The following is a 72,089-nucleotide window of genomic DNA, read 5'->3' on the forward strand; positions in this document are numbered from 1 at the left end:
CGTGAACAAAATTTTGTGAAAACAATTCAACAAAGGCTTCAGTACACCATTAGAGAATCTTAATTAAGACAAATTTGAGTGATTCTGAGAACGTAAGTTAATGAATAATGAAAAATAAATAAATAATGAAATGGCTCTAAACGTTCATGTTCAAAATTGTTCAACCCTCAAAAGTTAAATTTGGTGCAGAATCTTTTATTCTTTAAATCCACTAATAAACGCTGCCTGTAAGTGCTTAGAAGCTTCTGTCACTTCTCTGCTGCAACCTTGGCCCATTCCTCGCCATAAAAAGCTTTCAGATCACTGAGAATCTTTGGTTTTCACTTTTTCACTTATTTCTTCAACCAGATATTTTAATGGGAATTAAATCTGGAGACTGAGCAGGCCACTCAAGAACATTCGATGACTGATCCCTGAACCAAGCTTAAGTAGATTTTTGATCTGTACTTTGGGATGATTGTCCTGCAGGAAAGTCCATTGATCATCAGCTTCAGTCTGAAGGCATCACAATTCTTGCCAAAATGTCCTGATGCTTCAAAGAATCCATGATGTCCTTCATACAGCCATGATTTCCACTTCCTACAACAATAAAACAATCCCATAACAGGACTGGTCCACCTCAACGTTTGACGATGGAGACGGTGTTCTTCTGCTTATAAGCTTTGCCTTTTTGCACCAGACATATCGCTGATCCATAGGTCCAAACAGTTGCAGTTTGGTCACATGACTCTATAAAATATTCTTCCAGCAATCCACAGGTCTCTCTAACTGAATTTTAGCATATTCAAGTCGGCCTTTTTGTTCTTCTTGATCAAGAGTGGGGTTCAACAAGATTCCTCAACATGAAAGCCATGCTTAAAAGCAGTCTTTGGCTGTACATTGCAGGTTTTTCCTTGGTTGTTTTGATTAAACATTTTATGATATAGTGCTTTTTCTTCAACAGCCTCAAAGGCTTTCTGGTACAACACATTTTAAGCTAAGGAATAGGGCTGCAAGCTGTGTCTCTAGGATCTTTTAATGTCTTGGAAATCTTCGTGTAGTCTTAGACTTTCTAAGTAATAAAATATATTTTTTCTCTATAGCTTTTGAGAGAGCTCTGTTGACTTTGCCATATTAGCTACTCAGCTAAAGCACATGCATGGGCTAACTGTATGTGTGTGTAACAGCTGAAGCTAATTCTGTCTTCTAATAGTTTGCAAAGGTTTAATTGTGTTTTAAGACAATTTTGTTCTCCACCATACAAAAAAGTGACTAAAAAACAGCCATGTTGAATAGGAGTTGAATAATTATGACATAGCTGTGTTATTAAAGAATCCTAGATCTCAAAAATATTACATTATATGTTGACATTATCACTTTTAATAAGCCAGTAATCTTTTTTTTTAGGATAGAATAATATTTGGCCCAGATTTAACTATTTGAAAACCTGGAAACTGAGGGTACAAAAAAAATCGAAATATTGAGAAAATCACCTTTAAAGTTGTCCAAATGAAGCTCTTAGCAATGCATATTACTAATCAAAAATTAAGTTTTGATTCATTTAGGAAATGTACAAAATGTGTCCATCTTCATGGAACAAATCTTTACTTAATATCCTAATGATTTTTGGCATAAAAGAAAAATCTATCATTTAGACCCATGCAATGTATTTTGGCTATTGCTACAAATACATGCTTCTTAAGACTGGTTTTTATGGTCCAGGGTCACAAATGGTACATGAATTTCTTTAGTGTCTACGTCTGTAGAACGTCACGTTACTGTACCTGTCAGCAGGTGCACAGGTGCTGGAAACAGGACAACAGGTGTCTGCTGAATGGAAATGATTTTCCTGTACGTCATTCTGGGAGAAGAATGTGTGTTATGACGGGGCTGAAGAGAATTTCAACTGATGTAAGAGACAGATTAGTCCACAGTTCTTGATGAGACTAAATGTGCATGAAATCTAGATCAGTGCAGGTTATTTGTGCATCCAGAATGCATTAAAACATTAGATTTTCCTCACTGTTAAAACGGTAATCAGTTTAATTTGATCCTGAATCTTAAAATTGATCTTGTCTCAAATCAGAATCACCTGTTTTGACTTTAAACAGTGCTTGATCTGTGCATATTTCTCTCCTGATTCAGACTTTTTCATTAGAGCAAGCAATATTATAGAGGGACATCTTAATAAAGTATTTGTTTCTTACAAACATGCAGCTTTCTGCTTCACAGAACATTAACTGATGGACTGGATTGGTGTGGATTATTGTGATGTTTTATCAGCTGTTTGGAATCTCATTCTGACGGCACCCATTCACTCCAGAGGATCCATTGGTGAGCAAATGATGTTATGCTACGTATCTCCAAATCCGATGAAGAAACAAACTCATTTACATCTTGGATGGCCCATGGGTGAGTACATGTCAGCAAATGTTCATTTTTGGATGAACTATTCCATTAAAATACAGTTAACCTATGCAGCAGCAATCTCAGCAGACCCTCTGCATTTGTCTCTATACATTAAACACATGTAGAGCTGTATTATTACTGCTCATGATGGCACATCTTCTCTTGCACTGTAATAAAGCGCTTCATTGCCTGAGCTAAACACTGTGGCCATTCTTTCATATATTGACTTGGATTGCTGCTCTATAATTACAGATAAAGGAGAGGCTGGAGCGTCGAGTCAAGCTCCAAGCTGAACAGAAAGTCTGTCTGTGTAGTGGGAAAAGGTAAGATGTTTTCACACAGGCAGTGAGATGGTAAAGATATATATATAATGTTATATAATAATCAAAGAATCCTGAAAAACATCACAGTTTAGACAAAAAAAAAAAAAAAAATCAAGCAGCAAAACATTGATATATGCTTCTTAAGCAGCAAATCAGCATATTAGAATGATTTCTGAAGGATCATGCGACACTGAAGACTGGAGTAATGATGCTGAAAATTCAGCTTTAATCACAGCAAAGCATGCAAATAGAAAATAGTCATTTAAAATTGCAAAAATATTTCACAAAATTATTGTTTTTACTGTATTTTGATCAAATAAATGCAGCTTTGGATATATATTAATATAGATACAGTTGAGATCAAAAGTTTACATACACAAAATGTTAATTACTTTACCAAAATAAGAGGGATTGTACAAAATGCATGTCGTTTTTTTATTTAGTACTGACCTGAATAAGATATTTCACATAAAAGATGTTTACATATAGTCCATAAGAGAAAATATTAGTTGAATTTTTAAAAAATGACTCTGTTCAAAAGTTTACATACTCTTAATTCTTAATACTGTTGTTACCTGAATGATCCACAGCTGTTTTTTTTGTTTGTTTTGTTTTGTTTAGTGATAGTTGTTCATGAGTCCCTTGTTTGTCCTGAACAGTTAAACTGCCTGCTGTTCTTCAGAAAAAATCCTTCCGATCCCACAAATTCTGTTTTCGCAGCATTTTTGTGATTTGAACACTTTCCAACAATGACTGTATGATTTTTAGATCCATCTTTTCATACTAAGGACAACTGAGGGACTCATATGCAACTATTACAGAAGGTTCAAACACTCACAGATGCTCCAGAAGAAAAAAAAAACATCCATTAAGGCCTAGGGGGTGAAAACTTTTGGAATTTGATGATCAGGGCAAATTGAACTTATTTTGTCTTCTGGGAAACATTCAAGTATCTTCTGAAGGGCATACATGAAGTGCAAAATGAAAAGACAATATTGTATTTAGGCAAAATAAGAAAAATTTACACATTTTCATTCTGTTCAAAAGTTTACACCCCCAGCATTGTGCATTGTGTTTCCTTCTGAAGCATCTGTAAGTGGTTGAACCTTCTGTAATAGTTGCATATGAGTCACTCAGTTGTCCTCGGTGTGAAAAGATGGATCTCAAAATCATAGTTATTGTTGGAAAAGGTTCAAATACACAACAATGCTGAAAAACCAAAGAATCTGTGGGACCTGAAGGATTTTTCTGAAGAACAGCAGGCAGTTTAACTGTTCAGGACAAACAAGGGACTCATGAACAACTATCACTAAACAAAAAACACAGCTGTGGATCGTTCAGGTAACAACACAACATTAAGAGTCAAGTGTATGTAAACTTTTGAACAGGGTCATTTTTATGAATAGACTGTATGTAAGCATCTTTTATGTGAAATATCTTATTCAGGTCAGTACTAAATAAAAAAAAAAATAACATGCATTTTATATAATCCCTCTTATTTTGCTAAAATGATTATCATTTTGCAGATTCTGCAAGGTGTATGTAAACTTGAGATCAACTGTATATTCTCAGTGGAAATCTTTACATCCAGATACCAACATTTACTCTGTATTCAGGCTCTTCTCCTCCTCTCCCTGTCTAGTACTCACATTACAGATTTACAACAGCTAATGACTAATTACTGATGTAACCATTGACCTGAGTCTTTGTTCGTCATGTTGAGGTAACAGCATTAACAAGGTTGTTTCTTGTCGTTCGGCGTATTATCTCTGTCCCGTGTGGTGTGTGATGACAGGTGTGTGCAGCGGCCGAAACGTGAACTCTGAATTAGAGATCAGATCACGACCACACTCCATATCTCCAGTTTCGTTCTCTTTTCTCCTTCTTTTCCATCATTACTCTCTATTTATACGTCGTTTCCACAAACCCAAGCTCTTTATTGTGTTCCAACCATTACATACAAGTTACAAACTCAATGCACATGTTACAGTCTTATTGCATGATATAAATGAAGAGCTTTAATTCATAACAGTGTTGACTAAATGGTGTAATTTTGTTTTAAGGTACGATCTCAATTTACTTCCATAATGTGGTATATTTTCCAGGTTTGACCTGAATGTGAGTTTCTGAGGAGGCTTTTTAACCAGGATCTGGAGGCTGATGATCAAGTAATGAATGGTAATGCTTCTATTTCACTACTGTTATTTGGTATTATTGCTGTAAAAGTTATAACATTAACTTGTGTTGACTTTAACGCTACTTACAAATATACAAATACCAACCATCTGTTCTAGGTTAACAAAAATAAAATGATGAAGATAAGTTATATAAAAATAACATTTGGTGCACTAACATTTCCTTTGCTGTACAAAACAGTCAAATGTCAACGCTGAGAGGTAAATGTTAACTGGATCTCCAGCTTTGTCAATAATACAGTACGTTTTACAGCACCACATGATGAAACGGCAGACAAACAAATCAATTTAATTAGCCACTCATAATTTATCTAAATAAAAGGAGTTGTACACTTTCAGAACAAAAATTTACAGATAATTTACTCACCCCCTTGTCATCCAAGATGTTCATGCTTTCTCTCTTCAGTCGTAAAGAAATTAAGTTTTTTGAGGAAAACTTTTTAGGATTTCTCTCCATATAATGGACTTCTATGGTGCCCCGGAGTTTGAACTTCCAAAATGCAGTTTAAATGCAGCTTCAAAAGGCTCTAACTCAAAACCAGTCATAAGGTTAAATTTTACAAAACTGAGATGTATATAGAATATGAAAGCTCAGTAAATAAACTTTCTATTGATGTATGGTTTGTTAGGATAGGACAAAATTTGGCCGAGATACATCTATTTGAAAATCTGGAATCTGAGTGCAAAAATATCAAAATCCTGAGAAAATCACCTTTAAAGTTGTCCAAATTAGGTTCTTAACGATGCATATTACTAATCAAAAATTACATTTTGATACATTTACAGTAGGAATTTTACAAAAAATCTTCATGGAACATGATCTTTACTTAATTTCCTAATGATTTTTGGCATAAAAGAAAAATCAATAATTTTGACCCATGCAATGTATTTTTGGCTATTGCTACAAATATACCCCAGCGACTTAAGACTGGTTTTGTGGTCCAGGGTCACAAATATAAATATATGATATAAATACTGTTCAGTTTCTCGCAAAAAACGATCGTTTCGTGTCTTAGGATATCAATGTATCGTCACGAGCCGCAGGGTGTAATTTGGATTTGTCTGTGCATGTTTTTGTTTACTTTTAAAGGTTTGGTACCCATCCACATCCATGATAAGGCTGGCAGACTGCACCGGTTTTCGTTAAAAATCTTCGTTTGTGTTTTTCTGAGGAAACAAAGTCACCTACATCTTGGATGCCCTGGGGGTAAGCAGATAAACATCAAATTCTCATTTTTGGGTGAACTATCCCTTTAAGGGTTAGTTTGGCATTTTGGCTAGATTAAGAGAAACTATCATTCGATGAATGCCATCAGTATGACATATTTTCTTCTGTGGAGCAGAAATTTCTAAATTGTACTGTTTTTGCTGCACTTTGGATCAAATAAATGCAGGCTTGGTGAGCAGAAGAGACTTCTTTAAAAAAGAAAAAACAATCTTACTGTTCAAAAACCTTTAGTAGTGTAGTGTGGAAAAAAAGCAGAAGGAACTTTCTGCAAAACATCTTTTGCTCTCCACAGAACAAAGGAGGCCTTACAGGTTTGAAGCAATGTAGAAGTGAGTGAATTATTATTTTTATTTTTTTTGTTAATTTTTATTAAACGATGAATAAATTATTTGGGGAGAACATATAAATAGGTCTTAAAAATATACAAACATAAATAGGGATGGATGGATTTCAAGAACCAGGGAAAAATTCTCTCATTAACCCTATAATGGAGATTAACAATCTAAAAGACACCATAAGCATTTATAAAAACACACAGCACACAAAAAAAGCCTGTGTCTTGCTGTTTAAGATGGTCAAAACACCTGTTGAGAAGAAAATGAGCCTCCCTATTGAGTGCATAAATGCTGTTAAAGGAGTGGTTCCCTTTCAGAACAAAAATTTTACAGATAATGTACTCACCCCCTTGTCATCCAAGATGTTCATGTCTTTCTTTCTTCAGTCGTATAGAAATGGTGTTTTCTGAGGAAAACATTTCAGGATTTCTCTCCATATGGTGCCCCTGAGTTTAAACTTCCAAAATGCCGTTTTAAAGGGCTCTAAATGATCCCAGCCAAAGAAGAAGGGTCTTATCTAGTGAAACAATCAGTTATTTTCTGAAAACATTTACAAATTATATATTTTTAGAAAATAACCCATCGTTTTGCAAGATAAGACCCTGCTTTCCTTGGCTGTGATCATTTAGAGCCCTTTAGAGCTGCATTTTGTAAGTTCAAACTCAGGGGCACCATAGAAGTCCACTATATGGAGAGAATGTTTTCCTCAAAAAAACATAATTTCCTTACGACTGAAAAAAGAAAGACATGAACATCTTGGATGACAAGGGGGTGAGTACATTATGTGTCAATTTTTGTTCTGAAAGTGAACTACTCCTTTAACTCAGGGAAAAAAGGTCCAAAGCTGTCACTGGGGGTGGTACAAACGCTAAAATGCACATCTATATACCTTATTTACCCCTAAGTGGTACATATTCATCGTTTTTAGCTTTTGTATCTTAGGGTACTGCCCCAGTGTCAGCTTTGTCCCTTTTTTGAGTGTGTGTACTAGTTTTTGCAACACTATTCTTGCAATTCCTTATCCTGCGTCTTCTCTGAGAACTGCAGTCTTGATGATTCCCTGGACCGAGCCATGCTCACACATGTAATAACCTGAAATTGTTTGTATTGATTTTCCCGTCTGGTCTCATTGTCTATCCTAGTTGCTTAGACACAGCCACATTTCCGTGCCGAGTGCCTCTCCATGGTGTGGTATATCAGGTTGTCATCCAGAAACGACAGGTCATCGTCAAATTCGACAGGTCGGCAGCAGGCGGTGGGAGGAGAGCTGCGCAGAATGTTTTTAGCGCTGCCGGCGAGGCCGGTGAGGATTTTGTCGTAGTTGGTGAGGGAGTTCATACACACGCCGCTGCAGTAGCTGAATATCAGCTCCTCCTGACTCCGGTAGCCCAGACCCAGATCAGACACTTTCAGCTGGACGTGTCTCAGTGCGCATGCTCTTCCTTTTCCTTTCTCTTTCTCATCACGGCTCGGTCTCTTTCTGTCCGTCTTGCTACGGAGGAAACCTCTCCGTTTTGGGGATCTCTTGGATCTGTGGGTGAAGGCTGAGTGGGCTGTGGGAAAGCTGTCTGGATGATAGAGGAAAGAGATGTTCCTGCATTTGCACTACAGATACAAAAACTTACACCTGAATCTGACTTTGAAAGGGTCATATCATGAAACTTGAATGAATGATTAGATCGTATGAAAGCATTTTGTCACTTTCTGAAGTGCCATTTGTTGAAACTAACCAGCAGAAATCACTCAAAATCTGTGATTTGAAGGTAAAAGTAGGGGAAATTAGTCAAATATTGTGCCTATCCACCTGAACCTTTGCTACTATCCAAGCATTAGAAACAAGCATTTTTTAACAGTGACTGATCATTTAAATCTGAAACCATTTGTATGGCACTTTTAGAACAGAAAATCATGTTATTTGTGTTTTTTTTACTAATTGAAATAAAGCTGGAACAAAATATATTATGTGAAAAACTTAAAAAACCCGAAATAAGATTGAGGTACTAGAGGTGCTAAAATGTCTAACACTGAAATAAAAATAAATGAAAGCCAAGTAAAAACATAAAAAAATACAAAAATATTCAAAGAACATACAATTATGAAAACTAAAACTGAAAGAAAAATACAGCTAAATAGGAAAATAAACTAATAAAATTGTCGGAAGCACATAAAAATGACTCAAACTGAAATAAAGCTTGAAATAGAAATGAAAAAAAAAAAAATGAATAAAATAAAAAACTATGAAAAAACGAACAAAAAAAACACATTATCAACTCGAACTGAAATAAGGTAAAAAGAATTATAAAAAAAAAAAAAACTAACCTAAAAAAGTTGAAAATAATAGAAAAATGGAAAAAACTAATAAAAATATTAAAACCACATACAATCATGAAAACTAAAACTGAAAGAAAAATACAGCTAAATAGAAAAATAAACTAATAAAATTGCCAGAAGCACATAAAAATGACTCAAACTGAAATAAAGCTAGAAATAGAAAAAACTATTTCAAAAAATTAATAAAATAAAAAAATGAAAAAATTAACAAAAAAACACATTATCAACTCGAACTGAAATAAGGTAAAAATAATAATACAAAAACAAAACAAAAAAATAACCTAAAAACGTTGAAAATAATAGAAAAATGAAAAAAAAAACTAATAAAGATATTAAAACCACATACAATCATGAAAACTAAAACTGAAAGAAAAATACAGCTAACTAGAAAAAATGGCCAAAATCACAAACTTACTTTGAAATAAAGCTAAATAGAAATATAAAAAATACTACAAAAAATTCAAAACTAATATAAAAAAGGACATGACTGAAATAAAGGTAAATAGAAGTGTTGAAAAGTAATGAAAAAAATATTTAGTAGGAAATAGTTGGAAAAAAAAACTACTGCAAATATTAAAAGCACATCAAATTATGAAAACAAAAACTGAAAGAAAATTACAGCTAAATAGAAAACTAATAAAATTGCCAAGAGCACAAAATCTGGAAAAAACTAAATGGAAATATAAAACTACTAAAAAAATTAAACTGATAAAAAAATAAAATAACTAATACAATTTTCAATAACAATATAGCAAATAACAATTATTCAAACTGATATAAAGCTGAATAGAAATGTAAAAAATATATGAAAACTAGAACTGAAAGAAAAAAATATAGCTAAATAGAAAAATAAACTACAAAATTGCCAAGAGCACATAACAAAATTACTCAAACTGGAAAAAAGCTAAATAGAAATATATATATAAAAATAAAATGAAGGGATAAAAAAGTGTAATAAAAGAAAGAAATACTAAAATACTGAAAAAAAAGAAACTAATAGATAAACTACTATAAACAAAACTGCCAAAAGCACATAAAATTACTAAAACTGAAAAAATTATTGCCAAATAGAGAAACACAATAATACAGAAATACATCAAACTAAACTAAAACTAAATTAAAAAGAAATTAAAGCTAAATAAATAGAAAAATGAATAAATTTGACAAAAACTCAACTAAATTACTTGAACTGAAAAATGACATAATAAAAAGCAAATAATAAAGTTATTAAAACTTGCAAATAAAAAAAGAAATAAAATTGACAAAAGCACCTAACAAAATTATGAAAATTAAATAAACCAAAACTAAATAAATAAGTTGCATTAGCAAAAGAGCCAGTTTAATTGTAAAAGAGGGTGATCGTGAAAAACTAAACCATGCCTGTTTTTGCTGCAGGAAACCTGTTAGTGGATCTGTAGGAGAAAGCCGACCGATGATATGACCCTTTAAAGTGCGCAGTACATTGTGTTTTGACAGTATGTAAAGGTGGTAGTGTTTTGATGTATCTTTATGAGAGGATGAGTAGACTGATCAAAGAGCCATAACATGATATAGTTTGCATTATCCCGACAGCTTTTAGCAACAATACTGCTTTTGTCCACAGGTACCAGATATAATACAGGTTCAAATGGCCGCGGCTTTCGAAGTTGTAAGCTCGGTTTGTAAGCTGAGAGAACTAGAGTAGTGTGTGTGTCTAGTGTCTCACCCAGGTACAATGGGTCACCTGAAACTTCTTTACTTAACCATCACAACAGTATCAGGTGTGTCCTGAAATCCGCTTTATCACACCTGTGTGCATTCATGACTTTTAGATATTTAATAATAAGAATCGAATGGCTTCTCCTGACCTGAGTGACTTCTTGGCTCCAGATGTTTGACGGTCCGAGCATCAGGCGGATGTTTGTATGGTTTTCTCTGTAGGTCCTGTAGTGTTTGTGAACACTGAGCATGTGGTTGTGAATGGTGAGAGTGTCCGCGTGGGTTCGGGACGGACGACACACAGCTCAGCGTCAGTGCACACGCCAGCATCACACCCCAGACCTTCATCTTACTCTCTCCTCAGCTCACAGAGCCTGTGTTACACAGCACAAATGCACATTACAAACATTAATGCTTTGTTTCTTTTTTTACTGAATATGCACATAATTGAATCAGTTAATAGAGTTTTGTCTTCCTTTTTGTGTGGGTGTTGCATTTTTCTTTTTTTTTTACATTTACTTGATTTCTCTATGAGGCACTTGAAGCTACTGTGAAAAGGGCATTTTATAAATTATATTTGTGACCCTGGACCACAAAACCAGTCTTAAGTCGCTGGGGTATATTTGTAGCAATAGCCAAAAATACATTGCACGGGTCAAAATTTTTGATTTTTCTTTTATGCCAAAAATCATTAGGAAAATAAGTAAAGATCATGTCTATGAAGATTTTTTGTAAAATTCCTACTGTAAATATATCAAAATGTCATTTTTGATTAGTAATATGCATTGATAAGCCCTCCCCCTGTCTCTTGCAGGCCGAGTTAATCTCATTAAGATGGTAGTTCTTCCGAAATTTTTGTATCTTTTTCAACACATTCCAATTTGTCTTAATAAATCCTTTTTTGTTAATCTCGACCAACAATTTAATACTTTTATTTGGCATAATAAACCAGCCCGTATTAAGAAAAACATTCTTCAACTTCCCAAACCTGAAGGTGGGCTAGCTTTGCCAAATTTTCGCCACTATTTTTGGGCCTGCAACATTAATAAACTTCTATATTGGCTCCATGGTGAAGGTGCAGACACCTGTCCACCCTGGGCTCACACTGAGATCTCATCTTCTTCTTGCTCTCTACATTCTACGATATGTTCACAGCTCCCCATAAGTGCCCATAATGTCTCACCTAATCCAGTCGTCACCAATACAATTAAAATTTGGATCCAGTTCAGAAAGCAGCACGGTTTCCATAGGGCTTCGATTCTTTCCCCGGTTTTGAATAATTATGCATTTCTCCCTTCCCGCTCTGACCCTACATTCCGCATATGGTCGGATAAGGGCCTCAGAACACTTAAGGACTTGTATGAAGAGGGTGTTTTCATGATGTTTGATTAAACAAGGTTCAGGAGGAGCACGATCAGATAATCAACCCATTCGGCACAGGTGCAACCTGTTTAACCAATCATTCAATCAGCACATCCTCTATATATTACCAGCCGTCTTACCTCCATCCAGCGATAGTTTCTTGGCATCCCTCCTCCACCCCTACTCCCCACTTCTAATCTGTTTCGATCCTACACTAGCAGGGGGAGTTCTCTGGTTCCGGCCTGTATTCCGGCCCGGAACCCTTCCCCCGGACAGCACGCCAAAATATGCTTAATGCTCGCTCAAGCAGATTAGATGTAAGGGCGAACTCGTGAAACGTCCTTTGCATCTATGTCAGATAGATACAACCTGCCTAATAGCCATTTTTTTTCGGTATCTTCAAATGAGACACTTTATCCAAAAGCAGTTCCCACATTTCCCAAACCGCCCCCCTGAAGCTGAAATAGACCAACTGCTGTCTCTCGACCTGCAACAAAAGCGACTGATATCTGTCATTTATAATAAGATTGCACTTTTGAGACCAGCCCCCACTATATCGCCTAAAAACGTATGGGAAAAGGATTTGGGGGTAGACATTACTGATGTTCAGTGGAGAGACATTTTAAAACTAACCCATTCTTCGTCGATTTGCGCCAGGCACGGTCTATTACAGTGGAAGGTGCTTCACAGAGCCCATTTCACTAACGCTAAATTGGCAAAGATATATCCAAGTCACAGTGATGCCTGTAACTGCTGTAAACAGTCCCCAGCCGACCATGTGCACATGTTCTGGTCGTGCCCGAGGTTGACCAACTTTTGGTCTAATATATTCCAAACTCTCAAACAGGCTCTCAACACAAATTTAGAACCAAATCCCCTGACTGCTCTTTTTGGTCTTCCTCGGCCTAAAAATCTCCCTGTTCCTACACAGCGTGTCATGGCCTTTACCACCTTGATAGCCAGGCGTGCCATTCTACTTAAATGGAAGCATGTTTCCCCACCGACTCATAACAGTTGGATACGTGAGATTTTACAATGTCTAAAGTTAGAGAAGTTGAGGTTTTCACAGAAGGGATCTCTGACAGCATTCCATAAAACTTGGGACCCACTGCTGGATTATATTAGTAACAGTCTTAATGTTACTCCTGATGATGCCGAGGACGCTTCTTAACTGTTGGAAAGAGAGAGTACCCCCCCCCCCCTTTTTTATTTTTTTATTTCTATTTATTTATTTTCTTCTATTCTCCTTTGATATTTGTTTATATTTGTATATATACTTACATTTGATGTTTCTTCTTTGATACATTTGATACTTTACCCCTTTTTTTTTTTTTTTTTTTTTGTCTGTACTAAATTTATTTGTGTAATAATTGAGTCGTTTACTGTGACTACATCTGACATGGGTTGTTGGGAGGGATAGTGGGATTCATGTTGGGGCTCTCTTTTTGTCTTGTTCTTTTTTTGGTACTTCACTCTAATGCAGACGCTCTAACACAATGTGAAACTGATGTACTGTTCTGTACTGTCTGCAAAAACTCAATAAAGAAATTGGGGGGGGGAAAAAAAGAACCTAATTTGGACAACTTTAAAGGTGATTTTCTCAGTATTTTGTTTTTTTGCACCCTCAGATTTCTAATTTTCAAATAGATGTATCTCGGCCAAATATTGTCCTATCCTAACAAACCATACATCAACAGAAAGCTTATTTATTGAGCTTTCAAATGATGTATACATCTCAGTTTTGCAAAATTTAACCTTATGACTGGTTTTGTGGTCCAGGGTCACATTTGTAATAATTATAACAATAATAAAACATAACCATTATATAACTTTATTATTATTATTTATCCCCAGAACTACTTGAAAGTACTTTTTTTTTAAAAATGAAAGAAAAAAACTAGCCTTTCTAAATTCTAGTTTTTTAAAATAATAATATGAATAATACTAGGCTACTGTGATATATATAACATTTGTAAAATAAAAAGAATAAAAGCAAATATTTAACATAATATATCCATCATTATTAGTAGTAGTATTATTTATCCTCGGGAAAGAAGCAAATTAGTTTTTGTAATAATAACAATCATAATAATAATAATACTTTTAATTATAGTATAAATAATATAGTATAATTAGTACTAATACTTTCTTGTAATAATAATAATAATAATAATAATAATAATTAAAATAAAAAAAATGTTCAACAAAATATAGCATTATTATTCTTATTAACTACAATTTATAACGTTTTTATTCTTTTTATGCACTTTTACGCTGTTTCAGGGATATTAATAAAAATAATATAGAATAATATTAATATTTATCCCCAAAACTATTTAGAAGTACATAAAATTTTATAAATTATATTTGTAATTATAATAATATTTAACATAATATAGCATTATTATTATTATTATTATTATTATTATTATTTATCCCTGAAACAATTTAAAAGTGCACAAAGAATAAAATACCTTATTAATTGTATTTTTAATAATAATAATGGGCTACTGTAAAAATGACAGTTTATAAATTACATTTGTTATAATAATAATAAGTTTTTTTTTTATTAGTTTTTACATTTACTTTCTCTATGAGGCACTTGAAGCTACTGTGAAAATGCACTTTAATAAATTTTATTTATTAAAGTTTTATTTTATTTATATTATTTTATTAAATTTTACTTTAAAAATAAATAAATATAAATATTTATATATATATATATTTTTTTTTTTACAAAAACTTTTTTTGACGAACTTTACAAATTATATTTGTAATAATAATATTATTAATAACAATAATAAAAACAAATATTTAACGTAATTGACCATTATTATTATTACTATCTTTTTTTTTCAGGAACAAAAAAAAACTACTGTGAAAATGCACTTTAATAAATTTTATTTATTAAAGTTTTAATTTATTTATATTATAAAATATATATATATATATATATATATATATATATATATATATATATCTTATTTTATTTTTTTACAAAACCTTTTTTGACGAACTTTACAAATTATATTTGTAATAATAACATTATTAATAACAATAATAAAAACAAATATTTAACGTAATTGACCATTATTATTATTACTATTTTTTTTTCAGGAACAAAAAAAACTAACCTTTTTTACATTTTAGTATTCATAATAATAATACTAGTGGTATTAGTAGTAGTAGTAGTAGTAGTAGTAGTAGTAATAATAATAATAATGAGCTACTGTAAAAAGGGCACTTAAATAAATTACATTTGTTACAATAATAATAGCAATAATGCAATAAATATTTAACTTAAAACAGCTTTATTATTACATAGCCCCAGAACAAAAAAGATATAAATATACCCATCTATCAATTTGCTATTACGAAAAAGGCAATCTCTAAATTGTCATAATAATAACTAAAATATTAATTGTAGTAAAAAATTGTAGTTAAATTGTAGTTAAAAAGTAATTTGTAGTTTCTAAAATATATATATATACACTAGCTACTGTGAAAAAGTGCATTTTGTAAAAGTGTTAATAATAATAAACCAACTAGATATAGCATTAGTAGTAATATTAGTAAAGCCTATAGCCCAAAAGTATAACTTAAAAAAAATACTCACAACTAGCCACTCATGCTAACAAAAAATAATGCAATTTGCAATAACTATTATTATTAATTTAATGTAATTTTTTTTTTAAACTGTGAAAAAGATGTTTGACCACACTCACCTGAGTTCAGCCCTGTATATCCGGCCATCAGCACTGATCAGCACAGAGCCAAAGGTGCTTTCCGAAACATTTATCAAATAAAAACCGAGCATATTATATTTCCTTTCATCCGACTCTCGCGCTCTTCTTCAGTCAGGGATCCACGCTCACAAACTACATCAGCCTGTCCCTGACGGCGCTTTTACAAGCAGAAATAAGATCCAAAAGGTAGTATTGCTGCAATACATCCACTTCTATAATCAGATTTTAGTTCATGGTTTTTATTTTCATTGATGGTTTAATTCTGAGTCCAGCTCATTCCCGCATCAGCTGTGAGGTGAAGTGCGCGTGAACCGTTCGCGGCGCGCGATCAAAACACGTGACCTCACCAACAAAGCAGAGACACCTGGATGTTATTTAAACTTGAAACATATGCAGTATCTCTCTCTACGAAATATTTTTGGGTCGTTTTAATTTATCCTTCTCTCGTATGAATTATTTTATTATTTATGTTGACGTTATCTTTTGTCTTGTCTTTCATGCTGAAGAGATAAAATACAAAACCTGTATATCCATAGTGATATACCAATATTAGAATCGCAATCTGCTGTTATTCATAGTTGTTTGACAACATATATATTAATAGTAAAATAATAACCTGTTGATAAATGGATTTCAAGCGCTCATATGAAAGACAAACACTCCCTCTACAGGTCAACAATATGCAGTGCAGAGCTTCATTATTAGAAATTTGAAGAATTTGTGTAAAATATTTAGAATTGTTAAAATATTTAACAATAGTTTAATATTTAAAATGTTTGAAAATACCTTTTTGAGGTAAAAATCTACTATATTTTACATCTGAACTGATATTTTTATTTTCATTCTCATTTGGTTCTTAGCCCATGTTTTATGTATTTGTTCTACAATATGCATTTTTTAAAGTCATATACAATAATAATAATAACAAGTCATTTGTGACCTTGGACCACAAAACCAGTCTTAAGTAGCATGGGTATATTTGTAGCAATAGCCAAAACTACATTGAATGGGTCAAAATTATACATTTTTCTTTTATGCCAGAAATCATTAGGATATTAAGTAAAGATCATGTTCCATGAAGATATTTGGTCGATTTCCTACCATAAATATATCAAAACTTAATTTTTGATTAGTAATATGCATTGCTAGGAACTTAATTTGGACAACTTTAATGTCAATTTTCTTAATATTTAGATTGTTTTGCACTCTCAGATTTCAGATTTTTTAATCGGATCTTGGCCAAATATTGTCCTATCCTAACCATACATCAATAGAAAGCTTATTTATTCAGCTTTCAGGTGATGTATAAATCTAAACTTTTAAAGAATCAACCCTTATGACTGATTTTGTAACCTTGGACTGAACAGGTATATTTGTAGCAATAACCAAAACTACCTTATTAGTATGGGTCAAAATGATCAATTTTTCTTTGGATCTCGGCCAAATATTGTCCTATCCTAACCATACATCAATAGAAAGCTTATCTATTCAACTTTTAGGTGATGTACATCTCAACTTTTAAAGAATTGACCCTTATGACTGATTTTGTGATCTTGGACCACAAAACCAGCCTCAGCACTGGTATATTTGTAGCAATAGCCAAAACTACATTATTAGTATGGGTAAAAATGATCATTTTTTTCTTTTATGCCAAAAATCATTAGGATATTAAGTAAAGATCATGTTCCATGAAGATATTTTGTAGATTTCCTACCAAAAATAAATCAAAACATATTTTTTTATTAGTAATATGCATTGCTACATCATTTGGACAACTTTAAAGGCAATTGTCTCAATATTTCGATTTTCTTACACCCTCAGATTTCAGATTTTTCTGCCAGATATTGATATAGATAAATCTATATAAATTTCAACTTTTAGAAAATTTACCCTGACTGATTTTGTGGTTCAGGGTCACATATTTTGTTCTGATTATCTGATGCTTTTTAATTTACTTATTCCTTGTCTGAATTTGAAATGATGTTAAAATTCTAAAAAAAAATCTTAAATATAAAATGCATTCAAATAAAATAAAAATCACCTAATCTCATGAATCACAAAATGAAATAAAAAAAAAAATCACCTAATTTTATCAGTCATGTTTATTTATTTTTTATTTTTTTATATAGTTTTCTTACTCAAGAAAAGAGTCTAGTTCTAGACCATTTCACTATAAGGTATACATGTGTTAAGTTTGCTTGTGTCAGATTGTGCATGAGGATGTGATGCCTCTTTAAGATTTTTTATACTTGCTATTCAAATTAATTAATAAAAAAATAAATTATACCATCAATGGTAAACCATATGAACGTTTGAAAATGTACTTGACAAATAAAAGGAGAATTACCAACATGTAACTGTATTTTACATTACTTATTTATTTATAACATTACTTATCTGTTGTTATTAACGATTTAAACCGCTAGAGGCCCCTCTATAACAACTAATTTCACCAAACAACTTTTTTGGTGTATTAATTTTACTGTTAATGTTGAACTTTACCATATAATATAATATAATATAATATAATTGTCATGTAAAATTTGAATTTCCAGTGAAATTATTAATTAATCTCAAAGTAACTGCATGTTGTGAACTGTGGGGACTTTCCATAGACTACTATTGTTTTTATACTGAGCAAACTATGTTTTCTATCCCCTAACCCAACCCTACTCCTAAAGAAAGCATGGCTGGTCCCCACAATGTAGCATAAATAAACACACACACACACACACACACACACACACACACACACACACACACACACACACACACACACACACACACACCTAATGTAGGTGTGTTAGAACTTGTCTTGGTTTAATTTTGGTCCATTTATAGCCCACTTAATTCCAAATTGCTCTAAATTCAGATCTCAGCAATTACCTTGATTGTTGTCACTAATTAGACTGGTTAATCATCAATTTTAATTCAGACATCCTATTAGTGTGGACAACAATGCAGATAATGCAGTGATGATTTTTTTTCGATGTAAACATTAAATTTAATGAACAAAAAGATTTCTTTGAATCTCTGGCAGTTTATAAATTCCTCAATTTCCAGTAGAGAAGAGCTGGAGAGTTCTCATATCCTCAAGGAGAACAGAAATAAGACATGAAAGGACAGGACAGTTGTAGAAAAAGGGGGAATCAGTATCTGTCTTTCTATCAATCATCTACCCCACAGATGTTAAAGGAACACTCCACTTTTTTGGAAATAGGCTCATTCTCCAACTCCCCCCGAGTTAATAAGTTGATTTTTACCGTTTTGAAATCCATTCAGCCGTTCTCCTGTTCTGGCGATATCACTTTTAGCATAGCTTAGCATAGATCATTGAATCCTATTAGACCAATAGCATCACGTTTGGTCCCACGCTGGAATGGGAGTGTAGTTCCTAATCTTATCTGCCTAGAAAATCACAGCTTTACATTTTCCGCCGGTATTAGTACACGATATAACTACAGAAGAGTCAAATTTTAAATAGGAGGAATATCGCAACTGGTCGATCATTTTTGAACGTGATGCTATTGGTCCCATAGGATTCAATGATCTATGCTAAGCTATGCTAAAAGTGACATAACCAGAACAGGAAAATGGCTGAATGGATTTCAAAACGGTAAAACTCAACTTATTTACTCGGGGGAAGTTGGAGAATTAGCCTATTTCCGAAAAAAGAAAACAGTGGAGTGTTCCTTTAATCCGGTTAGACACCATCTTAAATTTAACAGGAATGAAAACAAGGCTGTAAGGGATATATAAAAAATTCTTAACCTGTGGGTGAGACTTCCGGATCATTATCAACAATTATTAACAACATGTAGTAAATGGTAAAACTTTTTGCACTACAAACCAGTATGTGGGTTCATAATTATAATAATACATTAAAATAATATGTTAATCCACACCAATTTGCAATATCAAGCAGAAAAACCAGCGGTTTTGTACAGCTAACAAAAGCTGGATGCGGATGAGAACGAAAACCACACCCATAAAATTTACAAAGGGCCGCGCCCACTCGTACTTCAATAAAAATGTGGTTATAAAGATTCCTAGATCCTCTATTTTCAACAATTCACAACTTTAAAAAAGGTTTTATAGAGTTTTTGTCTACCTAAAAGTTTTTTTTAACGTCTGGTCTGCTAAACAATTGGTATTGTTAAACAATTTACAATCCATTGAAAACACAATGTCTTCAGTCCCTCAAAGCCTTGTTTTCATTCCCGTCAAAAAAGAATATGCCACTACCCTGACTAAGGTCTGTAAGTTATTTAGTCTTAATTAGTTTAATATCTGCCATAAAGTTGGTATTAAGAATGCCCATTCATCTCTACCTCTCAAACTTTCCATCCAATCATCCTTCAGTCTGTGCCGTAGTATTTTATCGACCAGTCTCTCGTGTTGCTATATTGGTCAGAGTTACTGAAGCGAGCTCAAGTCCCCATCTGTGTAGATTAGACCATTATCCTCTTAACTCCGAGTGTCTCTGCCTCCTAGCCTCACTGCTTCTCTCAAAAACACTCTCAAATAAGAAGAAACTTCAAGTCTGAGGCTGATTCACGGACTTTCGACAGCTGCTGTGACGCTCCGTGGATGTTGAAGTTCTTCAGAGTTGATCGCGGGTGTTCATTACTGCGGCCCCACAGGAGCCGCACATGAGGAGTGTGTCTGATCTTCAGCAGACAGTAATCGCATCAGACCGGCTTCACCGTGCATACAAAGACCCGCAACAGTCTGGACGCCGTTTTTTCTTCTCAATGAGTTTAAAATGAGGAATACCAGCATTTGAAGCTTAGATTGACGCGATTAGTATCTCAGCATCATAAAGGTTTGAAAATGCGCCTCCAGAAGAGGGTGATGATGCAAGTGATTCTTGCATTGGTGTGGATGTGTGATTTCGCTCTTTGCGCAAGAAAGTCAAGTGCACGAAAGTCAGGTAAGTGTGTATCTTCTTTTATTCAAATTTAGTCGTCTTTTTTAATAATGATTATTTAAGAAAGCAGTGATCTCAAGGAATTTCGCACTTCTGCACACGACTGAATGTCATTGCATGTCATTTTTTCATCTTTACAACTTCTGTTCAATGTGGTTTAATCAGCTGTTTGGTGGAAGTATAGTCATTTTTCATGACTTCATATAAGTGCATGTTTATTTTATAGTGCTTAGCTGTTTTATCATTTAAACATGCCTTTTTGTGGCATGGTTTGGTTCATAAGTGTGCTTGCCATATCCTTCTTTAATCTAATGCAATGGCATTCACACATTTTTAAGCATGCATTTGATTTCCAAATACATTTTGGAGCCTCTTTATGTCTCATAATCCACTTGATGCATGTGGGACAAATTTTTAGGCTTTTTCCGATGGATGAATGTTCAGGTGATTTGTCACAGTGGCATCTAGGGTCGCAGTCATGTGGCAGGGTCAGCGCTGTATGGCACGTCCGTATATGCCCTCCGAACGATCTCATGCCCAATGCCCATGGCAAACAATTTAGAGTAATGAAAACCATCAGTCATTTCAGATAAACAAGCCCTTTGATAACTGACACTTCAGATGAAATGCTGCAAATTGGTGCTTGTCCCTTTGGTACCCTTGGGTATATGGGGATACTTAACCTTAATGCGCTTTTTAGTGGTATAGCCAAGGAACTAGAAGCCAGATTTACTTTGGTGGGCTTGATTTGTTAGTATTGACAGGTTTAGGCCAGAGCAGAGGATTTCATATTTCTAGATCTTAAGTTATACTATACAACCTCTTTTTTGTTGTTGTTTTTTATGAAGGTGAAGGATTTAAATTGCAGAAGTGGTTCTTGCTGGACTATTATAAGTTTGTCTGGGCAAATGTAATTTCCTTAAGTTTGATTGCATCATCTGTTGAGGAAGATATTTGCCTGGAGCCTTTTTGCTTTCGTTTGTATTGACTCAAAGTTGTTAATGAAAATTAGCCATTTTTGGTCTGAAGGCTCTTTTGAAAGTTTTCTTACCGTCACACACACTTAAACATCAATTCCAATTTTGTTACTCTGTTTTCTGTTGCCTAAAAATCCATACTTTAATGATATTTACATCTTTCTGGGTTGCTCTCAAATTAAAGATGCAGTTAAATCAAATCTGGTGTGGCTTTTAGTTTATGTCTGTTAGCTTTGGGTCCATCTGTGTGCTTGTGCACTCATAAAAGTTGACAAATATATAGATATTCTGCAGTGAATAGTATATATTTGCTGTGCAGTGTTTAATTTTTCTAGTATGCATACTAAAAAATACTGAGCAAGCTTCTGCATTTTCAAAAATGCTCAGCAACAAAGTATTTGCATGAAATACTGAATTAATGCAATGTTTAACTTTTCCATTTTTAGTGTGATGTAAGAAGTAATTGCAACTTTGATTTTTACAACCTCTTTTTGAATAATTTGTGAGCCTGGGCCACAAAACCAGTCATATGTAGCATGGGTATTTTTTTTTTTCTTTTTTTTTTTTCAGTTTTTTTCCAGAATATTTAGATTTTGCACTCTCAGATTCCAGATTTACAAATAGTTCTATCTCGGACAATATTGTTTATTCAGCTTTCAGATGATGTAAACTGGCACTTATGACTGGTTTTGTGGTCCAAGGTCATATATGATCTGACTTGTAAAACATTAAGACATTTTTATATGAAATTTGATCAAAAATGCAGTCATTTTGATTTCAAAGTAAGCTTTATTTTCAAGGTGCAATGTGATAAGTTCATTTGACAACAATATAGCATACTACTTTCTGAAATTGAAAATTTACTTGCTGTTTATAAGAAATATTGTATACTGAGTATTGTCATGGCTGTAATGTAAAGTAAAGGAATTGGCAATTGTAATTAAAGGAACAAGCCCTTCAATATTTTCTGCACCAACTTACTGTTTACTAGAAAAAAAGAAGGAAAATCTGCATTTGTCAAGCCATTTCACAAGCTTTTTAAAAGGAAATTTCCTGTTTTATAAAATGGAAATTATACTTTTTATAATATGCTCTTTTTAAAAAAAGTTTTAACTTTAACAACCTCGTCATTCTGAAAAGTGTGGTGTGCTCTAATTGGCCAAATACCTCAAGCATGTGACGGAAATGTTATGTCCCTTACCATATTTTGAATATCAGCTTCCAAAGAAATACTGACACCCATTATAAACAAGGCATTTGTTGCATCCAGTGGCAACATAATTACTGATTACATGAACAGACAATGAACAGACAATACTATGTAAACATAAAAACTATGCCTCATTTGTGATCATAGAAACAACAAGCACTACTTCGCACTGCTCAAAACTCGCATTTGAATAGTCAGTAGCAAATTCTTTAAATATGAAAACATACTTACAGGCTGTGAGTCAGAAGCGCCAGACTGTCCTTGCAAAGTTAGAATTGCCCAATGATTATTTGACATCATTCCCAGATTGCTTTCCATATGGTAGTTTGTTACATCTTTAATGACTCTATGTATTTAAAAAATCATTATTTCAAATACATTTATTGCTGTATTTGACTTGTAGTGCAGTTTTGATTTTGCATTGTGCTCAATAACATGCCTGTTTTGTATGTTTTCAGAATAGTTTCAATTCAGAATGTTTTGTTGGTTTCTGTTTAGAAGGCGTCATTTTAATTGCGGCACAAAAACACCTGCAACTCAGATCAAGATCACATGAAACGTACATCATCAAAGAGTGTATTAGTCATACTCAGTCAAATTACTTGATATCTCCAATGACTATACAAATCTTTAAAGCAAATGTTTTGATGTGTGTTTATTTCGAGAGAAAGCAAATGATCTGAAAGGAGAGAGAAGTGTGTTTGGAATAATTGCATCTTTAATGCAAGCTCTATGAATGCGTCAGGATGAGATAATAAACCTGTGTTGGTAGGTGAAGCCCAAATTACAGAGCAAGTTTTGTCTTTGAACTTGGTGTAGCAGGGGCTGCGTGTTTCACTGGCCATCAGAAAGGATGATTGTGTTGTTGTCTTCCTGTGACGAGAGTTGCAGCGACATTCGCACACACTGAGCTGTCCATCAGAGCTGTAGGCATCAACTTTTTACTCTGAGAGAGAGAGATTTTAGGAATGACCTTGTCCACTCACATCATCTGAAATGCATCTAAAACTGGTCTGTTTTTGTTTAGATGTTTCTTTATTCCGTTCTTTCTCCTTGTGAGCTTTCAAATGGGAATAGTTCACCCAAAAAATGAAATTAGCTGAAAATGTATTCACTTTCAGTCTGTAGATGAGTTTGTGTCTTCATGAGAACAGATTTGGAGAAATCTGTAATGAATGGGTTCCATCAGAAAACATCAGAATAATCCACACCACTCCAATCCATCAATTAACAAATTGTGAAGTAAAAAGCTGCATGTTTATAATGAGTTTCTGGCCAAAATATCCTTATCAATAATAAGGCTTCCTTCAGTGAAAAAGTCTATCTCCAGTTGTCCTCTCACATCAGCATCCACCAACATATTTGTCTAGAACTGTTTTTGAGTTTTTGCTTGTAAAAGTTGCATTATCAGTACATATTTTTCTCTTGATTCAAAACAGACAACATTTTCTTTGGAGAAAATGTTTTTCTTAGTGTGAAAAACTTTTTACAATTCTGAAGAACCTTTTTTCACTCTAAAGAACTTTTTGTCCAAAAGAAAGTTTCTATAGATGTTCATGGAACCAAAAAAAGCCCCTTTATTCCTAAGAGTTTACTGTACATATAAAGAAATTAACACTAAATTGTTGTTTCCTGTTTTTGTTGTCAGAGAGGTTGAGTCCACCGCTGGACATTCAGCTGGAGACGGTGAACTGCACTGCATTCGGTATCCGGTGGAAAATGCCACGTAGACACGTCAGCACTATCACCGGCTACAAGGTAAAAAATAAACAAAATAAATGTTTAAATTCTAAAATTGTGCCTTAAAATAAATAAATAAAGCAATGTCATTCAAAATAGAAGCCTTTATTCCTCTCTGCTAATAGCATAACATATTGATTCTTTGATTCCCAGTGTTCATCATATGTCAATAATAACTGAATGTCAGAGACACTGCTGATCACTTTTTTAGTCCGAAAAACATTTTTTTCACTGAAATGGGTCTGGTATTAGTGATATTTTAGTAATGCTGAGATACAGCAAGGGTCAAAAGCTTACATCCCCCTTTCAGAATCTGCAAAATGTTCATTATTTTACCAAAATAAGATCAAATGTATTTATAAAATAAAATATTTCACATAAAAGATGTTTACAAATAGTCCACAAGAGCAAAAAATGAATAAAAATGACCCAGTCCAAAGTTTACATCCCTTTGATTCTTAATACTTTGTTGTTACCTGAATAATCCACAGCTGTGTGTTTTTTTTTTTTTTTTTGTTTGTTTGTTTAGTGATAGTTGTTTATGAGTCCCTTGTTTGTTCTGAACAGTTAAACTGCCTGCTGATCTTCACTAATTCTTTGGTTATCCAGCATTTTTGTGTATTTGAACCAACAATGATTGTATGATTTTGAGATCCCCTAACTGAGGGACTCATGTGCATCTATTACAGAAGGTTCAAACACTCACTGATGCTCCAGAAGGAAACACAATGCATTAAGAGCCGGAAGGTAAACACATTTTGAATTTAAAGATCAGGGTGAATTTAACTTATTTTCTCTTCTGGGAAACTTGTAATTGTCTTCTGTAGCCTCTCAAGGGCAGTACTAAATTAAAACAATATATGATATTTAGGCAAAATTAAAAAAATATGTACACATCTCCATTCTGTTCAAAAGTTTTCACCCCCGGCTCTTAATGCATGGTTTGGCCCTGGACCACAAAACACAAGGTTCAGTTTTTTAAGCTGAGATACAGCAAAATAAATAAGCTTTCCATAGATGTATGGTTTGTTAGGATAGGACAATATTTGGCCAAGATACAACTATTTGAAAGGTGGGTGCAAAAAATCTAAATATTCAGAAAATCACCTTTAAAGTTGTCTAAATTAAGTTCTTAGCAATGCATATTACTAACCAAAATTAAATTTTCATATATTTACTGCAGGAAATGTACAGAATGTCTTTATGGAACATGATCTTTACTTAATATCCTAATGTGTTTTGGCATAAAAGAAAAATCGATCATTTTGACCCATACAATATTTTGGCTATTGCTACAAATATACCTGTGCTACTTGAGACTGGTTTTGTGGCCCAGGGTTACAAATGACACATTTCACTTAATTACAGACAAAAATGTTTACTGCACATGTGAAGAAGTGAAGCACTTTGGGGTTTCCCTTCTATCCTATTTGTAGAGACAGTTGGAGGTGTCTTCATCTCTGGTTGCTGTTAGATTAGCAAACGTCTCTGAGTTAATATGTTAAAGCTGTTATGGTTGCTTACAGGATAAAACCCGTCAGGTATCTGTCTGTTGCCTGGTCAATACTTACAAGCCTCTCTGATTTGTCTTCAGATTTCTAAACTGGTGCTGTACAGATGGAACTACAAGAATGATTTGAGATTGATCGTCCATTCTACATGATGTTCATATAAATATTTATTTATTTTGTTGACCAGGTGTTTTACACAGAGATGAGGAATAATCGTCCGACCAGCAACGCTGTTGCCCTGGAAGTCCCACTGAGTTTAGAAATGCTCACAACTGTATGTAAAACATTAAATTATGAGAGATTTTTCAGTGTAACTTTACCACAGTTGAAATGAACAGTTTGACTGAAGCAGAAATGTTGTTGTATCTTACAGGGACAGTTTGATGGCCAAGCCAGCTTTGTGAGTAGATGTTCAGTATCTATTTTTCTATTAATGCCATATGGTGCTGTCTTGCATGCTAAGCTGTTTCTCTGTGTCTTTTAGGATGTTGTGATTGGGAACCTGAAGGTGGCCACACAGTATCGTGTCAGTGTGGGGGCGTATGGCTGGGCAGGGGAGGGCAGGCCCAGCATGCCCCGGGACATCAGCACTGGCTCTCATGGTGAGCAGATAAACCCTAAAACATGCATTTTGATCAGCATTAAACCGTTAGTTCATCCAAAAATGAAAACAAGCCCATGGATTACTCACCCTCACGGCATCCTAGACGTATTTGACTTCCTTCTTTTAAGATGAATCCAGTCGGTGTTATATTAAAAAATGTTTAATTCAAGCTTTATTATTGCAATAGGCAAGTGTTTCTCTTCAACAGGTCAAAACAAGTCCACTAAAGTGCATCCATCCATAATAAAAAAGTCTCTGGGGGGTGAATAAAGACCTCCTGTCGCGAATCAATGCATTTTTGTAAAAAAAAAATCCATATTCAAAACATAATAATCAATTTAATCCTAGCAAAGGAACACCATTCTTATATTGGCTTATATTGAAATCCTCTGACATTCTTCTCTACATATCTTTGTTTTGTGCTTCTAATTTGACCATTGTTTTGATTTTGTCCTTTCCCTACGCCAATGCCACTTTTCTAGTGTTAGCGTTTTATAATTTATAATTAGGTAAAGTCACAAAGAAAATTATGTAATTTTTGGTAATGTTAAAGAAAATTTACATTTACGAATATAATATTTTCCCAATAAAATAAATATATTTCCTGCATATTCTGTGTTGTATGTATAGGGTAAGAGCCATGTTTTTTTCCATTTAATCTCATTTATTAAAGAAATAAATAAAAAATTCCCCTTCGGAGTCTAATAATGCATTTCATGGATTCTCGTTTTTAAAATGTGCCACTATTTTGCCGGTTAGTTAACGTAGGCAAAATGAAATCGAGGGTTTTTAAAAATCTAATAGTCAATTAGAATCGACTAATTGCAACAGCCCTAGATTGAAAAAAGGAAGACATAAACATCTTGGATGGCAACTGAGTGAACACATTGTCAGATTTTCATGATAGGTCACCTTTAACTAACAGAAATAATCAATGTACAGGGTGTTTTCCTCTTATGTTGTAGAGAAGTGCATGCCTCCTGCACCTCCGACCCAGCCTAGAGTGGTCGCCGTCTCAGACACAGAACTGGCATTGTCATGGCAACATGGAGAGAGCGAAGGAAGTGCACCTGTGCTATACTTCCTTGTGGCGTATATCAGGTAATTGAAAAAATGATAGATAGATAGATAGACAGATAGACAGATAGATATAATTGCTTTTTCATGTAAGACGCATTTTCAGTCGACTCCTGAGACGAAATCATATTCTCTTAATCTCCATTCATTTACTTTCAAAGAATGAGTTTCCACTGAGTTTTTCAATGCATTTGTTGGCTTTGACTGATGTTTCTGCGTGTGATCTTTAGCCTGTCAGGCCCTGTGTGTCCAGATGACTCATGAAACTAATGCATTTCTGTGGTAGTTACTGTTCTAGAACACAGCTAACCCATTCAGACCAGTTCAGCACACAGTCTGCATGAGGACACACATCAAACAACTGACCACACAACGGTCTGCTGTTATGTGTGCCGTCAATTCCTGACAAATGACTGATGATTGCTGTTCTTCATTCTTTATTACATTTTAGGATAATAGAAAAAGTCATGAAAATTATATGAAATTATACAAATGGTTTCATGCCATTATATAGTGACCAACAATATGGGAAACAAATGAAAACTCTCTTATATTTGAGTTTCTTCTTTGCCCAGATTCCAGCTCTGATCACATTCATCAAACATCTTAATGAAGTTCATCCTGTGATGCTTTTTAAAGAGTCATTTCCATATACTGAATGCTAAGCATTTGTTTTCTTCTTTTTTTAATGAAATTAAAAAAGAAATGAAATTAAGTAGTATTAGCTTTGTAAGGAATGTCATAAATCGACTGTGATTATTCCTATTTATTTATAATTATGTGATTGTTTTTATATTAATGTAAATGTTTAGATCTTTCTATAGGCCAGTTAGTTAATTATGATTGATTAATTAGTTGCATAATTAATTGCACAAAAATAAAGTCATATATGAACATTTATATATCCAATAAAAAACAAATATATTAAAATATTAAATTTTCTATAGTATTTACAAGTTAATATATTGACTGTTTTACTCTATTACTTGTCACTGAACAAACATTTTCACTGGTCTATAGTTCACAGCATAGTTACCCCAGTAAAAAAAAAAAAAAGTTTTAAAATGTATTTATTTATTCGAATTATATTTTAAGTCTATTAACATAATTACTGACATATTGCTCTTACTGATATAAAATGGTAATTAAACTTTATTTGGAGTACTACTTATACACACAGCACATTTATTAATATTGAGCCTAAAATGTGTTTTAATCTCATTGATGAGAGTTGTATGATTTTAAATGCAAAATATTTAAAGTGTACTTAAGGTATACTTGCAGTAGTTTCACTTTAGCACAATCAAATATACTTAAGTATATCTTTAGTTGGACTTCAGTGCTACTTACTTACAATTAAAGTGCATTAAGTACAAAATTAGTTGTTCTTATTTAGCAGACTAAATTTAAAAGAGTTGAAAAAATAAATAAATAAAATTAAATTAAAAAATAAGTACAACTGCAGGGTATTTTATTAAGTACATTATATGTAAATGTATTTCTAGTATACCTATCATAAGTGTATTTTAAATAAATGTAAGTATATTTATTTTTCACTAGGGAATTAACTGAAATTAAAACTAAAATCATACAAAAAATGTCACTTGATATAAAGTAAATGCTAACTAAACTAAACTAAAATATAATTTTAAAAACTATTTCAGCTAGATGTCAAGGCAACAATACTAAAATATCCAAAACCAAATGTACAAATAAAAAAAGTATATAAACAAATGTATGTAACACCCGAAAACTAATGAAAATTAAAGTAAAAAGATATACAAATGAAATAAATAAAAATTAAAAAGAATAAATTCAATAAAGTGTATCCAGTTATCTTGCTGTATGTCCAGGTTAAGTATATGTGCATTGGGTGTGAAATCAGGGTGTTTGTAATTCTTATTGATAATTATGTGACATGAATCTTGGACTGTGTCCTCCAGCAGATTAGACTCACTCCCCCCAGAGACCGTCTGCTTCTCAGATTAACAACCTTTCACATAATCGCCCCAATTTAGCGGCTCTTCAGAATGGAACAACACAAAACTGCAGATGTGTTTAATGGCACTATCAATTCTTGTGCAAGTACAATTGCTGCTTGCAAACTAGAATGTTCCCATTTGACGTGGAGTTTTGATTATTAGTGGTGTTTAATAAGGCAAGCATTACTATTTCTACTGCTCATATTCAGGGTGAAGGGGTTCTTATTAAATGCATGAATTTGAATTGAGGTCCAAAAACAGATGCAGAATTGCAATTTGAATTTGAAAAATATTGAAAAATAGATGAATGTAATGTGTGGATTTTTTTTTTTATGTATTTTTTTATGATTGTTAACTTTTGTCAACCAGAAGACCCGGGTGTTATTTTATTATTTATAATTTTCATAGCATTTATTTTACATTTTCAGTTTTCATTTTAATTAATTTTTTTTTTTTTTAAAGACCTTTCTTATGCTCATAAAGGCTCCATTTATTTGATAAAAAAGACAGAAAAAAATGTAATATTGTAAAAGATTATTTCAATTTAAAATATCTGTTTTCTATGTGAATGTATTTTAAAATGTAATATATTCCTGTGATACAAAGCTACATTTTTAGCATCATTACTCCAGTCTTCAGTGTTGCATGATCCTTTAGAAATCATTCCAATATGCTGATTTATTATCAATGTCAAAAACAGCTGTGCTGCTTACTATTTCTTTGGGACCTGTGATACTTTTCCAGGATTCTTTGACCAATAAATGTTTAAAAGGAACAGCATTTATTTAAAATAGAAAGGTTTTCTAACAATATACACTACTGTTTAAAATTTTGGGGTCAGTACATTTTTATTCTTTCTTTTTTGAAAGAAATTAATGCTTTTATTCACCAAGGATGTGTTAAATAAATAAAAAGTGGTAGCATAGATTTACATTGTTAGAAAATAATCCTGAATAAAAAATCATAGGTTCAAAGCAGCACAACTGTTTCCAACATTGATAATTCTAATATCAAAAATAAGAATATTAGAATGATTTCTGAAGGATCATGTGACACTTATGCCTGGAGTAACAGCTTTGCATCACATGAATAAATTATATTTGAATGTATATTAAAATAAAAAAACATTATTTTATATTGTAATAACATTTTGCAATAATATTTTTTCTGTATTTTTGATCAAATAAATGCAGCCTTAATGAGCATAAGAAACTTCTTTAAAAACATTACAAGTCTTACTGATCCCAAACTTTTGAGTGGCAGTGTATATATGTATATATTAAATATCGTGTTACAAGCTGACAGAATACAGCTGTTCTCTCTAAAGCTATAATTCTCTGATCAATGAAAGCACTGTTTTAATGTTTGTTGATGTGTGTATTTTGCAGGCCTGAAATGGACACTGAATGGACGTACATCAGAGAGCCAGTAGAGTCGAACTCTATGGTGCTCAAGGGTCTGATTCCTGAGACGGAGTACCAGTTTGTCATCAGGGCTGTAAACGCACATGGGATCAGCCCTCCCAGTGCCATTAACATCCCCGTGCACACACTCGGTGAGTTGCAGTGCGGTCAGGACGTGACCTTATGAGACCCTCAGGTCTGGGTACTGTAAGGTTACTGGTTCACACTGCAGCCATTGTGTTACATAAGTTACTTTGGATAAAATGGTCTAAATTACTATACTTCAGTGTGTGGTTTGCATGTTTTAGATGCTCCTGTCAGATTTGTTTGCATGCATGGTGGCTGGAAAGACCAGCCGTATTAAATTAGGCATCTTAAAGCTTGCTCATTTTCAAAAAGACCCTCCTCTACAAACACAAACACCACAAGGAAGAAGATTACAGCTAGTTACCCGCCCCCAACCCTCCAGCAGACAGATTAAGAGCAGAGACCCTCAAACACATACACATTTACAGTCCAATCACATTAACTCATTCAGCTTGAGAGTTTCTAGAGAGCCATGTCATTTATGTAAGAATTTGCTGTTTTAGTTTTGTTGGTCTAGGCATCTAAGCAATTGGAACCACAAAAAAAACAACTAAAGAAATTAAGGGGAGACACTGCAGGTAAAAACAGTTTTTTCATGCATCTGTCAAGCTTTTTGGTTTTTCATAAAGTGTTTTTTTTTTCAGACTAGTGGAAAGAAAACATCCAAATACACTGTTAAGTGTTTCTTTTATAGCACTTTATCTATTTGTGTCAATAGTTTTCAATTACAAAACATATTTTTAAAGGCCGTTTTCTCAAAACGAGTTTTTTTCTCTTCTAAACTGAGCTATAAAGCTCCACTTCAGTTGCACTTACACACGCCAAACTTTACATTTTTATTCCTGTCTATATCCCGAAGGTTTTTACAGAGGGATTTGTTCATATATAATTTTATTCCCCAAAAATATAATGTTTCCTGTCTGTTCTTTTTTCTGAATTATTGCGTGACGAAATGAGATACCCAAAATTCCCTCTGTAAAAACTTTTGACTCTAATATGTCAAAAAATATTAGAAGAATCAAGAATTTTGACTTTATCCAGTGTTTCGATTTTTGTACTAGAAATGTCTGCAAATAAGTGCATGTTTCATTAAATAATGCCTAATTTGCACATTTAAATGTAATATTTTAGAAAAATCTGCAATTATCTATGTATTCAAATCAACTGGGTAAGTAAGGTGATAACTATTAGTTAATTTTTTACCCTCTTCACCTGCAGTGTCTCGCCTTAAAGGGATAGTTCACCCAAAAATGAAAATTCTATCATTAATTACTCTCCCTCATTCCAAACCCATAAGACCTTCGCTCATCTTCAGAACACAAATTAAGATATTTTGGACGAAATCCGAGAGCTTCCTGACCCTGCATTAGACAGTAATGCAACTGACACATTCAAGGCCTAGAGAGGTAGTAAGGACATAGATAAAGTAGTCCAAATGACATCAGTGGTTCAAATGTGATGTAATGAATCTACGAGAATACTTTTTTTGCCCAAAGAAAACAAAAATAATGACTTCAACAATTTCTTCTCTTTGCACACAAAAAGTATTCTCGTAGCTTCATGACTTTATTTAATCAGTTGTAAAGAAATTATGTTTTTGTGAAAATGTTCTCCATTATAGTGGACTTCTATGGTGCCTGCGAGTTTGAACTTCCAAAATTCAGTTTAAATGCAGCTACAAAGTGCTCTAAACAATCCCACCTGAGGAAGAAGGGTCTTATCGAGTGAAAAGATTGTAGTTTTCTACGAATTTTTTTTTTACCTCAAATGCTCGTCTGGTTTAGAGCTGCGATGCGCAATTATCTATAAATGTTTGTTCTGGAAGTGAACTAATGTTTTATTGACAGGATGTTCGTTTTTGGGTGAACTATCCCTTTAAGACAACATTGGCCACCTTATGTGTTACTATTAGGAACAAATTTTGGTCAGTTTTGAAATGTAAAAGAGCATAGAAACAATTACAATTTAGTCCCTGTTTTGGGACGAGGCAAAAACCTGGGTTGTGCACCATTCAAAACGAAATTGACCATGTTGTTTAAATTTTAATTTAATTCCTAAATTTGAATTGAGGTAGAAGACAGAATACAAAATTACAATTTAAAATCAAATTCAAATGCATTTCCAAATGAAATGCACAAATTTATTAATAATATTTCATTGTATTTTATAAATCTGCCAGGGTGCAGCAGTTATTTTAGTATTATTTTTATATTATTATGGCATATATTAATATTTTAAATTGATTTACATTTTTATATTTTGTTGTTAAAGGCTTCCATCATTTTTTATATTTTTACTTGGCATTTATTTATTTTGATTTCAGTTTTAGTTTTAGTTTTAGACATGTTAGTACTTAAAACTTAAAAAGTTTCTCTGCAATGACAATATTTCTAAATTTCATTGAGTGTAAGGTTTATTTTTTATATTTAGTTGTAATTAATTAACACCACTTGGGTGGAGAACTTTTTTCCCAAGAATGCATGAACTGTGTCTTCCTCTCATTCCAATTTAAATTCACTTCTTCCTGAACAAACAAATCCAGTGCATGAAATTACAATGATTTTTCTGCTTACTGTATTTATGAGGCCAAAGGACTGAAATATACAACACACTGCTTTATTAAAAAACAGGTTCAGCAGATGTAGGCAGTGGAGACTATGACATCTACGTCTCAAACTCTGACAGTAAAGGTGAGGACGGCGTTGAAATCGATGACTCTGATTATGACGTCTTCATTGAGGAGGTGAGCCATCTTTTATGTTTATTAAGAAAAAAAAAGAAATTCAGAAGCTTTCCTTAAACAAAATTCTATACATACTAAACAACATCTTGTCATAAAGAATGTGCTAATCTTTCTGGCTTTCATCTACTAATTTCTTGCAGATAAAGCCGATTCTTAGCAGTAAGAAAAATGGCAGGCGGTCTCAGCTCCGCTCCCGCATCGGGACTCCTGGTAACGGAAATGTTATTTATAGGATGCGTACACCTGTTTCCCAAAATATGAGCTTCACTCCAACAGCAGCAGGGCCATGGACCACATCAACAACACCTGCAACCACAACAGTGGTCACTAGCTCCGCCTCCAGGACAACAACCACACCTATTTTACTGTCAGGCCCCGCCCCCACCACGCCTCCTCCTGTAGTTCCATCTCCCAGTCCGTCAATGACGGCATGGAAAGGCGAAAGACCTCGGGTGTATGACGTACCATGTGACGAGACGGTCTGCCCTCCTGACAGCTTCTGCATCAACAATTACGATACTGGCGGCTCTCGATGTCACTGCAACCTCGGCCGGCAGGGAGACTTCTGCTCAGAAGGTGAGTTCGTTCATAATGAGAGACAATTTGCTGAGTGAAGTAAATCAGCACATTCTATATCTGAAGTTTAATATAAACTACCAGCATTTATTTGAGCGAGTTTGGAATAATTAGGATTTAAATTTTTTTCTGAAATAATCTCTTATGCTCACAAAGGCTGCATTCATTTAATTAAAAATACCGTACAGTAAAAACCGTAATATTGTGAAATATTTGTACTGTTTTCTATTTGAATATATTTTTTAAATGTAATTTATTCCTGTGACACAAAGCTGTATTTTCAGCATCATTACTCCTGTCTTTGGTGTCACATGATCCTTCTGAAATAATTCTAATATGTAAATTATTTAGAACTATTCGTTATCAATGTTGAAAACATTTTTTCAGAATTCTGATAATTTTTTTTGTAACATCATAAATATCTTTACTGTAATTTTTTAAACAGTTTACTAAATCCATGCTAAATAAAATTATTAGTTAAATTTCTTTTTAAATCATACTTACCTTAAACTTTTGAATGGTAGTGTATCACAGTTTCTACAAAAATATGAAGCAGCACAACTGTTCTCAACATTGATAATGATCATGTGACACTGAAGACTGGAGTAATGGCTGCTGAAATCAGCTTTTTAATCACACCAATAAATTGCTTGTCAAATTCTATTCAAATAAAAAGGAATTATTTTAAATTACAATAATATTTTACAATATTACTGTATTTTTCATTAAAATGAATGCTGCCTTGGTGAGCACAGGAGACTTCAAAATCATTTAAATAAAATCATAATTATTCTAAAAGATTGGCTGACAGTTTATAGTTATGTTAGATTACCGATGTGATTTCACTGCAACACATAAAATTGTTGTGCTGTAAGTGATTTTACCATTTTTCTAACCAAACCCCAAAATTAAATAATCATTTATTTACTCGCATCGTATTCCAAATGTTTTATTTTTTGAGTGAGCTATCTCTTTAAATAATGCCACTGAATTAAACCACACCCCCTTACCAAAACCACGCCCACTAAGGACATGAAAATGAACATGCAGAGACCATTTCTCATTTATTAGTTTGTGAATTGGCTTAAAAAAGTGCAAAATGTGACTCAACGAGGCAGATGTGTTTTCCTGTGACACCCTTTTTTTCTTGAAAACTAGTATATTTTGTATGTGGTATTTGGAAAAAAATTAAAAAATTTAAAAACAAAAAATTAAAATTAAAAAAGATCTAAAACCTTTAAAATCTCCTAAACTCTTCTGAATCAGTCACCATCTCAGATGCATGAAGAATTTGTCTCTTTTCTTTTTTATTTCATTCCTTCCTCCAGTTCTCTCTCTCCTCTTCTCTCGGTCTCTTAGGAGTGTGTAATCTTTGAGTGTGGAGGTTTTTATTTGCTGTTGTCTATTCCCCTGGTATTTTTCACTGTCTCTTAAGTTTTCAGAGCGAGTACAATATAACGTTTTAAATCAAGTTGACTCCAAACACAAGATATTGCTTTATTGTTCTAAATCTCTCACAGTATTGCATATCAGTTTCAATATTTTTAAATGCAATATATGTTGTGCTGAAAATTGCAGTTTCATGAAATTTCACTCCTCTGAGCTGAACTCATTCTGAGTGTCAAAACATCAGCTTGGTTAATGGCCAAATATTCATGTAGATGATATATTCTTTCAGCCTCTAGGGGAAGTATTTATGTTTTCCATTTGTTCCAAACTGTTTTATTATATTGTGCCTTAATCAGTTTTCAAAGAGAGGGGTCATTTGTCTGTCCACTTCAGTATTATTCAAGTAATAATATCCAGCAAAATGTGGTATTGCTTATTTCAGGAATTTGTTGAACTTTCTATTTATCCTGAGAATCCTGTATCACGATTTGCTCAGAAATATGAAGCAGAACAACTGTGTTCAACACAATAAGAAATAGGTTTTGATAATCGTGCAATACTGTAAATTTATATGTTTTATTTCTGCTTTATGTGTGAGTTTTAGGAGTAGATTTTTTTTAATGTACAGCACTTTGGTCTGTATTGTGGCTGTTTTTAAATGTGCTTTATAAATAAACGAACTTGAATCAGCATATAGCAGTAATTTCTGAAAGATTGTGACACTGAAGACTGGATTAATCATGCTGAAAATTCATCTTTGTGTCACAGAAATAAATTGTATTTTAAAATATATTCAAATAGAAAACAGCTATTTTAAATTGTAATAATATTTCACATTATTACCATTTTTGCTGGATTTTTGATTAAAAAAATGTAGCCTTGGTGAGGTGGTGTAAATTCTTATTTCAAAAACATTTAAAAGTCTTACCAGGTTCAAACTTTTGAACTGTTGTCATAATGACTAAAAGTCACAAAACTTTATTTTTGCTTAAATTAGGGTTTAGGCTAAGGGTGTCAAGTTTTAGCTCTGTGGATGTGGCTGTACACCAACATGGCTGTGATGAACTATGGGATTTGTGCCCAAGAGATGAAACGCTCTGTAAACACAACTCTGTTTCAGAAGATGAGCCAGCAAGCTTGTCCAAACAGACTGAAAAAATGACCTTCAGTCATAGTGTTTGAATCTATAGACTCTCAAGACTGAAAACTGAAACACAGGGTGTGTGCATGTACAAATGTCTAAGATTTCAAAAGCAAGTGTCACAAGAAGTGTTGTAACCACTTAGCTTTATGTCCAACAGGTCTGACTGTAAATTTCCCGAAGTTCTACAGCTACTCTCACATAACGTTTGAACCTCTTAAAAACTCTTACCAGAGCTTTCAGATCAGCCTGGAGTTTAAGGTACTGTATAATCACACATACAGGCAGACTCTGATGTGTTTGAGAGGGTTTTGAGATCAGATGCTTATGAATGACTGCTTTGACCTGTCAGGCAGAGGCTGAGGATGGATTGCTGTTGTATTGTGGAGAGAATGAACACGGTAGAGGAGATTTCACCTCCCTGGCCCTCGTACGGGGGAAACTACAATACAGGTATCTCCAATTTAAAATACAGTTCTTGCAAATGGTTTAATCTCTACAGTTTTCTGCTGTTCATTCAACTCATAATAAATCCAGTCGAGCTTCATTTTGTAGCTTATTTTCATCTTAGAGGTGTTTTAAAGTAATTAGTTCACTTCTAGAATAAAAAGGTCCTGGTAATTTATTCATCCCCCATGTCATCCAAGATGTTCATGTCTTTCTTTCTTCAGAAAAGAAATTCATGTTTTTGAAGAAAACATCCCAGGGTTTTTCTCCATATAGTGGACTTGGAGCCAATGGGAGCCAAAGGGTTAAAGGTCCTAATTGCAGTTTCAGTGTAGCTTTAAAGGGCTCTACACAATCCCAGTCGAGGAATAGGGGTGTTATCTAGTGAAACGCTCTGTCAGCAGGCTGATTTTAGAGGGCTTTGGCCACTTCCTTAGCTGGTCAGGCTGGGAGACCAGCTGGAAAAACCAGCTAAAACCAGCCTAGCCAGGCTGGGAGACCAGCTAAAACCAGCTACTTCCAGCTTAAACCAGCCTAGGCTTTCCGCACAAGCATTTCTATTTGAAAAGTAAATAATTTGTTTTTTTTTCTTTAGAAAATGACCAATCATTTTACTAGATAAGGCCCTTTTTCCTCAGCTGGGATTGTGTAGAGCCCTTTGAAGCTGTATTGAAACTGCAATTTGGACCTTCAACCCGTTGGTCACCATTAAAGTCCACTATATGAAAAATCCCAGAATGTATTTTGTTTTACAAAATCATAATATCTTTTCGACTGAAGAAAGACATGAACATCTTGAATGACATGAGGGTGAGTAGATTGTAATAGAAATATAAGGTTATGATTTGAAAAGATAAATAGGCTTATACTTATATAATGAGCATATAACTATTATATAATGTTATATGGGACCCTGGACCACAAACCAGTCATAAGGGTCCATTTTTTTAAACAGATTTATACATTATCTAAAAGCTGAATAAATAAGTTTTCCATTGATGTATGGTTTGTTAGGATAGGATGGTATTTGGCTGAGACACTATTTGAAAATCTGGAATCTGAGGGTGCGAAAAAATCTAAATACTGAGAAAATCGCCTTTAAAGTTGTCCAAATTAAGTTCTTAGCAATGCATATTACTAATTAAAAATTAGGTTTTGATATATTTACAGAAGGAAATTTACGAAATGTCTTCATAGCACATGATCTTTACTTAAAATCCGAATGATTTTTGGTGTAAAAGAAAAATTAATAATTTTGACCCATACAATGTATTGTTGGCCATATACCGGTGCTACTTAAGACTTGGTTTTGTGGTCACATATTATAATACTACTACCAGTGTTGTAAAAGTTACTTTTAAAAGTAATCTATTACAATATTGCGTTACTCATTAGTTACTTTTATCGAAAGTAACGTGCTATTGTCACGTTGGAATAAGGGAGGTCTGGGTCCAGATGCAGGTGAAGATATTTTAATGAAAATAATAACAAAATAAACAAACCAAAAGGCCAACACGGCAAACTAAACATAAACTGAACAAAACAGGGAACACGGTCAAGGCCAGATCAGGAACACAAAATACATACTAGACAGAAGACAGGTTACAGGAAACAAGACAGACTCACAAGAGTGGTGGGAGAGTGGAGATTATAAAGTCTGTGGTGATAGTGAACAGCTGTGGAGGAAACGAGTGTCATAATCAAAGACAACAAGACAGGTGTAGACAATCAGGGAAGTGCAGTGCAAGATGAAGGGAAACAGCGACCTCAGGTGGCTGAGGGAAAACCCGCAGCCCAGAGTCATGACAGCTATGTTATGTTTGCAAATGTAAAAGCTGTTTCACACCAAAACTGAAATGAACAAGCCTCAGGCTAAAGGAAATGTAAACTGACATCTGTACAGTAGGGGGTGCAGATCAAATAAAACTTTAAGCTGTGATGCCATTCTGGATTGCATTAAGAGTAGGATGCATAAGAAGAAAATTCAACAAAAAAATACAAATGGTATGTTTATCTAAAAGCATTTTTTGCACTTTAGTGTGATTGAATTGGGTCATCTAAGGTCAGCAGCAAAGGCTTTGGATAATAAAATAGGATTTTATATAAATAATACATACAATTTTTTTTTTCATTATGTGAATTTCCATTTCATTTCATTTTATTAATTTTGAGGGATACAGAATCTTTTTTTGTGCATGTGAGATGAGTAAATGCATTTCTGTTTTTTTGTTTTCTCTGAGAATTTGAAGTGATTTAGCTATTATTAGTAATTGATGTTGATTATTATTTGCACAGGTTTAACTGTGGTACAGGGGCAGCTCAGATCATGAGTGACAGCTCTATTGTGATTGGACAGTGGCACACAGTCACGATATTTAGAGACGGCATGAATGGCTGGCTACGACTAGACAATGACACACCAGTGTCGGGCCGTTCTCAGGTATGCATGCCTTAAAGTTCACAAAAATTTATAGATAATGTACTCACCCCCTTGTCATCCAAGATGTTCATGTCTTTCTTCAGTCGTAAAGAAATTATGTTTGTTGAGGAAAAAACTTTCAGGATTTCTTTCCATATAATGGACTACTATGGTGCCTGAGAGTTTAAACTTCTAAAATGCAGTTTAAATGCAGCTTCAAAGAGCTCTAAGGAAGAATAGTCTTATCTAGTGAAACGATTTTTTTTTTATTTTTTAAATTGACAATTTATATACTTTTAACCTCAAATGGTCGTCTTGTCTAGCTCTGCGCCAACTTCTGGTTCAAGACAGTTTGGGTATATTGAAAAACTCCAGTCTCATTTTCTTCTCCAACTTCAAAATCTTCCTACATCACTTCAGAAGGACCAACCCAGTGTTTACAAAGTGAACAGGCAAAGAAGATCAAACACCCTTTACAAAAAAAGGTATAACAGTGATGTAGGATAATTGTGAAGTTGGAGAAGAAAATAAGATGGGAGTTTTTTGACATAACCTAACTGTCTTGAACCAGAAGTTGACGCAGAGCTAGACAAGGCGAGCATTCGAGGTTAAAAAGTATATAAATTAAATCATTTTTTTTTTTAGAAAATATCAGATCATTTCGGTAGATAACACCCTCTTCCTTGGCTAGGATCGTTTAGAGCGCTTTAAAGCTGCATTTAAGCTGCATTTTGGAAGTTTAAACTCGGGGGCACCATAGAAGTCCATTATATGGAGAGAAATCCTGAAATGTTTCCCTTTAAAAAACATAATTTCTTTACGACTGAAGAAAGAAAGATATTAACATCTTGGATGACAAGGCGGTGAGTAAATTATCTGTACATTTTTGTTATGGCAGTGAACTTCTCCTTTAATACACAAACACAGCACAAAAAAAAGTTGGGTTTTGTCATACCCTGTATTGACTAATCGGCATCCAGGACTGGAACCATCCATTTAATAAAACACATCTAACAACCTCTTTTCTTTCTCTCTCAGGGTCAGTACACTAAAATAACCTTCCGCACGCCTATGTTTTTGGGCGGAGCTCCGAATGCCTATTGGCTGGTGAGGGCGGTGGGGACCAATCGCGGCTTTCAGGGCTGCATGCAGAGTTTGACTGTCAACAGCAAAGCCATTGACATCCGACCCTGGCCTAAAGGAAATGCACTGAGCGGAGCAGACATCGGTTAGTTTGACATACTACATAACCATGAGTGTCTTTGCCTTTATTTTGAACAGCTTGATTTTCAACCCTAAAAGTCTTCATTGTGCTTAAAGTATGCTTGTCTATGTGTCTATCAGATAAATATAACTTGCTGTGCTATTTTGCTATTCTGCCCTGAGGGTTCATCAGTTTGTGAAAAGCTGATAATTAATTAATTCATAAATGAAACATTTAAATCATAAATAATGTAACAAAAATAAAACACTAAAAGGATTCAATAATTTATTAGTTTACCCGCATGTCATGTGATCATTAACTGACATCAGAGAACCGTGAACTTGCAAATGTGCTGTTAAAATATGAAAATATTCAGGAGGTGGAAGTAAATATTTTACACTATTGTTCCAAAGTTTGGGGTCAGTAAGATTTTTTTTATTTTATTAATGCATTTGTTCACCATGGATGCAATAAAATAAAACAAATGTGACAGTGACTTTCAAATGTTTAAAATTATATTTGTATATTCTTGCAAAAACTAAATGTTTCTTGAGCATCAAATCAGCATATTAGAATGATTTCTGAAGGATCGTGTGACACTGAAGACTGGAGTGATGATGCTGAAAATACAGCTTTGTATTATAGAAATAAAGTCATTTTGAAATATATTCAAATAGAGAACAATTATTATTTTCAAATTAAATAATGTTTCATAATATTCTCATTTAAACTGTTTTTGATTAAATAAAAGCACCCTTAATGAGAAATATCACTGCCCCCGATCTAGTGATCTAATACATGAATATTTACACATTTTTAAATGTTCACATACTTCTTGGTATTGTGTTCAAAGTATGTTCTTCTCTTCTGTGTGTTTCAGGCGAGTGTAGCAACAGTGTGTGTGAGAAGGTCACCTGTGCTAATGGAGGAATCTGCTTTGCCAACCGTGCGGACGGCTTCATCTGCCTGTGCCCTCTGGGCTATAAGGGCTTCCTCTGTGAGGAGAGTGAGTCACAAGTGCTGGCATTCACACACACACAAGACCATGGTTTTGTGGCACTGACTTTTGCATGTGCAAGCACTAACACATTTACGCTTTCTATAAACTAAATTATATGAAGTTTTTATTGTTATTGCCCTGTTGCATGCAGAGAAGCTCTTGTGAAAAAGAACATTTCTGCATAGTTCTAAAATGAGTGCTTGTTACGAAATAATATACTTTAAAGGGGTCATTTGATGCAAAACTCATCTTTACATGTTGTTTGAACATTAATGTGTGTTGGCAATTTGTGTACACAACCACCCTACAATGATAATCCATCAAGGGGTATTTTTTAATCTTAAAAAGTATATCTCCTTTTTAAAATCATGTCATTCTCAGCTTCTTGTCAGTGAGACGGTACACCCACAGAGGCCACTCCCACGGTAGTTGATTGACATGAGCACCTTACCTTAGACCCGCCCTCACCGAGCTGAAACAGTCCGACTCCGATTGCCATTGTGTCGACTCAGGTGCAGGGGAAGACTGAGTGATTGAGGTGTTCTGTTGTTGGATGTAATAATGAACATAGCAGTACTCATTTACTCCCGACATCTGAGCCACTGAAGACGCAGAGGATAACATTACTTTTCATTTTTAAAAGGAAAGCGCGATCACATATGCGTCTATGTTCGTGCAAATCGTTCCTGATGCAGCTTCACCAACAGCAGAAGTGAGTATAAGGGTTTTTTATGCATCTTTGCAAACTTCCTTTCTTAATAATGTGCTTGTTGGTAAGTTTTGCGGCTAAATGCGGCTAAAGTAAACATTACAGCTCATCATCCCAGGCAGAGAGGGGCGGGGCGAACAGAGCTCATTTGCATTTAAGGACCATGCAATAAATGAGTGGATTTTTTGCAAAGCTGATTTTGACAAGGTAAAGGGTGTTTTATTTACACTACTGTTTTTAACCAAAGTATATTACAGACTTTTCATAAAGACCCTAAAAAATCATATGAACTTGTGGAAAATGGGCATCCGATGACCCCTTTAAAAGAATATCCATATCTGCAAATTAGGGCTGTCCCCGACTAAGAATTTTCATAGTCGAATCAGAATTTTCGAATCTTTCTATAGTCGACCGATAGTCGAATCATCTAGGCTTATGTGTGTGTGTGAATGGGATAGGAGGGACACGACACTATAGTCAGCAGGAGGGTAAAACAATTTTTATTTTATTTTACACACTGCACACAGCAACAACTTTTAATAAAGCGACCAAAACTGCCTGCCTGACTGCAAAACTGACAGACACACTTATTTAGGTTTAAATAAAAAAGACAGAACGCGTCTTTTAGTTCTAAAAACGCAAGGCGCACAGCACTGCCTTTTTTGCTAAGCAACGACCAAAACAGCTGTCCTCAAAGGATTATAGCGCGAACGCTCTAAAATCTATTTTTTTGCTGTTAATTAAACTGTCATATTAGCAGAAACCCTAAATAATACAGCCCCTGGTTTCCCATGATAGACACCAAAGGTTTCTCCTCTATTTCTTGCAGTCTCCGGACTTTTTAAGCGACGGTAAACTTTCGAAGACCCGAAAGATTGGACAATGGGAAAGAACGCGAATAACGTTGGGCGTTTTTCCGCTCAGAGTTGATTTTTTTTTTTCAACTTCAGGCGCTCAGAGCGCTCCTGCAAAAACGCGAGGCGCCGGGGACGCATTAACGGAGCGCAGAACGCTCACTGCCAACAGAAAACCATTCAAAAGAGGCGCCTCCAACGGCAAAAACGCGTTCGGTGTGATCGCCGCCTAATCCCTGCCGTCCTCATCTCATCATGGATCAGGGCAAGTGAAAATTAAATCTGTCACAGGGGTGGTTGGATTTGTTCACAAACACGTTAAAAATATTTATTGAACGCTTCTTTCTTTTCACTTTTGTTTTTACTGCATTATCATAATCTAAGGCTGTTTATAACTTAATATGTCCGTACAAAATCTAGTAGTTCTGTGTGCAGTTAGACATTGAGCACCCCTATATTGCCAAAATGGTGTGATGCTCGTTTCACCCGCGAAGATTCGACTGTGAGATCGGTGGTCGAATCAGGCTCCGCATATCGATGCATCGAATCTTCGACTATTCGGGGACAGCCCTACTGCAAATTGAATGTTTTTGGGCCCTTTAAAAGGTTAGTTCACCCAAAAATGAAAATTAGCCCATGATTTACTCACCCTCAAAGCATCCTAGGTGTATATGACTTGAGGTCTTTCAGTCAAATCTACTCTTGAGTTATATTAAAAATTATTATAAAGCTCTTTCAAGCTTTATAATGGCAGTGGGCAGGTGTTTCTGTTCAACAGTCCAAAACAAGTCCAATAAAGTTAAAATTATAATCAACATCAAAATTTGCATGTACTTTAGTATGTTAGTCAACATTTAAGTGGCATTTTATTAATTGTTTTGAAGAACACTAATAGTGACCATTCATTAAGTGCAGTAATAAGTGTCAGTGTTGCAAAAACATAAACATATATGGACCACAAATTGAGTTTTATATATTATAAATAAGCTTTCGAAGGATAGGACAATATTTGACCGAGTTACAACTATTTGAACAATCTGGAATCTGAGGGTGCAAAAAAAATCTAAATACTGAGAAAGTTCTTTGCAATGCATATTACTAATCAAAAATAAAGTTCTTATATATTTATGGTAAGAAATTTACAAAATATCTTCATGGAACATGATCTTTACTTAATATCCTAATGATTTATGGCATAAAAGAAAAATCAATAATTTTGACCCATACAATGTATTTTTGGCTATTGCTACAAATATACCCATGCTATTTATGACTGCTTTTGTGGTCCAGGGTCACATATATGTCTTACAAGACATAACATACAGCTTTTAACACACATGACAAATGTCATAGTAGTAGTAATAAATACAATCCCTGTTACCTGTCAACATTTGTAGATATATTTGTATTAAAAATGTGTGCTAAAAGGTAAAAAAATATGACTAGGTAAAAAAAGTAATTGCAGTTTTTTTTTTTTTTTAGATTTCAATTTTAACCAGCAAACGTGATCAGTATTATTGTGTGCCATTACCTTACTTCATATTTCTTAATTCTGAAGGCTAAAACATCTTGTTTCAGGTTTCCTGTTGTCTCTGCCCCAGTTTAACGAGAGCATGTACTCGTACGCCAGCGCCCCCTGGCCTCAGCCCTCCCACAACTACCTGTCCTTCATGGAGTTTGAGATGACCTTCCAGCCAACCAGTCCCGACGGGGCGCTGCTCTACACCGATGATGCGGCCAGTCGTGACTTCCTGTCAATTAGCCTGGTGGGCGGATATGTGGAGTTTCGCTTTGACTGCGGCTCGGGGGCCACAGTTATCAGGTTGAGTGTGTAGTAAACTGCAAAACATTTGATTTTCTTATGTTTTGGTAGATGACTGTGAATCCACAGCCGTTAAATATTCTGTAAGGACAGGAAACAATATATTTGCTTCTGTTGTCAGGAGTGAAGAGGCCATCGCTATGGACGTGTGGCATGAGTTGCGTGTCTCTCGTACAGCGAAAAACGGCATTTTACAAGTAGACAACCAGAGACCAGTGGAAGGCATGGCAGAGGTGAACAGTTTTGTATTATTTGAAAACATTTACACTACCATACACAAGTTGGGGTCAGTTTGTAATATTTTTATACTTAACAAGGATACATTCATTTGATCATAAGTGCAGTAAAAATAGTCATATTGTTAAATAATATTGCAATTTAACAGTTTTTTTATTTGAATATATTTTAAAAAGTAATTTATTCCTGTGATGCAAAGCTGAATTTCCAGCATCATTACTCCAGTCTTCGTTTCACGTCAAAATATTTTCGTTTCAGTGCTGATTTGCTGCTATAACATTTTAATGGTATTTATATAAAAAACATTTCATAATATTTAATAATTTCGTTATTATCAATGTTGAAAAGAGCTGCTTAATTCAGTCTTTTAATGACAGTGTGAAAACAAATTTCAACACTTTTCAACAAATTTCACTGGAAATTTAATTTAATTTAATTTAATTTAATTGTGAAAACAAGTTTCAACTTTTTCCACTTGACATTTGATTTGATTTGATTTCAAGTAATTACTATTCATTATTCAATCTTTTAATGATAGTGTGAAAACACTTTTAAGAGTTCTTTTAACTCTTTTCACTGAAAATTTTATTTAATTTAATTTTATTTAATTTAATTTTATTTTGTTTTTTGTTTTGTTTTGTTTTGTCTTGTCTTGTTTTATTTTATTCAGTCCAAGTAATTACTCATCATTATTTAGTCTTTCAATGACAGTGTGAAAACTAATTTCAACTCTTTTCACTAGACACTTTATTTTATTTTATTTTATTTTATTTTATTTTATTTTATTTTATTTTATTTTATTTTATTTTATTTTATTTTATTTTATTTTATTTTATTTTATTTTATTTTATTTTATTCCAAGTAATCACTATTCATTTTTTCAGTTTTGAAATATGACAATATGACAATATGATAACAAATTTTAACACTGACTTGCTGAAATAAAGGTACAAAAGTTAAGTAACTTTTCAAAAGGCACACTTTTGTACCTATTAGGTTCTAATATGTACACTTTTGTATTTTTGGACATATTGTACTTTTACAGTACCAAAATGGTACTCTGTAGGTACAAACATGTACCTTTTGAAAAGGTAGGCCCCCCAGTGACAGCTTTTGTACCTTTATTTCTGAGTGCAGCGTGAAAACAAATTTCAGCACTATTCAATTAATATGGATTGTTGAGCATAATTTATTGACAACAAAATCTGTTCAATCAAAAATAAATGTATAAAATACAATACATTATTTTGTATGTATATAGTGTATAGTATAACAACAAAAACATTACTGATAATGATCTTTCTCTCTCTTTCTTTTTCTCTCAGGGTGCATTTACACAAATAAAGTGTAGTTCTCCTCTCTATATTGGAGGAGTTCCTAATTATGATATAACTAAGACAAGCGCTGGTGTCCTGAGACCCTTCAGTGGAACTGTTCAGAAGGTACAAGGGTTTAAATAGTAGATACTAGTTAAAGATACTACAGGGTGCTTAGTTAGTGTTCAATGTTGCGGTTGAATTTTATGTTGCAACACCTGACTATTTAATGTTTCTAATCTTAAAATGGTATAATAATGTTCAATCTTTCCCCCTGTCCCAGATCACTCTGAATGACCGCACTATAGAGTTAAATCCTGGTCAGGCTTTTGGGGTGAACGTGTTGAATGCAGACCACCCTTGTGTTGAGAACCCATGTGCTAATGGAGGAACATGCAGGCCGAAGTGGGACGGATACGACTGTGACTGTGCGCTTGGGTATGATGGGAAACACTGCCAGAAAGGTGAGAAAACAAACAACTCTAAGACAATGGTGCTTCTGAAGATCTGCCATGCATAGTTCATAGTCCAGGCATAAGTTTAGAATGCAACACTTACATACTTATAATGCATTATTTCTGTATGCATAATGTACAGTGTGAGAAAAACATACTTTATTCATTAAAAATAGAATAGGCAGTATACAGTACATATTGTGCATTCTGCAGTATGCTAGTATTCCATTACAAAAGTAGGCTATGTTCAAAATTGTCTGCTACCATACTACACTTGGTAATTCATAGTATGTTAACTAAAGACTAAAACTACTAAAATACAAAAAAAATCTAGTAAATGAAATAAAACAGAAATAAAATAAAATATAAATAACATGTAAAACTTGAGCTTAGATTAGAACGCTTAAGTTGGAGTATATAAAAGTTGAAGTACTAAAATGACCAAAACTGAAGCTGAAATAAAAATTTAAAAAGCTATTTTAAAACAACAACATAGAAGTATTTAAGTAATTATTATTTTTGTTAGATTGTCGTTATATTAGAAACAATTACTAAACTGAAATTTAAATAAATATGAAATAAAACATTTTTTAAAATATTTTAAGTTTTTAATTTTATTTTAAGTTATAGTCATTTAAAAAAAAAAAATCTATTATAAATACATAAAGTCATAAATATAATAAATAAAAATTATAATATTATATGAAAAATATGAATTATAACTATAATAGTATATAAATAATATAAGCTACATTTGGTGAAATTCATAAACCAGAACACAAAAAAAAACTAATAAATAAATGAATAAAATAATTAAAATGCACAATGCAATGCACTAAATCTTTCATGCGTATAATGACTCCTCCTTGACTTTAAATAAAAATGCCAAAAAAAAAATGCATAGTGGTTCTCATATTATTAGTATATGATTTAAACTAAACTCTGTAAGAAGGCAGATCTCAAGGAGCAGGACTGAGCTTTAATTAAAAACTTTCCTTCCGTGGTATACAAACAGTATTTTGTGCTTGGTTTTAGACTGAGATGTTGCTCTGATATTCTTTGCAGACTTCTTCCATAACACTTCAAAATCTTTCTTAAGCTTCTTTTATTCTGTTTTGTGCTCTCGCTGTGCAGAATGTGGGAATTATTGCTTAAACAGTAAGTGTTCGAGTTAGAATTTCTCTTTCATGTCTGCTGTCTAATAAGACTGGCTTTAGTGTATTTATGGTGTATGCTGCCATCTAGTGAAGGTTACAGAGCTTTTTCTTTTGCTGTATCAGCTGTCACTGAATCTATAGAGATCCCTCAGTTCACTGGACGCAGCTATCTGACATACGACAACAGAGATATCCTCAAAAGGTAGACTACTTTTGCTTTTATACTCTTTACTTACTATAATTACATTGGTTCTGGAAGTATTTTTCACATAGGGATTTTTAAAAAGTGTTTGTTGCCATGAACTAACCCAACCAGCTATAAAATGAATCACAACATTACAAAATGTGATTTTTAACAAAAAAGCATTTGAAAGTCAGACAAAAACACTGTGTACTTAACTGTTTTAGTAAAGGGGAAAGACCTACAATTCAATGAAGCATTGTAAATAACATAATCAAATTAAAAACAATGGTGAAATATAAATCTATTCATTTAAAATGGTTGATTATAAGGTTTCTTGCTAAATATGAAGGTGTGGTCCTTGTAAGCTCTTTTGTTGCAATTTGCTCACTGCAACTCTGATTGATGGAATGTTTGCACAGCATCATGGGTAATGTAGTTTTTCCACTTTAAATTCCAGCAAAAATGGTAAAATTGTGAAATATGTATACTATTTAAAATAACTGATTCTATTTAAATATATTTTAAAATTGAATTTATTTCTGTGATTTCAAAGAATTTTTAGCATCATTACTCCAGTCACATGATCCTTCAGAAATCATTCTAATATTCTGATTTACTGCTCAAATAATTTATTATTATATGTTTATGAATAGAAAGATCAGTTCAATTTTAAGCATCCTTACTAAATGAAAGTAATAATTTCTATCACCCCCCCCCCCCCCCTCCAAAAAAATGTACACTGACTTCAACATTTTTAATGGTATTTCAGATATATTAAAGCTGATTTTTGGATCTTCCTATTCATTAAAGAATCTTTCTGAAGGATCATGTGACACTGAAGACTGGAGTATTGCTGCTGAAAATGTATCTTTGATCACAGGAATAAATTACATTTTAAAATATATTGAAATAGAAAACAGTTATTTTAAGTAGAGCAAAAGATACTTCTTTAAAACCATTAAAATTCTTACTGTCCAAAGACTTTTGACCAGTAGTGTATGCTTCATATAAAGTTTTTGTCTTTTTTGTGCATATATGCACTCATGCTAATATAATAGTGCATGTCTCTGCAGGGTATCAGGTTCCAGAACAAACATGTTCATGCGTTTTAAGAGCACGTCTAAAGATGGACTTTTACTTTGGCGGGGAGACAGTCCAATGAGAGCCAACAGTGACTACCTGTCTCTCGGCCTTCAAGACGGAGCGCTTATTTTCAGGTATAACAACATTTCCACTCACATCTGCATACAACCGCATGCTTAAAATCACGAGATTTACATTCATATACATTTTTTTGCAGAAAATAGAGGATCAAAGGCGTCCTCCTAAGATTCTCCTAATATCTCTTATTCTCTCTGCAGTTACAATCTTGGTAGTGGAGCCACATCTGTGGTCATTAATGGCACATTTAGTGATGGTAAATGGCACAGAGTGAAGGCTGTCAGGTCAGACATTTTGCCATTAAATCATTATTTTAGCATGTCTTTCTTTGTCAAAATTTCTCGTTTATGTGCTCGCTCTTTGTCATTTTTATGTACAGTTGAGGTCAAAAGTTTTTCCCTTTCAGAATCTGCAAAATGTTAATTATTTTACCAAAATAAATTGTTTATTTGGAACTGACCTGAATAAGATATTTGACGTAAAATATGTTTACATATAGTCATAAATTTATAAAAATGACCCGGTGAAAACTTGAACAAAATGAAAATGTGTACTTTTTTTTTATTTTATTTTTTTTATCTTGCCTTGTGCTGCCCTTTAGAGGTTACAGAAGATAGTTGCATGTTTTCCAGAAGACAAAATAATTTAAATTTACCCTGATATTAAAATTCAAAAAGTTTTCACCCCCAGCTCCTTCTGTAGCATAGTGAACAATTGAACTTTCTGTAATAGATGCAGGGCTGAGTCCCTCAGTTGTCCTCAACTGATCTCAAAATAATACAGCCATTGTTGGAAAGGGTTCAAATACACAGAAATGCTGAAAAACCAAAAAATTTGTGGGACAATGACCAACTATCACTAAACTAAAAAACAAACACAGCTGTGGATCAAGAGGGGTGTAAACAGGGTCATTTTCATAAATTCAACTATTATTTTCTCTTGTGGACTAATATGTGAACGTCAGATCAGTACTAAATAAACAATAACATGCATTTTGTATGATCCCTCTTATTTTGGTCAAATAGTTAACATTTTTCAGATTCTGAAAGGGGGATGTAAACTTTTGACCTCAGCTGTAACTTGCAAGCAGTTTCTGAGAGAGAATTATTTAAAAGTAAATCCTACACCAAATTTCTTCAGTGTAGATGAATGTCAGACAATTTGCACCATTTAAAAGGGTTATATTTCTCAGTTTAACCAACCTTTTATGTTTGTCTCTGTCTGAAGGGACGGACAGTCTGGTAAATTAACCGTCGACGATTACGGATCTAAAACAGGCAGATCTCCAGGAAAGATGAGACAGCTAAACATAAACGGTGACCTTTACATCGGTAAGAAAAAACACAATTATGAAGTTAATATTTGTTTTGCTGTTTGCTTGAATTTTCTATTCATTACAGAATCCTGAAAATTCCATAAAAATATCAGGCAACTATTTTCAACATGGATAATAAGTAGGGGTGGGCATAGATTAATTTTTTTAATCTAGATTAATCTAGATTAAATCTTGGAATTAATCTAGATTAATCTAGATTAAAATGGCTAATTTGAATTCTGCTGAAGGCATTCAGAATATGTGTGCTACCCAAATAATGACTTAAAGTCTTTGAGAATGGATCATAAAGCTCATAAAGCTGTTCTATGATAATTTGTTGATGAAAATAAATTATGTTTAATTAGATGTACTTGTGTTTACTAACTAACTAACAATGAAATTATTTTTTCTACCTATTAGATTGTGTGTTTTTAACGTCAACACCTACCCAGCCCATTACATGTTACACCGTACTTTTATTTTGACAGGTTGCCGTGAAGTTTCTGTGTATGATATGATGCTAGTTTTCTCAAATGAAACGTTAAAAGTGACACTCACAGCAGTTTGGGAGATTGAGTTTATCTGTTCATGTGAGATGAAAATGCCAAAAATGACCGGGAGCGTCACGTGTGTTTCAGTATGCGTGTAGTAAAAGCTCGTCTCCGCAATGCATACATACAGCTAGGCAAACGGAACATATCGGATTCATATTAAAACGGTCTTTTTGCATTTCAGGTTTCACATACACTAGTCCATATCGCGATTTGAATTAAGTGACTGACCAACATTTGATTTATGAATCCAAAAAACGACGAATTTACGTGGCATTTCGCTATAGTAGATTCGGTTTTTATGAATGGAGGACTACGCGATCCCGTCTGTGTTTTGGCGGAGGAGATTTAAACGCGCGACCATATTCTATAGTCTTCGGTATACATCCGCGTTAAACTATCAAGGTGAAAGTCATCATAGCTTGCGTAGTTTAGACCCAGCTCCCAACCCAAATTTGAGAATAGATTAACGGCGATATTTTTTTTATCGCGCGATAAGAGTTTCACGTTAACGCAGCACGTTAACGCCGATAACGGCCCACCACTAATAATAAGTGATTCTTGAGCAGCAAATCAGCGTATTAGAATGATTTCTGAAAGATCATGTGACACTGAAGGACTGCAGTAATGAGGCTGAAAATGCAGCTTTGCATCACAAAAATAAATTACATTTAAAAAATATATTCAAATCAAAAAAGGTTATTTTAAATTGTAATATTTTTTCACAATATTGCTGTTTTTATTGTATTTTTAATCAAATGATTTTGTGTCTAGTTCTGCTGGTGATTTAGATTTTTAAAATTTCTCCAGGTGGGATGAAAGAGATCGCGTTGCACACGAACAGGCAGTACATGCGAGGTTTAGTGGGATGCATTTCTCATTTCACTCTGGCCACGGACTACCATCTGTCTCTGGTCGATGATGCAGCTGACGGCAAGAACATCAACACCTGCACCAACTGAACACCTCAAAAACACCAGCTACAGATTGCAAACATCAATGACTGCAATCCAAGAACAACAACATCAAAATAACAACAATATCAGGAACGCTAACATCACTGACCTCAGCTGAGAAGCAACAAATGCATTTGCCATTGCAGCCAAAATGAATATATGCCCCATTCAACTTCTTAAAATGACCATAGTCAAGACCCAAACATTTACCTACATCTGATGAAAAGCATTTGTATATGTGCTGAGATGAGGATGAAAATATGTTATGATATGTTATAATATTCCATAAGCTAGCATGCAGATGTTTAAAGGCAAGACCAACTCAGACGTTTTGTCCATCATGGAACATTTGACATCTTTTACTGAATAGTCACAACTAAACATAGTTATACACCAAACTGTTTGTTTTCATATCTACAACACTTTTTTTATGGGACTTAAAGTATGATTCGGCTACAGGTTCTTGTCCTTAGTCAGGTGGGCCCAGGTGGGCCCTCTTGCATTATTCTCTTCAAGGGCAAATGTATTTATATTTATTATTATTTTTTTTTTTATACCATTCATTTTGAATCAGTATTTAGGCTGATTACTTTATAGATAAAGATAGGTTCCGATGATTAGCCGTCATTTAGCGTAGTACCTGTCTCTCTCTTCTGAGGTAATGTTTGCACTGTGAGTTTCTAGGCTGCTAGTGGTGGAAGGACAAGGTGATGTGAATTTTCTCTTTAACGTCTCCGCCTCTCTTTTCCTTCTAGCTACAAACTTTTATGAATCCCAAAGACTCTTTTATAGCTACTGTAGATCTTTGTTTTTGTTTGTGTGAGTTAATGGATGTCTGCAAAAAAATGCATCTCTTAATTTTCTGCCTTGATGTTTTAAAAGCCTATCATTTTGCCATCAAAAATGTGACTTACTGATTTTATTCCTAAAATAAAAAGTATGTCAGACACTTCATTTTAGGCAGGTGTCTCTTTAAATTTATTTTAAAGTAGGATAGCAGAAGCTTGTATTACAGAGTATTTAACTTCTAATTATAAATCTAATAAGCTAACCCTTAAATGAAAATTAACAATGGTTTTACTACAGTAACCATGGTTTAATTGTGGTTTTTGTGGTAAAACCATAGTAACCACAAAATAAAGCAATACTATAGGATTTAAAGAAAAAACATGGTAACTACAAAATGAACCATTGTTTTACAAGAACCATGGTTTAACTATTGTTTTTGTAGTAAAACCATAGTAATCACAAAAGTAATAATGGTTTTACTACAAGATCCATGCTTTAACTTTGGTTTTGCATTAAAACCTTAGTAACCACAGAATTAACCATGGTTTTACCATAGCATTTGCATTAAAACCTTAGTAACCACAGAATTAACCATGGTTTTACCATAGCATTTGCAGTAAAACCATGGTAACTACAAAATTAACCATGGTTTAACTATGCTTTTGTAGTAAAATCACAGTAACTACAAAATTAATTGTGGTTTTACTACAATAACCCTGGTTTAGCTATAGTTATTGTAGTAAAACCATAGTAATCACAAAAGTAATCATGGTTTTACCATAGAATTTGCAGTAAAACCATGGCAACTCCAAAATTAACTATGGTTACTACAAAAACCATGGTTTAATTATGGTTTTTGTATTAAAACCATAGTAATCAGAATTGTCCATGGTTTTACCATAGCATTTGCAGTAAAACCATGGTAACTACAAATATGGTTTTATTTTGATAATTCCATGTTTATCCTGATCCCCTTCTTTATATATAGTCATGGTAAAAAGTTATTTAAACTCTATTTCTGAAATGTTTTTGATAATTTTGTAGTAAAATCACAGTAACTACAAAATTAACCATGGTTTTAAGTATTGACAGTGAAATCATAGTTATCAAAAAATTAACCTTTGTTTTACTACATTAACCATGGTTTAACTATGTTTTTTTGGTAAAATCACAGTAACTACAAAATTAAGCAAGGTTTTATTACAATATTGACAGTGAAACCATAGTAATAATAACATTAAAACTATAAGTAAAACTATAAAACCAAAAAAATAAATATGGCTGTACTATAATATGTTGTCACGACCACACACAAAGGGAGAAGGTGAGTATCTTTCAAGGTATTTATTAACAAACGTGCACAGTTCAACACACGTGCAAACGGGTGAATAATGTCTCTGTGGTCAAATCTTCAAACATAACACAACAGGTGAGTTCAAGTTCATAAGGATCATAGCGTTAGCAACAGTCACTTCCCTCTGACACGATTAACGTGTTTCACAGGAGAACATCAGAGCAATCCACGGGGAGCACAGGAGAACATCAGAAGAATCCACGAGGAGCACAGGAGAGACAACAGGAGGGGGAGAAGATCCACAGAGAAGCATCCATGCAACTTCGATACCAGCCGGTGAGTGAGTGAATGAGGTAAGTATTTGAAGGGTGTGGTGATTGCTGGTGCAGGTGACGGTGATTAGAATTCTGGTGATGGTTCACGGGTGTGCTGTGGTGGTGATTGGCTGGTTGGTGGAGGATCGTGGTGATTGGGGCTGAGGGAACGTGCAGAGGGTGTGACATCACCCCCTCCTCCACGGGTGACTCCTGGCACCCAAGAACGGCGACGGGGACGACCACGACCTCTGGGAGCTGGGCGTTCGGGATGTTGGCGGTGGAATTCCTCGAGGAGAGTCGGGTCCAGGATGTCGTCACGGGGTATCCACGATCTCTCCTCGGGTCCGAACCCCTCCCAGTCCACTAGGTACTGGAGCTGGCCGTTCCGCCGCCGGGAGTCTAGGATTTCTTGGACTTGGTAGATGTTATCTCCAAGGATCTCTGGCGGGTCGGGAGGAGGAGGTGACTCCGATTCTGTGGAGGAAGGGAACAGGGGTTCAGTGTGGCGTTTGAGTAGGGAAACGTGAAACGAGGGAGCGATTCTGTAATGTGGAGGTAGGTTTAGACGGTAGGTGACAGGGTTGATTTGTGAGTGCACGGTGAAGGGCCCTATGTAGCGGGGACTCAGCTTCCTGCTGGGCAGCCGGAGGCGTATGTCTCGAGTGGACAGCCATACTTGGTCCCCGGGGAGGTAAACTGGGTTGGGTAGCCTACGACGGTTGGCGTGTTCCGTATGCCTCCGTACTGCCCGCTGGAGATGGACGTGCGCTGAGTCCCACACCCTCTCGCTCTCTCGGAACCAGTGATCTACCGCGGGCACCTCGGAGGACTCTCCAGTCCATGGAAACAGAGCTGGTTGATAACCTAGAATACATTGGAATGGGGTTAGACCAGTAGAGGTTTGACGGAGGGAATTTTGCGCATACTCAGCCCACGGTAGATACTGGCTCCAGGTGTTTTGATGTTGGGAACAGTACGTCCGAAGGTAGCGGGAGATTTCCTGTATTTTCCGTTCGGTCTGCCCGTTCGTTTGAGGGTGATATCCGGATGACAGGCTGACTGTGGTACCCAGGAGTTGGAAGAAGGCCCGCCAGACCCTGGAAATGAATTGGGGTCCCCGATCGGACACGATGTCTTCTGGGAGTCCGAAGTTCCGGAATACATTGTGGAACAGTGCTTCTGCGGTTTCTAGTGCTGTGGGGAGACCTTTGAGAGGTATTAATTTGCAAGCTTTTGAGAATCGATCGACTACCACTAAAATTGTGGTGTAACCCTGAGAGGGGGGCAGGTCTGTGGCGAAGTCAATGCCCAAGTGTGTCCAGGGTCGGCGGGGAATAGGTAATGGTTGTAATTTACCTTCAGGTAAGCGGCGTGGGGTTGTGTTAACGGCGCAGACCGAACATCCTTGGACGTACCGTTCCACTTCCCTGCTCATGTTGGGCCACCAATATTTCTGCTGGAGGAGCGAGAGGGTTCGCCTGCTGCCAGGATGTCCTGAGCCGGGGGACGTGTGCGTACTATCCAGCAGAAGGGGTCTGAGACGGCTTGGGACATAGACACGACCCGGGGGAAGCTCCGGTGGTGCAGGTTCCTCGAAGGTGGCGGCTCGTATATCTTCATCCAGCTGCCATAGTATGGGTGCGAGAAAGACAGATGGGGGTAGAATTGGATCAGGATCGTCAGAGGTAGGTTCAGGTGAGTACATACGTGATAGGGCGTCTGCTTTGGTGTTTTTGTGGCCGGGTTGGTAAGTAATGTTGAAATCGAATCGGGCAAAGAATAGTGACCAGCGAGCTTGACGGGCATTTAGTCTCTTGGCGTGCTGAATGTACTGGAGGTTCTTGTGGTCGGTTATTACGGTGAAGGGGAACTGGGCTCCTTCCAACCAGTGCCGCCACTCTTCGAGGGCGAGCTTTATTGCCAGCAGTTCGCGGTCTCCAATTCCATAATTCTGCTCGGCTGGGGTGAGTTTCTTGGAATAGTACGCACACGGATGGAGGGATCGGGGTTCATCAGACCACTGGGACAGCACAGCTCCTACGCCTACGTCCGCCGCATCAACTTCCACCACGAAGGGCCTTGAAGGGTCGGGGTGCTTGAGGATAGGAGCGGTGGTGAACATCAGCTTTAGACGGTCGAAGGCTTGCTGAGCCTCTGGAGTCCACTGTAGTACCCGGCGTCCTCCCTTTAAGAGGGAAGTGAGTGGAGCCGATAGGAGGCTATAGTTTTTTATAAAGCGTCGGTAGAAGTTAGCGAAGCCTAAGAAACGCTGAAGCTCCTTCACCGTCCTGGGCTCCGCCCACTTGGCCACTGCGTCCACCTTACCGGCTTCCATACGAACTCCCTCCGCAGTGATCACGTATCCGAGAAAGGAGATGGAGGGCTGATGGAATTCACATTTTTCTAATTTCAGATAGAGTTGGTACTCACGGAGGCGTTGGAGAACCTGGCGGACGTGGTCTTGATGTTCCTTTAGGTTACGTGAGTAAATGAGGATATCGTCAATGTAGATGATTACGAATCGATGGAGGTAGTCGCGGAAGATTTCGTTCATGAAATTCTGAAATACGGAAGGACTGTTAGCCAGGCCATAGGGCATCACCTGATATTCATAGTGACCGGTCGGGGTGATGAAGGCGGTTTTCCACTCATCTCCTTCTCGGATACGGATCAGGTTGTACGCACTGCGGAGGTCGAGTTTGGTGAAGATGTGGGCTTCCCGTAGTTCCTCCAAGGCAGCTGGCACTAGAGGAAGTGGATAGGCGAATTTCACCGTGGCGTCGTTGAGCACCCGGTAGTCAATGCAGGGTCTGAGCCCGCCATCCTTCTTGGGGACGAAGAAGAAACTGGATGCTGCTGGGGACGTGGAAGGTCTGATGAACCCCTGTTGGAGAGCCTCCTGGATGTAATTCTCCATGGCCTCCTGCTCAGGACGTGAGAGGGGGTAGATCTTCCCGTGGGGTAGTTTGGCGCCTGGCAGCAGGTCGATACTACAATCCCAGGGCCGGTGCGGTGGTAGTTGTGTGGCCCGTTCCTTGCTGAAGACATCGGTGAAAGACTGATAGACGGGGGGAATGGCGGTGGTGGATTGAGTGGCAGGGCTCTCTATGGTGGTGGCGTGCAGAGGGATAGGATGGTATGGAGACTCTGCATCCGACGAGGAAGGATGGTAGCCGTGGTTCCTGCACGTTTTGCCCCACTCCAGGACCTCTCCTGTGCTCCAATCTATGCGGGGTTGGTGCTTAATGAGCCATGGTCTGCCCAGGATGACATCCACGTTGGCTCGCGGGAGTACTAGGAGGGTTAGATGTTCACGGTGGTTGTGTTGGGAGACGAGGGTCACTTTTCTGGTCCGGTGAGATATCTTACCATCGCCCAATGGTGAGTTTTGGATTGTGGTAATTTGGTATGTGACCTCATTTTGAACGGTGGGAATTCGATATTTAGCAATGAAGTGTGATGAAACAAAATTGCCAGCCGCTCCGGAATCCACGAGCACATAGATGGGGAGAGTACGAGAGTTTACTATTAGTTCAGCGGTAATATGGGGTAAGAGAGACATGGCCGGAGTAATAGATACAGTACTCACCATTGGACGAGGCGGGCGGACTGGACAGGCACTGATGAAGTGAGAGGCTTCTCCACAATATAGGCACAGACGATTATTAATTCGTCGTTTCCTCTCCGCAGGATCCAGGCGATAGGAGTCCGTAATCATAGGTTCTTCCGCATCTCGTTGGGGTGACGGTGTTCGAAGTGGAGGGAAGCTGGGTACAGACTTTGTAGAAGGACATGCTGAGAGATGTTGAGAGATGCCTACTGCCTTCTTAATAAAGGTTTCCAGCGGTACGTTGTCATCGTAAATGACCATATGCTTGCGGATCTGGGGTTTAAGCCCCTTACGGTAGGCTGCTAGGAGAGCGATTTGGTTCCAACCACTGGTGGCCGCTAGGGAGCGGAAGCGCAGGGTGTATTCGTGAATATTGGACGCACCTTGATTCAGAGTGATCAGTTCATCGTGTACGGAAAGGGGAGTGAGCACAGCTCCAAACACGTCCTTGAAGTGGGCAACGAAAGCATTATAGGAGATTAAAGCGTCGCTCCGTGAATTCCAGAGTGCGTCTGCCCATTGAAGTGCCTGCCCAGTGAGGAGGGAAATCATAAAAGATATCTTAGAAATTTCGTTAGGAAACTGGTGTGCGTTGGCTTCGATATAGAGGGAACTTTGCAGGAGGAAACCATTGCAGCCACCCGGGTCTCCGGAATAACTCATAGGGCGAGAGAGGGGCGTGTTGGAAATCGTCGTTGGAGCAGCAGGTAGAGATTGACGAAGGACGTTTACCATATCCGAAAATGGGTCAGGGGTGTCTTCGGTGATAGTGGCGCTCGCCTCCATGAGTGACGCGGTGAGTTAATACTTTTTTGGGCTGGTATCCTGTCACGACCACACACAAAGGGAGAAGGTGAGTATCTTTCAAGGTATTTATTAACAAACGTGCACAGTTCAACACACGTGCAAACGGGTGAATAATGTCTCTGTGGTCAAATCTTCAAACATAACACAACAGGTGAGTTCAAGTTCATAAGGATCATAGCGTTAGCAACAGTCACTTCCCTCTGACACGATTAACGTGTTTCACAGGAGAACATCAGAGCAATCCACGGGGAGCACAGGAGAACATCAGAAGAATCCACGAGGAGCACAGGAGAGACAACAGGAGGGGGAGAAGATCCACAGAGAAGCATCCATGCAACTTCGATACCAGCCGGTGAGTGAGTGAATGAGGTAAGTATTTGAAGGGTGTGGTGATTGCTGGTGCAGGTGACGGTGATTAGAATTCTGGTGATGGTTCACGGGTGTGCTGTGGTGGTGATTGGCTGGTTGGTGGAGGATCGTGGTGATTGGGGCTGAGGGAACGTGCAGAGGGTGTGACATCTGTGTGCTAAAACTTTAATACCTTGGAATAAAAAAAATAAGCATGATTTTGTAAATAAAATAAAATAAATATAAGTTCGCGATGGAAGTCGGATTTGCCGTTACTATAGCAACAGAAGTGATTCAGTGTCCAATGGTGCGTCGACAAAAATAAAATGTAATTTGTGACCTTAATATACGTTTAAATATCACAAATAGGGGTTATGCGCAACAGGCTTCCGTTTTCTGCTAAACAGGTCTCGTTGCTTCCGCTTGTCGGAGAACGTGTTAATAGCCGTAATAAATAATGGCGATATCGACGGATTTTTAAGGTAATCAGTTAAACAAGCCAGCTGTTTATTGTGGACGTTTCATTCGATATTTATATATAAATGTTAGTGAAAAGAATAAAAATTTAAAACTTTTATATATCAATCCACATATGTGATGGACATTGGTTATGATCATTTTTAGTGTCTACTTTGAAGGAATCTTGAGTAAATCATGTTCATATTTAAAGAGGCATATGCAAAACGCGTGAACCGGAAGCAACGAGACCTGTTTAGCAGAAAACGGAAGCCTGTTGCGCATAACCCCTATATATGTATAAATGTTTTATTTTGTTAATTTCATACTGCTTAGTTAGCATTTGTATAACGGTGGTGCCATAAACCGTTTTCGTTGTGCGAACCGAATTTTGTGGACGATCGAACCTCAAGTAGGTATTTGCGACCAAGATTACCTCAAATTAAGTAAAATAATCAAAGTCAAATATTTAGAAATATTATTACATGTATTTTACCTTTAGTGTCATTTGATCAGAATTGTAGCTTGATTTACCTGTAATTTGTTGATACCTTATTTCATTTAAGCTACCTTTGTCTTAGCAGTTACCTTATTTTATAAAACGTTAACGTTAGTTTTTCCTAAGATTATTTGCTCGATAACATGAGGTGTTTTTCCGTTTATAACAGAATCAAAACATTTTAGATTTTACTCAATTGTCTGTCAGTCGTCTCACGCAGAAAGCTCTTATTCATATGTTTAACACTAGATGTCAGCAAAAGATTTCTGAGAAAACTACAAGTTAAACCCATTCAAAGAAATCACATTTCAAGCTAACCTTCATGGGCCATTCTACAAAATTGGTGCAAACTTCTGTCCCACAACCAAAAATACATTTGAAAAGCATTCAAATCTTACATGTTTATTAAGACCCTTCAATTATCTATTGAAACCCACAATAATATTTAAAATATCAGTGAGCTAATATATATATAAAATCATCTTTTAATGGGTACTTTCAATTGGGATGTGGCTGTCCCGAACCAAAACCCTTAAATATCTTTTTGATTTTGTAAAACAAAAATATATTAATTTTATGTATTCTTTGTAAATTTGACACTAGATGTCAGCAAAAGATTTCTGAGAAAACTACAAGTTAAACCCATTCAAAGAAATCACATTTCAAGCTAACCTTCATTGGTCATTCTACAAAATTGGTGCAAACTTCTGTCCCACAACCAAAAATACATTTGAAAAGCATTCAAATCTTACATGTTTATTAAGACCCTTCAATTATCTATTGAAACCCACAATAATATTTAAAATATCAGTGAGCTAATATATATATAAAATCATCTTTTAATGGGTACTTTCAATTGGGATGTGGCTGTCCCGAACCAAAACCCTTAAATATCTTTTTGATTTTGTAAAACAAAAATATATTAATTTTATGCATTCTTTGTAAATTATGACACTAGATGTCAGCAAAAGATTTCTGAGAAAACTACAAGTTAAACCCATTCAAAGAAGATTGAGTTGCTTACTGTATCTTAGTGATGCCTGTGTCTTCAGTCTGCAGACACAGTGCTAAAATACATTTGACTGTATCTTACATTACACTGTCTGTTGTCAGAGTAGAATTTAATGTATTTGCTTCCCCTGTGATTACAGGGCAATTTCATAACTCCACATTTTGAAATATCTAAGGCATTTCGGTCACATTTTTGGACTAAACCCAAAATAGTTCTTGGACAGAAAGCATTCTGGTTGATAAATGAGCATTTTTAAACAAACAAGCGAAGAGTGCTGTATTGATACTAGTTCCAGGTAATCATCTGTTCTTTGATATTCAGTATGGCTGTGTGTTAATGCCCTAAAATACCAATTTTTCCTTTTTTTTCTCTGCCCAGGTTGACACATTTTTCCACATGAAGCTGACGTTTTAAGCCCAACAGGGGATCAGCAAGTAATCAAAACTTTTCATTCCAGATAAAAAAAAAAAATTACATGACCATTCATCTTGGCCTAAAATAACAGTAATCCCAAGACAACAGAAGATTAAGACGTGACACGACCCTGATAGCAAAGTTTAAAGCCTTGGTGAATTACACATTATCTTATTTCACTGGGGAATAGATCGCCAGTCATGTGGAGTCCAAGAATTTACGAACTCATGATTTAGTTCCATGCAAACATAATGCTTTCCAAGAAAAGCTGTCTATCCCTGGAAGACCGGAAACAAAAAGAAACAAAGATTGTGATTTAATTGTAAACTGACTACGTAAATGACAACAGAATTCGTGTGAAAGCTTATTTTCTGTAAGCATATAACAGATTGTCTAAGTAATGTTTTATTTTTATACCTTAGACATGATTTATCACTTTCCTCTGTCAGCTTTTGTCTTTTGCATTGGTTGAAATCACATTTCAAGCTAACCTTCATGGGCCATTCTACAAAATTGGTGCATACTTCTGTCCCACAACCAAAAATACATTTGAAAAGCATTCAAATCTTACATGTTTATTAAGACCCTTCTATTATCTATTGAAACCCACAATAATATTTAAAATATCAGTGAGCTAATATGTGACCCTGGACCACAAAACCAGTCATATGGTTAAATTTGACAAAACTGAGATTTATACATCATATGAAAGCTCAATAAATAAGCTTTCTATTGATGTATGGTTTGTTAGGATAGGACAATATTTGGCTGAGATACATCTATTTGAAATCAGAAATCGGAGGATGCAAAAAAATCAAAAAGACTGAGAAAATCACCTTTAAAGTTGTCCAAATTAGGTTCTTAACAATGCATATTACAAATCAAAAATTACGTTTTGATATGTTTACGGTAGGAATTTTACAAAAAATCTTCATGGAACATGAACTTTACTTAATTTCTTAATGATTTTTGGCATAAAAGAAAAATCAATAATTTTGACCCATGCAATGTATTTTTGGCTATTGCTGCAAATATACCCCAGCGACTTAAGACTGGTTTTGTGGTCCAGGATCACACATATATATATATATATATATATATATATATATATATATATATAAAATCATCTTTTAATCTTTCAATACTTTCAGTTGGCATGTGTCACGGTTCACACATCCGCTGTGTTCTCAGGTCCCGTGATATGTGTGTGTGACTGTGGTGTACGTCATGCTCATCAGCGCAGCTGCCGATCGTTACACTCACCAGGTGCCACTCATTTACGATCACTACATAAACTCACTCATTCCTCTGTTTCCCCGTCAGATTATTCACCTAGATTCTCTGTCACCTGCTGTTCGTGTTTCATGGAGTTCGTGTTCTTGGAGTCTTGTCGTACTGGATGTGTATGTGATTTGTCTTCGTGGGATTCGTTGTGACTGTTTCATCTGTGTCTTCACTCACATCTGGATCGTCACTTCACCAGCACCATCTTGCCCCTGCCTCACCCAACCGAGAGACATTCTCTTCACTGTTTGTATTGTCATCATCATCATCTTTAATAAACTGGTTATATTCTGCTTTTGCTTCCGCTCTGCTTACTTCACCCGTTACAGAATAATCTGACCACTATGGAAGCAGCAGGATCGCCACAACCCACACCGGAGGAATTTATGCAGGCATGTGTCTCTCGGTTGGATGGTCAAGCTCAGGCTATTGGAGCTCTTGTGGGGCAGGTGTCCGAGCTCAACCAACGGATGCAACAACTTCGACTTCCCGCTGCGCCACCCACACCGCCCGCCCCGCTCGTTCTTCCTACACCATCTGGCGCAGCCCCACAGTACGAGCCCCGCCTTCCCACCCCGGAGATCTACACTGGTGAGCCGAACTTCTGCCGAGCTTTCCTCGCTAGGTGTTCGATGCATTTCGCATTACAACCGCGTACGTTCACTAGCGAGGAGAGCAAGGTGGCGTTCGTGCTCACCTTACTGTCTGGGAGGGCGGCACTGTGGGGAACGGCGGTGTGGGAGAATCAGGATCCTTGTTGTTCCTCGTTCACGACACTCGCCGACGAGATGAAGAGGGTGTTTGACCGCGCGGTCACCGGGAGAGAGGCCGCGCGGGTCTTGGCGGATCTCAAGCAGGGGGAGAGATCCGTCTCGGATTACTCCATCGACTTCCGCACCCTCGCGGCGGAGTGTCAGTGGAACGAGGAGGCGCAGTGGGACATGTTCCTGCATGGGTTGGCTGACCGCGTCCAGAAGGAGATTTATGCCCTGGAACTACCCGCCACCCTGGACGGCCTCATCAGTCTGGCCATGCGGGTAGATTCTCGACTCTCCCGGGCCGAGCGGCGGTGGTTACCCGCTCGGCTCCCCCCTGTGGAGAGAGGACCACCTCGAGCCAGCGGCGAGGGCGCGGTCGGTCACGTCTACGATCCCGAGCCCATGCAGGTCGGTAGAGCTCGGCTTACCCGGGAGGAGAAGGAGAGGCGGAGATCCCAGGGCCTCTGTCTTTACTGCGGGGCCCCCGGACATTTTGCTTTTTCATGCCCAGTAAAAGGCCCAGCCCGGCAGTAAGGTCGAGGCTACTGTCGGGTGGGATCTCCGCTGCTAAGACCTCATCCAGTGCTACCTCCACGCTCCTTCCGGTTAGGTTAAGATGGTCCAACCGTTCTCTTCACTGTTCTGCACTGTTGGATTCGGGAGCTGAGGGTAATTTTATGGACATTACTTTTGCACGTCACCATCAAGTTCCACTCCTCCCCCTCACTGACATTATTGCCGTCCACGCACTCAACGGACAGTCCCTTCCTGACATCACCCTCATCACTGATTCCATAACTCTCACTGTGTCTGGCAACCACAGTGAGAGTATCCCATTTTACATTTTGGACTCCCCACATGCACCCATTGTCTTAGGACACCCCTGGTTCACCAAGCATAATCCCCGTATCGATTGGCAGCTTAAATCTGTGTCTGAGTGGAGCATTAAATGTTATGAATCTTGTCTTGTGTCTGCTTGTCCGTCTGTTTCTAGCTCTGTGTTTCAGGAGAAGGCGGCGGATCTGTGTAACGTGCCCGCGGAGTACCTCGACCTGAAGGAAGTGTTCAGTAAGTCTCGGGCTGCTTCTCTCCCTCCTCATCGTCCCTATGACTGTGCTATAGAGTTACTGCCAGGTACGTCTCCGCCTAAGGGCAAACTTTATTCACTCTCAGTTCCTGAGAGAGAGGCTATGGAGAAATATATTTCTGATTCTCTAGCAGCGGGGTTCATTCGCCCCTCCTCTTCACCAGCGGGGGCGGGGTTCTTTTTTGTGGGGAAGAAAGACGGATCTCTGCGGCCTTGTATTGATTACCGAGGGCTGAACAATATTACGGTAAAGAATACTTATCCTTTGCCGTTAATATCTTCAGCCTTTGAGAGGTTGCAGGGAGCGTCGGTCTTTACAAAATTGGATTTAAGGAATGCTTATCATTTGGTCCGCATCAGGAGGGGTGATGAATGGAAGACCGCCTTCAACACCCCCAGGGGGCACTTTGAATACTTGGTCATGCCCTTCGGCTTGTCCAACTCCCCAGGGGTCTTTCAGGCACTCGTGAATGACGTGTTGCGAGATATGGTAGATCAGTTCATATATGTCTACCTGGACGACATATTGATTTTTTCTTCTTCTCTCCAGGAACATGTGCAACACGTCAGACGAGTGCTTCAGAGGCTGCTAGAGAATGGGCTTTTTGTCAAGGCGGAGAAATGCGATTTTCATGCACAGTCTGTTCCTTTCTTAGGGTACATCGTGTCGTCTGAGGGTATGCGCATGGATCCCGAGAAGGTTAAGGCTGTGGTGGATTGGCCAAGCCCAGATTCCCGTAAGGCCCTACAGAGGTTTCTGGGGTTTGCCAATTTCTACCGGCGTTTCATTCGCAACTTCAGCCAACTAGCCGCACCTCTGACTGCCTTGACCTCCCCCAGAACGACGTTCAGGTGGTCAGACGCAGCCGAGGCTGCGTTTGCCAACCTCAAAAGCCGCTTTGTTTCGGCTCCCATCCTGGTAACCCCTGATCCATCACGTCAGTTCGTGGTGGAGGTCGATGCGTCAGAGGTGGGGGTAGGTGCGGTGCTTTCACAGCGCTCACCCGCGGACGACAAGATGCATCCCTGCGCGTTTTTTTCACATCGCATGTCGCCAGCCGAAACAAATTATGATATTGGTAACAGAGAGTTGTTGGCAGTCAAGCTAGCATTGGAGGAATGGCGCCACTGGTTAGAAGGGTCGGGGGTACCTTTTATCGTTTGGACAGATCATAAGAACCTGGAATATATCAGAACCGCTAAAAGACTGAACTCTAGGCAGGCTCGGTGGGCTCTTTTCTTCGGACGTTTTGATTTTACTCTCTCGTACCGCCCGGGTTCCAAAAATATCAAACCCGATTCTTTGTCACGTATTTTTGACCGCTCCGATCGCCCGTCTACTCCCGAGGGTATTTTTCCTGAGACACTTATTGTCTCTGCCCTCAATTGGGAGGTCGAATCGAAGGTTAAGACAGCCTTACATGGGGTAACGCCTCCGGCCGGTTGCCCACCTAACCGTTTGTTTGTGCCAGACAGTCTACGGTCCGAAGTTATCCAGTGGGGACATTGTTCCAATGTGGCTTGTCATCCAGGGGTAAGTCGCACCTTACATTTGGTTAAACAAAGATTTTGGTGGCCACTTATGGCTCGTGATGTTCGCAGTTTTGTTTTGGCTTGCTCAGTTTGTGCCACTGGTAAGACTTCTAACAGACCCCCAGATGGGCTCCTCCAACCGCTGCCAATCCCTTCGAGACCCTGGTCCCATATCGCACTAGATTTTGTTACCGCCCTCCCACCCTCCCAGGGTAACACGGTAGTTTTGACCGTGGTGGACCGATTCTCGAAGGCGGTTCATTTCATTCCCTTGCCCAAATTACCGTCAGCCAAGGAGACAGCGTTGGCAGTCGTGGACCACGTCTTTCGGTTACATGGCCTCCCGACAGACGTGGTCTCCGACAGAGGACCCCAATTTGTGTCCAAATTTTGGCGAGAGTTTTGTAGACTTCTGGGGGCCACTGTTAGTCTCTCTTCGGGGTTCCATCCTCAAAGCAATGGGCAAACTGAGAGAGCCAACCAAGATTTGGAGAGAGCATTACGATGTATGGTCACCAGAAATCCTTCCTCCTGGAGCCAACAACTTTCTATGGTGGAGTACGCCCACAATTCGTTGCCAGTATCTTCCACGGGCCTATCCCCATTTGAATGTAGCATAGGGTACCAGCCACCTATTTTTCCCAGTCTGGAATCCGAAGTCGCGGTCCCCTCCGCTCACGCCTTCGTCCAGAGGTGCCATCGTACCTGGACTAGAGCCCGTGAGACTCTAGTCCAGGTAGGAGCGCGCACCAAGGCCAAAGCCGATCGCCACCGGTCTAGGCCTCCCGTATACGTCGTCGGTTCTAAAGTGTGGCTTTCTACTAAAAACATTCCTCTCCGATCCGTGTCGAATAAACTGGCTCCCAAATTTATTGGCCCGTTTGCTGTCACCAAAATCATTAGTCCGGTGGCAGTCCGCCTCAATCTCCCTCCAGTGTACAGGAGAATTCATCCCGTGTTCCATGTTTCCAAAATTAAGCCCGTGTTTTTTGCACGCATTAATCCGCCCACCCCGGTTCCCCCACCGCCGCGACTCGTAGACGGGGAGCCTACCTATTCGGTCAACCGTATTCTGGACTCTAGGCGAAGGGGACGCGGATTTCAGTACTTGGTGGACTGGGAAGGTTACGGTCCGGAGGAGAGAAGTTGGGTGCCTGCCAGAGACATCCTGGATCACTCCCTTATTGATGACTTCAATCAGCAGGTACAGACGGCTGGGAACGTCAGGGGACGTTCCTAAGGGAGGGGGTACTGTCACGGTTCACACATCCGCTGTGTTCTCAGGTCCCGTGATATGTGTGTGTGACTGTGGTGTACGTCATGCTCATCAGCGCAGCTGCCGATCGTTACACTCACCAGGTGCCACTCATTTACGATCACTACATAAACTCACTCATTCCTCTGTTTCCCCGTCAGATTATTCACCTAGATTCTCTGTCACCTGCTGTTCGTGTTTCATGGAGTTCGTGTTCTTGGAGTCTTGTCGTACTGGATGTGTATGTGATTTGTCTTCGTGGGATTCGTTGTGACTGTTTCATCTGTGTCTTCACTCACATCTGGATCGTCACTTCACCAGCACCATCTTGCCCCTGCCTCACCCAACCGAGAGACATTCTCTTCACTGTTTGTATTGTCATCATCATCATCTTTAATAAACTGGTTATATTCTGCTTTTGCTTCCGCTCTGCTTACTTCACCCGTTACAGCATGTGGCTGTCCCGAACCAAAACCCTTAAATATCTTTTTGATTTTGTAAAACAAAAATATATAAATTTTATGTATTCTTTGTAAACAAAGTATACAAAAACTATATAAATATAATTTTCAAAAGTTTTCACCTCCCAGTTTAAATTTCCCAATTAATGATGATTTTATATATTATTGTGGGTTTCTGCTCACCAAGGCTGCATTTAGTTAATAAAAAAGAGTCAAAACTGAAATACTGTGAAATATTAATAAAATTTAAAATAACAGTTTTCTATTTGAGTATATTGTAAAATGTAATTTATTCCTGAGATGCAAAGCTGAATTTTCATCATAATTGCTCCAGTCACATGATCCTTCAGAAATCATCCTAATATGACGATTTGGTGTTTTAGAAACATTTCTTATTATCAATATTGAAAATAGCTGTGCAGCTCAATATTTTTATGGAAACCATGATATATTTTTTTCAGGGATCTTTGATAAATAAAAAGTTCAATAAAGCAGAATTTATTAGAAAAATAATTTGAAATCTTTACTGTGACTTTTGATCAATTTAATGCATCCTTGCTCAAAATATGTATTTGTTTCTTTAAAAAAAATCTAACTGACCCCAAACTTTTGGAATCATCCATATATTTCTAAAAATATATAAATTATGCTCCTGCAGACCTCATCTCTCAGATTACGATTGTGAAGCTCTTATGTTCCAGGTTAGTTAGATTGATTCCTTGATCTATACTATAATCTGCCAGAGGCCGTTGTGTTACGGTGAGCATGCTTGTCATATAGGCTGAATTAGAGTAATGCTGTTATTGTCAGTGAGGTTTTAGCTAAAATGTAGGATTATGGAGAGAGATATAATCCTGCATCTTTCAATCCCACAGCGGCCGTTGACTGCCGTGGAGAGAACAGAAGTGATGCCTGGATTACGGTGCTAAAGCGATGAGAGAACATGCGGACAGACACACAAGGTCTCTTAGGACGAACCATTAAGCTTTTTTATTCCCTGGTCTTTGTAGGATAAAACAAGGTGGTCGAGGTCGAAAGTGTGTTTTCTGCTAATGTTATAGCAAAGCTTTGTATTTGCCAAATGTGCGAGAGTAACAGCAGAACTCGTTGACAGTAAAATCAAGATCGCTGGAAGTAATAAGTTATCCAGATATTTCACTACTTTTTTGTGAATTTGACATACTACTTCTTTCACATACTGTTTTTTTTTGCCGACTATGCATCTTTTTTTTTCTGTAAGAGTGGGTGCGATAAATTTTATGGGTGTGGTTTGCAGTCTAATGAACCGGAAGTCTTGCCCGTAGTTCCTTGTTGAAGAATAACGTGAGTATAGTAGGTAATAATGAAATTTCGGACACAGTAGCACTGTTCAAAGTAGGTTCACTAATCACTAATACTAAGTTTAAGTACTAGTGAAAGTCATGCTTATCTATGAATATATCACATTGAAGAAATTAAAAGTGGTAAAAAGTATAAAGCTGCACAGAGGACAGTGAATTTACTCAAAATGATTTATGCTACTGAGTGGAAACAACCATTTAAAATGTGTTTTTGTCAACACACACTCTTGGCAATTTGTAACTACACTGCAAAAAAAAATGCTTTTCTTACTTAAATATCTTATTTCAAACAGAGAACAAGATCATTTTTCTTACCCCATTGGCTCATTATTTTGCTTGTTTCAAGCAAAAACGCACTTAATTTTGACTTGTTTTTTCTGAAAACAAGACAATAATTTTTACTTGTCTAGAAAATCCTTCTTGATTTAAGCATTGTTTTATATTTTGGCTGAAAACAAGACAAAAAATTGAAGAAAGGCATTGTATTTGCAGTGTATATTACAAGTTGGCAAATTAGTGGCTAAACTGAATTAATTTGATTTGTGCATTTTCATACAACCTTGCTTACTCACTGACAGTTAGGTTTAGACCTTTTTGCTTACATTTTTTCCCAAAAATTGCATGATTTTTTTATTTTTTTGTAAAATCATACAAACTAATTTCTCATAAAATCGAGTTGGGTTTTGCATTTTTAGATATGGGAGATAGACAGAAGCCTGTTCAAAAATGCATTGTGGATTGCAAAACTACTACTACTACAAACTGTTAAAAATCATTTTCTGTGATTGAAATAAGGCTTAAATAAAATATTATTATTAGATTAAAAACTTAAATGAAAATTAGAAATGTTGGCAACTGACCAAAATGAATATGTTTAAGCACTAAATTTACTAAAACTAAAACTGGATTAAAATAATTAAAGGTAAATATAATTTTTTTTTTTTGTCAAAATATGTGTATTTGCATATACTATGCCAGAGTGTGTACACATGTAATGTGCCGGATGCTGAGCACATGCTCAGAGCGGTTGGACATTGCTGTATATCAGAGGTAAAAAATTATATAAATACTGTTCAGTTTCTCGCAAAAACAATCATTTTGTGTCTTAGGACATCAATGTATCGTCACGAGTCGCAGGGTGTAATTTGGATTTGTCTGTGCATGTTTTTTTTACATTCAAAGGTTTGGTGCCCATTCACTTCCATCATATGACTAACAGACTGCAACGGTTTGAGTTAAAAATCTTCGTTTGTGTTCTGCTGAAGAAACAAAGTCACCTACATCTTGGATGCCCTGGGGGTAAGCAGATAAACATCACATTTTCATTTTTGGTTGAACTATCCCTTTCAGGTTGCTCTGTGACATTTCTGACTTTTGAAGAAATATTCCTGAAGTTTTCTTTGAGCTCAGAGGAGCTTGAATCCCTGCGGCGGTACATGTTCACACCCTCATTCGCTCTCACTCATTCTGAATCTCCCTGTGACCCTCACATCCATTACAGACCCGATGAATACATTAGAGATGAAAGACGGAAAGCCCTGAAATCTTTCTGACACATGCTCTCATTTCAACTCTTTCTTCTTGTTTCTTTTATTTAGCCTCATCTTGTTCTTCTCTTCTCCTAGTCATGTTTAAAGAGGAGAACATGTGAAATAACCACCAAATGATAATTCTGTAATTTTTTTTTATAAAGACCTGCTGCTTGTGTGTGTGTGAGATGAGTGTGGGATCGCTCTGAAGACACTTGGGTGGGACAGATGCTGGAGCGAGGGGTGTGTCATGTGACACGACCGAACCGCTCTGACAAGTAGGTCGCAGTGTGTCCGTCTGTTGCGGTTACTGATAGTGTTCAACTAAAGTCTCTCTTACTCTGAGACAGACTAAGAGGAAGTGATGCGGGAAACAGAAGACAGACCATCATGACTGAGTCTGCGCTCAGGTTGGGTTTGCTGAAGAGCTGTTCTTCAGCGTTTGTTGCTGTATCTTCAGCTTTGGTGATGGAGCCTCAACGGCAGATATACAAAAGACCGGACATCCCGGATCATGTGCATTACATAATCGC

General features: G+C 36.4%; 3 protein-coding genes across 5 annotated transcripts in view; 2 read left to right on the forward strand and 1 right to left on the reverse strand.

Moving 5' to 3' along the window:
* Positions 1-7,615: 7,615 nt before the first annotated feature.
* gdnfb (glial cell derived neurotrophic factor b) lies at positions 7,616-10,846 on the reverse strand. The gene is made up of 2 exons (XM_073840127.1): positions 10,648-10,846; positions 7,616-8,037 (listed from the first exon to the last, which is right to left on the reverse strand). The coding sequence occupies exons 1-2, from the start codon at positions 10,844-10,846 to the stop codon at positions 7,616-7,618; spliced, it is 621 nt and encodes a 206-aa protein (XP_073696228.1).
* Positions 10,847-20,106: 9,260 nt separating this feature from the next.
* On the forward strand, positions 20,107-53,712 carry egflam (EGF-like, fibronectin type III and laminin G domains). The gene is made up of 24 exons (XM_073840663.1): positions 20,107-20,539; positions 24,372-24,481; positions 26,162-26,248; positions 26,348-26,374; positions 26,459-26,576; positions 27,544-27,679; positions 31,026-31,192; positions 33,758-33,870; positions 34,011-34,446; positions 37,137-37,237; positions 37,329-37,429; positions 39,719-39,863; positions 40,881-41,070; positions 41,927-42,052; positions 45,188-45,431; positions 45,553-45,664; positions 46,994-47,110; positions 47,268-47,448; positions 48,574-48,597; positions 48,720-48,798; positions 49,854-49,997; positions 50,142-50,225; positions 51,169-51,272; positions 52,618-53,712. Exons 1-24 carry the CDS (start codon positions 20,440-20,442, stop codon positions 52,767-52,769), a joined length of 3,198 nt encoding a protein of 1,065 aa, XP_073696764.1. The 5' UTR covers positions 20,107-20,439; the 3' UTR covers positions 52,770-53,712.
* An 18,150-nt stretch (positions 53,713-71,862) lies between these two features.
* Positions 71,863-72,089, forward strand: part of opn4xb (opsin 4xb) — a 16,655-nt gene continuing 16,428 nt past the window's right edge. For all 3 annotated transcript variants that reach the window (XR_012355610.1, XM_073840754.1, XM_073840755.1), the window contains exon 1: positions 71,863-72,089. This exon is cut by the window's right edge and continues 69 nt beyond it. Coding sequence is in view for 2 of the 3 variants with exons in the window: in XM_073840754.1 (XP_073696855.1) it covers positions 71,947-72,089 (143 nt within the window). In the remaining variant the exon portion in view is untranslated.

Source organism: Garra rufa, chromosome 5, assembly GCF_049309525.1.
Source record: "Garra rufa chromosome 5, GarRuf1.0, whole genome shotgun sequence".
In the NCBI taxonomy this organism is placed as follows: domain Eukaryota; kingdom Metazoa; phylum Chordata; class Actinopteri; order Cypriniformes; family Cyprinidae; genus Garra; species Garra rufa.

Bases quoted from the DNA above. Each gene is read 5' to 3' on its own strand.
- egflam (XM_073840663.1), top strand. From the start codon at position 20,440: ATGCGCCTCCAGAAGAGGGTGATGATGCAAGTGATTCTTGCATTGGTG. The intron at 37,238-37,328 runs GTACTGTATAAT...TTGACCTGTCAG, and splicing joins AGATCAGCCTGGAGTTTAAG to GCAGAGGCTGAGGATGGATT. The intron at 51,273-52,617 runs GTAAGAAAAAAC...AAATTTCTCCAG, and splicing joins AAACGGTGACCTTTACATCG to GTGGGATGAAAGAGATCGCG.
- gdnfb (XM_073840127.1), bottom strand. From the start codon at position 10,846: ATGAAGGTCTGGGGTGTGATGCTGGCGTGTGCACTGACGCTGAGCTGT. The intron at 8,038-10,647 runs GTCAGGAGAAGC...TCTATCATCCAG, and splicing joins GGAGCCAAGAAGTCACTCAG to ACAGCTTTCCCACAGCCCAC.